Source organism: Tinamus guttatus, unplaced genomic scaffold (assembly GCF_059628265.1).
Source record: "Tinamus guttatus ecotype Peru unplaced genomic scaffold, ASM5962826v1 Tinamus_guttatus_pri_ptg000652l, whole genome shotgun sequence".
In the NCBI taxonomy this organism is placed as follows: domain Eukaryota; kingdom Metazoa; phylum Chordata; class Aves; order Tinamiformes; family Tinamidae; genus Tinamus; species Tinamus guttatus.
The window spans coordinates 2,232,134-2,301,752 of NW_028289186.1; the positions used below are offsets into that span (position 1 = coordinate 2,232,134).

At 50.5% G+C, this 69,619-nt stretch overlaps 2 protein-coding genes across 3 annotated transcripts; both read left to right on the top strand.

Annotated features, from left to right (window-relative positions):
* Positions 1 to 14,995: 14,995 nt before the first annotated feature.
* On the top strand, positions 14,996 to 20,878 carry H6PD (hexose-6-phosphate dehydrogenase/glucose 1-dehydrogenase). Its single transcript, XM_010212490.2, has 4 exons — positions 14,996 to 15,621; positions 17,085 to 17,202; positions 18,619 to 18,888; positions 19,517 to 20,878. Exons 1-4 carry the CDS (start codon positions 15,004 to 15,006, stop codon positions 20,872 to 20,874), a joined length of 2,364 nt encoding a protein of 787 aa, XP_010210792.2. The 5' UTR covers positions 14,996 to 15,003; the 3' UTR covers positions 20,875 to 20,878.
* A 5,446-nt stretch (positions 20,879 to 26,324) lies between these two features.
* Positions 26,325 to 57,303, top strand: SPSB1 (splA/ryanodine receptor domain and SOCS box containing 1). 2 transcript variants are annotated; one of them, XM_088536188.1, is made up of 3 exons: positions 26,325 to 26,374; positions 51,822 to 52,647; positions 56,561 to 57,303. In XM_088536188.1, exons 2-3 carry the CDS (start codon positions 51,954 to 51,956, stop codon positions 56,686 to 56,688), a joined length of 822 nt encoding a protein of 273 aa, XP_088392314.1. In that variant the 5' UTR covers positions 26,325 to 26,374; positions 51,822 to 51,953; the 3' UTR covers positions 56,689 to 57,303. The 2 variants fall into 2 exon arrangements, with proteins under 2 accessions (XP_088392314.1, XP_088392315.1); XM_088536189.1 differs by having other exon boundaries at positions 51,822 to 52,651; positions 56,561 to 56,711.
* The last annotated feature ends 12,316 nt before the right edge of the window (positions 57,304 to 69,619 follow it).

Below are 69,619 nucleotides of genomic sequence, written 5' to 3' on the forward strand. Positions count from 1 at the left end.
ACTTGAATGCAAGAATCACCTGCACTGCATCAGCTGCTATCAGTCCCTTTGGGCTACATCCCCTTTCCATCAGCCCTGCTGCTGCACCGTGTGCCACATCAGTTATTGGAGTCCCCAGAACACAACATCTTGGCTCAGGCCGTCGCAGAGCGGATGCTGCAGTGCTGGTTTGTCACCCAAGTCCAGTTCACCTCCAGGAGCCGCATCCCACCGTGCGCATTCCCCGCAGCGCTCCAAGAAAGCCCCCGGGACGAGCCCGCAGGCTGCACCGGCCCTTGCTGCAGCTGAAGGGCATCCAGGAGAAGGTCACTGCCCTCGTGCAATGCACTTGGCCAACTCCAGCACTAAGTGACTTGTGGAGGGGAGCAGAGGACAGGGCTTGGCTGCCACAGTGCTGGCAGCAGCATCTTTCAGGCCCCCCCTCCCCTGCCCGCAGTGTCCTTATTGGCAGGAGCATTTTCAGAGAGGGCTTTTGCTGCAGTGCATCAAAGAGAGGGTGACTTGCCAGCAAGCCACACGGTATTTCCTCCTCTTCACCTTTCCCCTGTCTGCACAGGGCACACTAGCTGATGCTTAGAAATTGGAGACGGAATGACCTAGCCTGTCTCTGGGACCAATGAGGAGCAGGACTTGTCTGCACCACCACTGCTTTAGTCCCCTCCAGGTGCACACGAGGACGCTGCAGAGTTTGCTGCATGCCATAACCCCGCTTACGCAGCTCCTCTACAGGGCTGCTGTGCTGAGCACGAGCTGATTTCATTAGCTTTGCAGACAAGGTCTCAGAGAGAGGAATATCTCCCCTGCATTCAGCCCAGGTTCTACTTAAGAGCTGCAACCCAGGTCTCTAACTCACATTCCTACTCAAAACCTCAGTTAATTCAGAGATAGGCCTCAGTGGCCACGTTCCTCCCGTCCTTCAGTTTAAAGGCTTTTGCTGCAGGCCACTCTTCACTCAGGGCAGTTTGGATACTCCTGTGGAGCACAGGAGATGCCCTCAAGCACTTCCACAAACTGCACTAGGGAGATGGGCTAACATTGCATGTCCTACCATGGGCACGGCTGCTGCATTAGCACAGCAGCTGTTTAAATTTAAAGCATATTCTTCACTATGCAGGTATCCTTGGGTATCTCCTGGGAAAAGGGAGGTATTGGAGGCACCAGATTCCCTCAGGAGCCAAAGGAACACATTAGGGGTGAACACAACCCACAATTTTCTCCCATCTGACAGTGACCTTCAAGGCTGAGAATGGCTCTCTACTGATTTTTTTTTTTCTAATCAAGTCATTAAATCAACTCTGCTCTTTCAGAGTAAAAAGATTGGCAAAGAATTTATGACTGATGTTAAATTACAATCCACTGATATTTTAAAACTTTTCACCAACAATTCAAGGTCAACACCTGCTCCAAGGCTACTTCTATGGTTCTTTTGAAGATTTACTCAGTGACCTTCCTGCAACAGGGACTTTTAGTTTTCACAGGTTTCAACCCAACTTCATTATTAAATCAAATACAGAATATCTCATGCCACATAAAATTAAGAGGAGATAGTTAGCCAAGAGCAGAGAACCTTCCCCATGGCAAGTAAGTTTTTAAATGAGGTAAGCTTTGCCCTCACTGTACACACATTTATGCAGTTACTTGCTGCAGAACATTGATGCAAATGAGAGGCTCGTTAGGTTTGCCAAATTCCAGTTCTTGCTCACTCAGCAGTGGGGACTCTCCCTTCTCAAGGGCCCATTGTCTGAAAGCAGGGAAAGGCACAAGATGGGAAGTAGAACCCAGCTCTCCCAGCACAATTAGATATTCTGAGGGTTGCATTACAAAAAATATATATATATGCATCTTAAGGACACTTATGTCCAAGCATAGAAGTAGAGAAAAAAATATTAAGATTCTTGGCACATGGGAATTCTGGCATTCACATGTCAGATGGGGATGGACAGAAAGCAATTTACAGCAGCTGGTAAAGATTTAATACATTGGTGCATCACACTGCACAACGGAACACAAGCAAGAGCCAACAATTCCCATCTGCTGCAACCTGCATCACACAGGGATCTACAGTGAAAGAGCCAATTGTAGGAATCCCTCCTTAGAATCATAGAATGCTTAGGGTTGGAAGGGACCTCTAGAGAGTCCTTCCCTCATCCCACCCCAGATATTCCAGGTCTGGTGGGAAACAGGCAGTACTAGATGCTGGACACAACCGCTCAGGAAGGGCAAACAGGACTTCCCAGTTCTTTGCAGGAGATGACAGTACCAATGGCCCAGCAATTTGGGGTCCAGTAGCAATTTTTAAATTCCCCTTGGCACGAGACCCTTCCTCATATTGCCCATTTATTCCTCCACCAAAAAGGCACTTCTCTCTAGGGAAGCAATTCACAGCAGCTGCATTTGGAGCAGGGCAAAGAGGCACCCAGGCATAAGTCATTCCTTAACTGGGGAGGGTGGGAAGCAGCACAACTTGCAAACACATCCCGCAAGCCTAGCATGGAGCCCACTGCTGCACCAGGCTGCTTCTGCAGCAGCAAGGACAAGAGTTAAACAACATAGACACATCCAAATAATTAGGGGAGGTGCCTTTTGCAGTGGGGCACCAGGAACAAAATCCATGACCTTCTCCTCCAAAAATAATACAGGCTGCTGTCATTTGACCCAGTCTTTCTTAACCTTTTCTGTACCAGCCACTGGAGATAGGTAACAGCAAGTCAGTAGCCACCAGCAAATCCCTGTAGCCCCTCCTTACCCATGCAGTGGTGGATCATCTGCCTGAGGATCTGCTGGTAGTGCTGGCTGTAACCAACAGCATTTGGGCTGACATACACCTTTATGCACACTCATGAGCCGCAAGCAGCAGCTCCTACACCCTCCTTATTTCCTAAATTTCCCAAAACTCCTCACTTTCACAGGAAGACTACAGCAGGGCCAGATACCCCAGGCTCAAAGAGCTAAAACTCACGCTGGAATCAGTATGGCAGCCCAAACAAAGCAACACACACTCTTCTCCAGAGGTCAGAAACTGGCATTAAAGGAGGAAATCTGCTAAAATAGCCTGACTGGATACAAAGTCTAGATTTCCAAGCAACACCAGGCTCCCCAGCACCCCAGCCTCCCTTATGCACATGCTGCCTATTGCACCCATCGCAGCAGGCACAGCAGGAGTTGCAGGGGCTGCTGTCAGGATTTAACATGCACTGAAGATGCCTCCCCAGAAGGGCAAAGCAAGAGCTGTCAGGACCCTATAGCATCAAGTTCTCTTTCCCTCCTCAACTCATACACTGGTGGCAGGTTGTCTATAGTGTTTTTCTTCACATTACTCAGCTTTTAGTACTGCCCTTAACTTGCTTACACTGCTATGTAATACAGGATACTTCACCTGAATGAGACACTGTGCAGTGACACTTCAGTCCAGGAATTCTATTTAAGTGCACAGATGTTGGATTTGTCTTCTGTCCCCTATAATCATTCCTATTTTTCTGTGTTAAGGACTGAATTGTCTTGTCCAGGCTGCCAGGGAACCCCTTTAAGGGGCACTATTGTTTATTTCTACAAATGTGAACGGCTGAGAATTTGCTGCTGCTTAGTTGGGCATTCCCTGCAGTTCTCAGGCTTTCACCACTTGCATTGCCTTTGCTGAAGCCTGGTTTTCCTTCCAATTTCAAGGGATTTTAATTTGTTTTTACATGCTCTTATTGCCCTCCATAACACCCATACCTTGAAACACCTTCTGCTACATTCACTATCTTATGGTGATCTGTGACAATCATGTTATTGGTTCAGTTACCTCTATCTTGTTTCCACTCTGTCAATTAGAGGGGCTCCTCATAAATCCCACAAACTTAGTCATTAAAGTACTTTACAAATGGCATTAAGTCTCATTGCTCATTAACGTAGTGATGTAAGGAAAACAAGTAACAACTGGCTGCAAAGAGTCACTGCATCACAACCCTTTGAGGTTTTCAGTTTTGATTTACATGACAGTTTCAGGTTTGGTCCTTATATGTCATCTATGACTTGCCTAAAAGCCACAGTTTTCCCGATAAAAGAAAATTCACTAAAATTTGCAAATAAAGGAGTATTTTTGCATTTGGGTGTGCCAAGGGACTTGCCTGCACCATTGCTTGTGTGGTGTGACCTTGAGCGATCAAGCTTGGGTCCCAGCATCCCTCCTCTGCAAGGAGGATAACACCTTTCCTACAGATCCCATTGACTTATCCTAGTCCTTGGACAAGGATGAGATAAAAAGGCACTGCAATTATTACAGATCCAATCAAGATAAACACGCATAACCACCCTCAAATAAAACTGCAGGCACAAGTAATTGCCCTGGCCTCAGTGGGGACAAGAGCATCCTCACAGCTGTCAAGCAGCATCTCTAAAGAAGGAAAACAAATATTTGGTCATTTCAGACATTGCTAATGTCATCCAGCAACTCTGCAGCAGCAGCGAGGATGTAACTTGGTGTGAGCTCTAACAACTGCCTGCTGAGCAGCTTGCCTCCCCCACACCGGGAATGTGAAATCCGGATCCACAGGGATTTCAGCACCACCGACTCCACTGATATTTCAACAGAACTGGTAATTGCTCAAACTGCATTTTTCCCCTTGCCCCATTCATTCATATAGCTACCGTGTCTGTATTGGAATTGGAAGGAAGCTACACTTGAATTAATGTAGGTATTTTTATACTAGGAAAATGCAAATTGTCAGCAAACATTTGAGTTTTAAAAAGTCACTGAGATATAATTTAGTCCTCATTCCATTAAAAAATTGTGGTCAGATGGTACATCTCCAGCAAACACAAGCTATGCCTCTGCAGAAAAGGCTGCAGTAACATTTGCCCAAGATTAATTCAACTTTTGGAGGCTGTAGAAAGGCACCAGTACTTGGAGGTCATGAGACCACTTCTCTCAGATTTATGAAAAAAAGCTTCTTTCCAGCTCAGTTCAGCAGCTCTGAGCACACAAGGACACTTCCCTTTGGGAAAAGGGTGCTGAAGCTGCAGCACAAGATGCATTCACAATTCACAAGATGCTTGTACATCTGTTTTTCAAGCATTAGGTAAAAAATAGCCAAGAGAGATGGGGCTGCAAAAGCCCCAGAGCTGGGATCAGGGAGCTCAGGAGCAGCGAGGAGAGGGGAATCCCTGGCTACTGCTGCTGCTTTGCAGATCACTTGAAGGAGAAAAGCTCTGGCACTACTGCACTCTTAAAGCTGCAGTGCCCAATTCCTCCTCCATCCCCCTGCATCCCGCTACACCCCCCAATTTCTTCGAGGGGTGACAGCAGGGAGACAGCTCGAGCAGTGTGAACGGGGGGACAGGGGGGACCCGGGAAGTTTCCTTTCCCGGAGCTCCGCAGCAGCGGCAGGTCAGCGCATCCCGATGCGCTCCCGCAAAGGCTCTGCAGCTAGCACAGGGCTCCGACTGCAGCACAACTGCACCAGCCCAGAGGCATTAAACCCCACAGCTGCTTGCAAAAAAATAAAATAAAATCTGTCAGCAGAGAGGATACAAAACAATCTGAAATTGCTTGCCTGGAACTCAGATTTAAAAAAAAAAAAAATAGTTTAAAAAATAAAATCACTCAGGCAGTTCTGACTCAGCCTCCCTCATATTGGTCCCAGGAAGGATGAAAAAGACAGAAAATGAACTGGGGGAAGTTCAATTATGAAGCACCCACCAGAAGACCAGAAGCAGGACTTTTTAATTTCATCGACACCCCTACTCATGCAGGAGGAACGACCACAGCCTCCCTAAAATACCCCCCCTGCAAGCACGCAGAGGCAGGAGAGCCTCCATTAAAGCAGGTTGGGAAACCCTCCCTCCTGCTGAAGTTCCCCCTTACCCCAGCGGGCTCCGCAGAGCTCTGCTTCCGCAGGGATCAAGCGCCATCCCGAGCTGCAAAAGTTGCCGGCTGCTTCTCCTGCGCGGGAGGCAGGACCTGGCATAAGTAGTGTCAGACGGGTCCTCGCACTCCAGCGATGCCGGGGGAGCCCGGAGCTGTTCAGACAAGCAAGAGGAGAAGGGGGGGAGGAGGGAGCTAAAAAGTCTCAAATCCCTGACACTGCAAGAACCCTGATCCTATAGGAGAGCCTGAAATGCAAGAGCTCACTCGGCACAGCCTCACTCCCTGACAAGGTAGGGGCTGAGCCATGCAGTCGCTTGCTGGGCTTTCCTCACCTGCTGGTGCTGCTCTTGCAAAAGGATAAAAAAGAATCAAAGCAAATCAGACATGTGCATCAATCTCTCAAACATATTGGTCTCACCAGAGCTGATCTAGATTTAGGGGGGATGCACAAAGGCTGGAACTTGTAAGTCAGCACTGCTTGCCCAGGCAAGTAAAGGTGGAAAGATGCAGAGAGAAGGAGCTTGCTCTGGTCATGCACAGAAAGAATCTGCATGGTTTAGGTGCCACCAATCTCAACCAAAGGAAGCATTTAGGTACAACTGCAAGTACAAATATAGCACACCCACTCCAAGAAATGCACACGCACACACTGTACAAACATCTAATGGGGCTACTTTTCTCCCCAATACAAACATCTGATCCAAAGACCCAGCACCAACTCCAGTAAAGCTATACCATTCACAAGAGCTCAGGACCAGTAAAGCTATGTCTTATTCCTGCCTTCTACTGCTTTGATAGAGTATTTGAGGGGAAAACTACTCAATTAAGCCATTAGAAGGCTACAGCTAATGAAGCCATGGAGATCTCCAACTTCAGGGTGAATTCAGCCCACTGCTTTCATGGGAGAGATTCACTAGGTCAAAGGCATCATGCACCAGTCTTTTTCCTTCCTCTTCCCCAAGTGAGAATCAGCACTGGGGATCAAAAAAGTGCCCAGGAGGGGCATCCCTTTGCAGCCTGGGGTTACCAGCCCGTAACCATCCGTGCTGCTGCTCTTCCAGTCCCCATGGGAAGCAGGATGGAGGAAGGGGAAAGCATTTAAGCTCAAGGTTACTGTTACTGCAGGATATTGCTGGGGTGAAAGCAAGACCAAATCAGGCAGCTCTCCATATGCAGGCAAGAGCTCCACAGCAAGCCAGCTTGGGAGCCACCAGCTGCAGAGGGAGAGTTTTGAAACAAGTTAATTTTTTATCCACATACTTCAATGCACCATCACCAGATGCCAAGTGCACATCAGGGTCAATCTAAATTTATTATTGCTGTTTGGTACCACCCCTGAAAGCTTTTAGGTTAAGTTTTCAGATATGCTGATTATCCACATGCCCAAAAGAGTCCTGGCACTGCTGGGAAAGCTGATCCTTCCCTTCACATCTTCCCTGCTCTCCCATTTGGAGATTAGCTTTTCTTGGCCACTTACACCTGCACAACCCAAATGCTCAGGACCCGTATTTCTTATTGGGGAGAGAAACTACACACAGACCCAGTGCACAAGGAGATACTGCCACCCACTCAACAGGCATCTGGCCTGGGAGGCAGGGGACAGGCTCCCATCCTGCTCATTTTATCCATTGCAGAAGCCACGTGCTCAAGTTCCCTGGAAGTACAACAGCACCCACCATCCTGTTTTCCTCCCGAATTCCTTGTGCCTTGCTACCTGGCAGCACTGGTATTAGCAGGCAGGACATTCCTGGGGTGAAGCAGCCCCATTTTCTCTGCAGGCTCCAGTCACATCTGAAAGGAAGCAGATGAGCAGCAAGGCAGAGACACCTCATGTGTCAAATACTTTACTGACACTTCACTAATCTTTCCCAAGCCTCTGGAAACACTGAGTTACTTACATATTTCCCAACATTTGAAGGCCACTCACTGTCCAAACCAGAAGCACATGGTTAATCTGCAGTGGAAGAGAAGAGAAAAAGCAGCACTAAGTGAGACAAGCTCCAATGCTCAGCCCCTGTGCAACATGCCAAGGACTGCGCTGAGCAACATGCGTCATCCCAAACTCTGCACCAATTTGCTGCTGCAATAGAGATCATTACTATTTATGTGGCTGTGCATTTTGGCACATCTCACTTTGCTGTAGGAGGAAAAATGCTCCATGATCAAGGAGGACTTTTAAATCTTTATCAATCTTCATTCAATCTTACCATGGCATTAAGTCAAGGGCAGAGGGGTATCTTGCAGACTTTGCTTTCCCATAGAGTTGTCACATGCTCAGAAGGATATTGACTTTCCCCAGCTGTATCCATGCAGCTCAGCTGCATGCAGCAGCCCTGGGCAGAGCGGTGCTGACACACGGCGCAGCTCCCTGCAGCATCCTGCCATCAGACACCACCACCCGCAACACAATTTATATCACACCAGAGTGCTCTGTAGATAGTGCGTTTGCTTGTGACTAAACATTTTCCAAAGCTTCCAACACAGAATAAATAACCCTGCTGCAATGGTTAAACCTGCATCACTCAATGATAAATGAATATTAAAAAACAGACACTGACATTCAATGTCACATCATGCACTCAGGATGATTAAAAACCTGGGACTGAAGATGTGAAACTCCAAGCAAGAGCTAATAAGTCCCTAGGCTAGAAAGGTTTAGGGTGTTCAAAGGTATATTCTTAAACAGCACACTTGCTATATGCGCTTCATTTTACTTTTGCATCTGAAACAATTGTGATGAAGATACCGATTAACTGGGAACCTGATTACCAGCACAGTATTAAGTGTTATTGATCTCAGAAGTTCAGGGTGCCAAACCACACCAATAATCACACTAGGATGTGAAACCATTTTGGATGAAATCCTAGTCGAGTGCATCCAGGGGAGCCCCAGGTACCTGCAATCCCAGTACAGAAGTGCAGTATTCCGCACCTGCCAGCCCAGCTTCACACCACAGGCCAGGAGAAGGCACCGTCACAAACCAGCAGAGCCCTTGAGGGCTCCCGATGCAGGGTGAGCTCCAGAACAGACGAGGAGCAACGCGGAGCAGCCAGCAAGCAGCACAAGTGCCCTCCCTCTGCAGTGCATTAACAGGTTATAGAACAAACTTGTGAGCACCAAGGCTCTGAATCCACCTGGATCCACTTGATACTACAGCAGGTACAAGCAGAGGTGACTAACACAGAGGCAGAACCAAGGAAACTGCTTCATCCCTAAGCTCTTGCCCATTTTGAGCCAAGACATTTTAGTCTATCTTTGCATATGATGGCTACAGTAATAGGAATCAGCAACTGCTTTATGACTTTTTTGCTCACATAGAACAAATACAAGGCACTATTAGTTCAAGTAGAAGCAAGTTCTCCATAGCCACACAGTCTTCTACTGCAAGCACCTAGGGAAGCTGCCCAGCTTTCTTTTCTCCCCTCCTCCTGCACAAAAGGAAGATATTTCCCTCCACTACCATGAAGAAACATTATGCTTAGCCTGTAACTTAAGACTTCCCTTTCTGTCCTCACTTAGCCCAAGACTGAAGTGACCAAACGCAGCTTGTCCCAGTGCAGGAATTTCTGGGGAGGATGCCAGAACTTTATCTTTCATCTGCTGACCAAGCTGATGAGAGCATCACTTTGCTCAAACAAAAGGCAGAAAGGAGGCACGGCTGGTTTGATGGATTACTTCTCTTTTGGTTCAGTTAAGGTACGTGGTGAAGACTCTCCCCACATCACTGCATCCCGGAGCACTCGTGTCCTGGCTGCATCCCACAGACTGCATTGCTACTGCAGCAGTGCTGCACTGGTGCCAAAGGCCTCCAAACGCCTCCCTGGTCTTTGGAGCTGAACTCCACAGCAGGGTACATTATGTTTTATTGCCACTTAGCAATAGCAGTGGAGAGGTAACCTAAATCAGCCAATAATGCCATTTATTTAACCTCACATAGCAAGACAGCTGCCCCACTCAAGGCACATACCTGTAAAGTGCTCTCAGGCCCCAATTTCTACAGCTTAGAAGCTAAAAGGAAATACACAAACACTAATAAGAGGCACTTTTGGAGGCAATACTATCTGAGTACTCGCTCACCTTGGAGGGTCTCAGCTTAACCTGGACAGGAGGCAGCCCCTCAACCCTGCTCTTGTCAGCCCACTAAAAAAGCTGCTCTCACAGCCTTTAACCTGAGCACAGCTCCTTTCCTGGAGCTGCATGGTTAGTTTAGCTTTCTTGTAAGACCCCAGCCCCTCTACAGCTGCTCCTCATCACTTCACAGCAGAAATGAGCAGCTCTGCACCCAGCAACACAAGCTGGGTTGTGAGCTTGTCAGGGAGCTCAGCACCCTGACAAGGTGACACCAGGGCCACCAGGCTCTGCACTGCCAGACAAGACAAGGACCCAGGGCCTGAGGAAGAGGAGAGCATCCACACAAGTCCCTGCTGCCTCACAGCCACCTCTCCACATCCCCTGCAGGAGGGACTTTTGCAGATACTCATGGTGTGGAAGAGCTCCAGCACATGTCTGCTGTGCTGCATCTCCACCAGCTCAGTGGACTGACAGACACTTTACCTATAAGAAGTATATTAAAAACAAACAAACAACCCAGTTCCACCTCTCCACACCACAGGCCCAATCTGCAACACCAGCAAATCCCCAAGCCCCTGCTCCAAGCTCACCTCCTGCATCCCTCTCCTAAGCAAAGGAGCTCTTAGTTCCACACTGCTCCCAGCTGCTGCATCAAGCTACAGGGGCCAAAGCAGCTCTCTTTCCTGCAAGGCTTTTATTTGCTTGCAGCATATCTGCCTTATTAATGACCCTGCCCTCCTAACTACCTTTTATTTCTTTATTGGCATCACATGTCTCACCTGGCACTCTGGAGCTGTTCCCCTTAAAGGAGCAAACCAGAGCAGAATGGGCTGAAAAAGGCAATAAGGGAGTGTGCTTGTCCTGACAGAAGTGTGTTCTGGTCCAAACCACCATCCTGGTAAAATGTTCCTTGCCCCAAATTATGCAGATGTTAGAGTTCCTTAATGAAACAGCTGAGATATTTTTAACATGGTCAAAAAACCTATTTTGTCTTGACCTTCAGCTCAGAAATAGCTGCACCATTTTTTTTTTCCCAAACACTTCCAAAAAATGACTGAATTAAGCAGACGCCCCATGCTCAATTCCAGCCTCAATATTGAAAATTTGGTATCACATAACTCGGTGAAGAAAGGGTCACTCGACTGAAGATGTCACTGTTCCCAACGTCCAGGTCCCTCTGTAGTAATAACATGAGTAGGGCCTCAGCTGTGCAACTCATACAAGGTGCCAGAAACAGTGCAAGGCCAATAAAAGTGTAATATTCCCATTTCCCTCTTCTTGCAGTCTCCTGCACCAGAACGAACACACTCAGATGAACTTCCTAGAGCCGAGCAGACCTCATCATCAGGCACTGATGAGTTAAATGTTACCTATGGGACGCAGCACTGATTCCCCTAAAGCTGCTGGCTAAATGCATGTGGTAAAACACACAGAGTGGTACAGGGGGATCTCTGCAGCTGGGTTATTTTGTCTAGCTGGCTTTTGCAAATGGGTTATTTACCCCCTCACCAAGTTTAATTTGTTAAGTTTCATCACCCAAGTTGTGCTGATGGGATGCATGACTGCTGCCACGTATTGCAGACACATATATAACGTAGTGCAGGATCCGTGCAAGCTTTGAATGCAGGTGAATTTGTGAATACAGGTCACAGTATGCAAAACTGCAGCATTTTTGAAGTCAAGGGTGGTGCCTGTGAACTCCAGCTGTTGATAAGGGGCTGATAAAATATTCCTATTATATTTTCATGCCGCTGGAAGGGGCGCGGATGGGAGCAGGGAGCCGCAGGCCAGGGGACAGGCGCCCGCCCGCCCGCCGATGCACGGCTCTAGTCGACGCTAACCGCAGAGACCTCGGTGGTGGGCGGGGCGCCGCGGCGGGCGGGACGCTGTGCCGTGCCGGGCCCGCCCGCGCCGCCGCCGCCCGCTCGCGGTGCCGGTGGGAGGTGAGTGGGGGCGGCGGGGCGGCCCGGCTCGGCCCGGCCCGGTTCGGTTGGGCCTTGTTTGGACCGGCCCGGGCCTGCTTGGTCTTGGCTCAGTCTCGCTGCACGTCGCAGACCGGAAGAGGGGGCCTGCGCCGGTGCTGCGGCTTGCATGGCCTTGCATTGCTTTACGGCGCTTTGCTTTGCATTGCTTTCCCGTTTTTATTTTATTTATTTTTTGCATTACTCTTGCCAGTGCTGTGCCTCGCTTTCCATTGCTTTCCCAGCCTCGCTTTGCATTGCTTTCCCGTGCCTTGCCCTGCGTGGCCGGGGCTCCTGCGGTGGCCGGGGAAGGGACCGGCTCGTTTCTGTCGAGCCCCGTGTTCGTGCACTGCAAACCAGATCCAGCACCGGCTTCCTCCCGTGTGAAATGTGCCCTCCCGAGACTCCTGCTGCTGTCAAAATGCCTCTGTATTTATAGCCCGGCCTCTTGCTAACTCCTGCACGTTGACACCTGTAGACTCGTCTCGTCCTAGTTCATCTTGTGCTGCTGCCGTTTCCCTCCGTGCACAACCTGGGGCATCCCTCAAATCCCACGCGCCTCTTCCATGCTCTGGGATCTCCAGAGGAGAAGGAGCCTGGGAAGGTGGCGAGGAGCCATTGGGGTCCCTGGTGGCACGGGCTGGCCTTGCAGCAAGGCACAAGCCCCTCAGCGATGCCATTGCCAGCGCGTTGGTGTCTTTGGAGTCTTTTTCCCCAAGCCTGATGGAGTAATTTTGCTCTGTCTGCTTAGAGGATTTTTAAAGATTCTAATTTTTTAACGTGGATACTGCTGATTATCTGATGCGAAAGCAGTAAGCAAACAGCTCTGGGTTCACTGTGCTTATTCCGGGCAGTGTAGCACAGTATTTTGCAATTGGGGGTATTGTGAAACTAGTTTTCAGTTGGCTTGTAAATAAGTATGACTGCGTAGCTGCATCTGACAGGATTTTTTTGTGGCTAATTTGTTCCCTTCCTTGGGCAAATGGAAAAACATTGACCCACCCATCTTCCCATCCCTACCTGAGGTCCCTGCACAACGTGGCAGGAGCTGCAGCCTCTTCCTGGATGAAGGTTGCTTATACAAATGTCAATATTGTTTTGTCACACTGTGTAACTTTGTCATCTGCATTAAATATAATGCAAATATATAAATCCCATAGTGGGGGAAGGAGAACCAAACCATGATCTCCCTTGCAGACCTTCAGCATGGGCTTGAGGAAAGCAGTGGAGTTTGGCAGGAAGGTGCTTTGGGAGAGGGGTTTGCTGCAGGTGTTTCACATTTCCTGGAAGCTAAGATTTTAATGCTGCTCTCCTTCCTTTCATGAGTAAAAAGCAACTGCTCTTCCCTGCCTGCAGTAAAAGGCTTTTCCCAGGATGCATGAGTGGGCTGGGAGCTGGGACCTGCTGGCTGTGGCTGGCATGGGAATGCTCAGTTTTCCTCTGCTGGGAATGGGAGGTTCAGCTCTGGTGTTTCCTCCCATTTGCCAGACAGGGGATGAGCTGCCTTATCTCATTTGCAGCCACTTGTTTGCCTGACTGTTGACTGGAGAGTTTGCTGGATAGTCAGTTGGTTGCAGGTGAAGAGAGGGCTGTGGAGAAGACACATCTCGAGGTGCTTTTGCCACTGCTGTGTCTGCAGAGCTGCTGCATTGCCCAGGTGAGTCTGCTGGGGAGAAACATGGGATTTTGTTAGACCATGTGCAGTAATAGCTGTGGAGCAAGGGAACTAGGGGGGCATTTTGTACCCAAAGGTGAATGAATGAGCCCAAGGAGACACCTTTTTGTCTTCTGTCTGCCCACTGAAGGGCGCTTGGGTGCTCACCAGGATCCATTTCTCAATCAAACTCTGGTGAAACTTCCTTCCTACCATGGTATAATCAAACCAGTGCAAAATCTACCGAGGCTAGAGTTGCCCCTCCATGAAGAAGCAATATACTGACATAGCCTTTTCCTACGCAAAAATGATTGATAAAACATCTTTACTCCCTGCATCCATGTCTATAGGAATATTCCCCCACACAGGTAAAGTTAAAGGTTTAAATCCATCACAGCACCAAGTGTTTTTAATGTTAATTATCTCAAATATACTGAGATGCTCTAGCTGAATGCAACTCCAGAAAACAAAATGAAGAGAGGGTGCTATGTGATCTGTGAGCTTCTGAAGCAATACTTGTTGTATTGAGGGCAGTAAAAAATCGTTTATTACCTTCTTGTTCTGTATTCTGTCTCTTGGGGTCTAAAGTTATTACTGTGTTTCTGGGTAGTAAGAACTAAGTATTTTTCTTAAAAGCAGCTTCCTTTTAGATTAGAGAAACAAGAATATAAAAGAGGAAATAGAGGGGGTTTTGGTTGGGGACACCAGCTGTCACTGGCTGCAGCGATCTGAGCAGATGCTGGATGGTGAAGGCCAGAACCAGTGCTGACACCTGCACTTTAGTGATGGAAAGTTGCAGCAGATAGAGCCCAAACTCAGCACTGTCTCCTAACCACATAGACTCGATTTTGAGGACTAAAAGTCCTCTTCCATGTTGTTTTTTCAGACCATTTGGCTCCTAGTAGCTTGTCAGAGCCTGATTCTGCTGTGTTTCTGGGAATGGAGGTGCTCAGGAATCATTAATGTGTGGCGTAATAAAGAAGGGCCTGCAAACTGGCGCTACCAGTGCTTGCCTTTGAGCTGTTGTGACAATATTGACATGAAAGATAGCACAGAGCAAAGTCCCAAACAGGAGGTTATTGAAAGCTGCAGCCTGAAGTTGGCGGCACGCGTGTTCGTTTGTAGCCAGCTCTGAAACTCACATTAAAACAGATTTCAGTTTCCCAGTCTAAGGACACTGATGCCCCCTTTTCAACCTGTCCGCAGGGTAGTGCTTGTGGAGACACGTGTTGTCCTTTGCTCCTCGGTTTGCAAGAGGAGGCTGCAGTCTTTTCAAGAGCCCCAGTTACTACTGCTGTTCAAATCCTAGCAGGGAGGAGAGACTTGGGAAAAGCATCCAAGTAGGAAATCCTGGCTCTGCTGCCGTAGGAGAGCAGGTAGCTTGGTTGGTGGTGTTATAACATGCATTGGTAGCTTTTCCTCCTTAATTCTCTCCATTAGTGTTCCTGGGGCCGCCTCCTGTGTCCGAGATGCTGAGGACAGTCGTGTGCACGGTGCTGTTCCTGGGAGCCCTGGCTGAGGAGCCCCAAGGCCACATCTCCGTGGTCCTGCTGGGGGCCACGGGGGACTTGGCCAAGAAGTACTTGTGGCAGGGCCTGTTCCAGCTCTACCGGGACCATGTGAGCAGCGGCCACAGCTTCACTTTCCACGGGGCTGCCCTGACGGCTCTGGAGCCGGGGCAGCGGCTGATGTTCGACGTGCTCAAGAAGCTGTCGTGCCCCCAGGACGAGTCTCCCGACCGCTGTGCTGTGCTCAAGGACCAGTTCCTGAAGCTGAGCCAATACCACCAGCTGAAGACTGCTGAAAACTACACCGCGCTCAACAGAGACATTGAGATGCTGCTCCGCCAGGAGGGACTGAAGGAGGCTGGAAGAATTTTCTACTTCTCGGTGCCCCCTTTTGCTTACACGGATATTGCCCGCCACATTAACAGCAGCTGCCGGCCGCCTCCGGGAGCCTGGCTGCGGGTCGTGCTGGAGAAACCCTTTGGCCATGACCTGGAGTCAGCCCGGCAGCTGGCCATGGAGCTCACCAGCTTCTTCAGGGAGGAGGAGATGTACCGGGTGGACCACTACCTGGGCAAGCAGGTGAGCACCTTAGAGCACGTAGCTGTGGGGCTGGAGGAGTGTTGGACATCAGGTCTGGATCCAAGGAGAGAGCTGGAGCCCCAGGGATGTTACCTGCAGCTGCTTGGTTGGCTCTTCTCCTATCTGAAAGTGCTGGCAGTCAGGAGAGAGTTTTCTTATAAGCCTGGCCCAGAGATGGGCATGAGGTTTTGGGGACGGAGGTGCTCCCTGCTGCTTCCCAGCCTGCACACAAACGTGGTTCCTGCCTGGCTGCAGGATCTGCAGGTTGAGTGAATTCCTCTTGAAGCAGCACTCTGTACCCACTGTTGTTTGCTCAGGCTGTTTGTAGCCTTCAGCCTCTGGTCCCTGAGGGTGTCCATATCCCATCCTGAATCCATGCAGGTGATCTCCCAAAGCTCCTTTTGCTATAGACATAACCAGACCCTTAGTCCCAGCTGAGGCTGCACGACCTTGCGGTGACGGGCTCTGTTCTTCCCTGCGGTGCTGCCCTCTGTCCCCTTGCAGAGGGGAGGAAATACGTGGACCAAGGCAGGACCTTCTCCCTTTAGCGTGGCAAAGGTCCCCTCTCCGGAGGGAAGACCAGGTGTAGGGGTGTGTGCGTGAGGGAGAGATGCAGAATTCGTCTGATCTTTGCACCAAGGTCAGGGCTTTGATTTCCCTGAATAAGCAACCCTTTTCCCTATTACAGTCCTCCCCTCTCATTCCATCTCTACTTGCACTGTCTTTTAGAAGCAACTTTTAATTTTGGTATGATATGGAGCTGACGGGATTTTAGTTTTCCAGGATGCTTAGGAGGTTTCCTCCTGCCATGTGCTCTGCTCAGGGCATGGAGGACTGGCTGCTGCAGGGACAGCTTAGGACGTGCATCTGCAGTGTCCCAGAGGGAACGTGCTCAAGGACGTGCAACCCTTGTTTCGGACGAATGCGACATCACATTTTGAAAGTGGCCCCTTCCAGCCGTGGCACCATGGCCAGGTTTTGCTCAGAAAGGTGCATGTCCAGCTACAATGACAACATCTCTGCTAAAAAGGGGGATTTTTTTCTTTTTCACAGCAAGAGCAGGGGTCTTTCGTGATATACACGAAATCAGATGTTTCTCTTGGTGCTTTGGAGCTATACATTCGTCCCAGCACAGTCTGACTTGGCCCTTTGTTCACTGATGAATATAAACTGAGTGCCTTGTGCTTTGCATTTCAGTCTCTTGCACATGAGACCTCAAAATGCTTCAGCGGGACCTTTAATGTCTGTTCTGCATGAGCATTGGGGACCCTCCTGTGCTGTCTTGCTGGTTTTCTCCCCTCTCACCCGCTCTCCTCTCCCCTGAGCAGCACGTCTGTTAGCACCTCAGAGCTGGACACATCCCAGTGTTGGAGGGAGCGATGAGGCAGAGACACTGTAGAAATTCTGTGACTTTCTGTGGAAACTTTGGTTTATTTATTTATTTTTTTTCCCCCCCTTTGCAGGCTGTGGCCCATATCCTGCCCTTTCGAGACCAGAACCAACAGTTTCTGGATCCAATTTGGAACCGGCATCACGTGGAAAGAGTGGAGATTGTTCTGAAAGAGACTGTGGATGCTAAAGGTTAGTGAGGCAGCAGCAGGCTGAGCGGCTGAGGAGAGCTGGCTGGTGCATTGACTACCTGAAAATGGTTCTTGAAGAGCTGCTGGTGCAGAAACAAAAAGGGGCAGCTGAATGAGGAGAGGGAGCTCTTTGGCACTCGATGCCATCTAAGCCCACCTGAGTTCAGTGGTGCAGTAGTCTGGCAGTTGTTAGTGCTGTTGCTTTTGTATTCCTGTCCTGTTAGCTACGCAGCTTGCACTGAGCATTCACTTGTGCTGTTCTTGGGAAGATGCTCTTTCACCTTTTGCTTGAATGCTGCTTATGTTGGCTGGTTAGAGCGTCAGTCGCGGTGCCCAGGTCAACCTGAGCGTCCGTCCCCGTGTTCCGCTCGTCCCCCTTCCCCTGTCTCTGTAGCAAGAGCCTTGCAGAGGGAGCAAGGCGAGCGCAGCGCTGCTTGCACGGGTCTCCTGCTCAAGGGCACGGCTGCAATCCTCCCTGCAATGCTGCAGCAGCTGCTCTGCAGTGCTCAGCATAACGCAGGACTGCCGCCCGCAGCAGTTCTTGTTGTCGGGCACCCTCGGTTCTGCAACATCAGGATTGCCTCTCTGTTCCTTTTACCTCCTCTTGTGCCTTCCTCCCCCCAAAAATAATATATATGTATTAATTAATGCAACTTGACTAAGCTCTGAGTGATCCTTCGCTTGGCAGCCCGGACCTCAGCCAGGCCCATTCCTGGGGGAAGAAAGCCCTGCAAGGAGGTTTAGGGAGAATGTGCAGGCTCTGTGTAGCCCCTGCTGCACCCCTTCCCTCTGCAAACTTGGTAATTTTTCATTTGATGCTTTTTTTTTTTTTTTTTTTTTTTTTTTTTTTTTTTTGTCCCCTCCTATATGGCTTAAGCTGGCAGCTTGGCTCCCAGCGAGTCTGCAGCATTGATTACATTAATGAATGTGCCTTTGGATTAGAGCAAGAGAGATAAATGTATCAATCAATAGGGGAAGCCTTTGGTCACGATGTGGTCTGCAGTGTGCAGCCTGCTGCTGGTGGACTAAGGAAAGGTATCTGAGTCATTTTCTTTATAAGGACACTGTCCTTCTCCCCTTCCTCCCATGCCAGGGAGAAGTCAGGCAGGGAGAGAGAAACAGGATTTTTTTTTTTTTTTGCAAGCAATTTTAACACCCAGGAGGAGGAATATATTCTGCTCTGTGAAGGACAGGTAGTTCCTTGGGAAACTTTTACCTTATTTTAGTAGTAGAGACATTTGGGAACCCCCTGTGCAAGGAGCTGAAAGGTTTGTTAGACTCATTCTGAGCCAGGAGAGGAGGAGGGGTGAACTGCTTTGGTCCTGTGTTTGCTCTGCTTGGCACAAACATTATATGTGCAGAGGAAAGGGCTGCAGGAAAAGGGCTCCCCGTTACCAGCATCTCACCTCCTCCTCAGGCCGCACCAGCTTCTACGAGGAGTACGGAGTGATCCGGGACGTGCTGCAGAACCACCTCACCGAGGCGCTCCTGTTCCTCGCCATGGAGCTCCCCAGCAACGTGAGCAGCGCCGGGGAGGTTCTGCAGCGCAAGCTGGAGGCCTTCCAGGCCCTGCGCGGCCTGGACAAGAGCAGCGCCGTGCTGGGGCAGTACGAGGGCTACGCCGGCCAAGTGCGCGAGGAACTGCAGCAGGACCAGGGCTACGTGAGCACGACACCAACCTTTGCAGGTGGGAGTTTGGAGTTCGCTCCAGCGGTGCCCTCTGGAGCCAGGAGTGCAGGAGATGGGAGTCCCAGTTCTGATTGCAGCTCCGTGACTCTGAACCTCGCTGCTGACGGGGATGTCTCCAGGCATCCAGCAGCCTCGTAACGGGGAGCTGTAGCAGCATAATAATGTGTTCGTTAGCTAATGATCACACCAAATGGGAGCACTGCAAAAGGGCCAGGTTGCATTATCCTTGCTAAGATCTGTGCGTTATTTTTAGGATTGGCCTGCAAACTCCCTTGCCTTTTCATAAAGGCTGGTTGCCCTCTGCACCTGAAGGGTCAAGTGTTGGGAGTTCTCTGTGGGTCACCCCTGGCCACGCTGTGTTTTCTGAACCTCAGAGGGTTTGGCTGAATGATATTCATGCTCAGAAGTTGGTTTCGTGCAAGAGGAAAGGAGGTCCATTGAGAAGGGTGCCTGAGGGGAAGCAGAGCAGTTAGTCTAGAGAGGTCACAAAAGGGCTCCATGTGGAGCAAGAGACCCTGTGGATGCCCAGATTTCCGCAGGAAGCAGCCAGTTTAGATTCCCTCATTTTTGCAGGTTGCTGAGGCTCCAGGTTATATTCTGTAGCTGAGGTCACTGTGTCGTTCCAGGTGTGCTGATTCACAGCGACAGCCTGCGCTGGGAAGGCGTCCCCTTCCTGCTCGCTTCTGGGAAGGCTCTGGACGAGCGGGTAGGTTACGTCCGGGTCCTCTTCAAGAACCGGGCCTACTGCCCTCAGAGCGGGACCCTGAGGGATGCAGGCTCCAGCCAGTGTAAAGCCAAGCAGATCATCTTCTACATTGGGCACGGCGCGCTCAACACTCCCGCCGTGCTGGTGAGCAGGAACCTCTTCAAGCCCATCATGCCAGAAGGCAGCTGGAAAGAAGCAGCAGTTCAGCCAGAGCTGCACGTTTTTGGCCAACCGCTGTCTGATTACTATGTGTACAAGCCCGTGAAGGAGAGGGATGCGTATTCTGTCCTCATCTCCAGCATCTACCATGGCAGAAAGGACTCCTTCATCACCATCGAGAACCTGCTGGCGTCCTGGGAGTTCTGGACGCCGCTGCTGGACAGCATATCCCACCAGTCACCACGTCTCTACCCTGGGGGTGTGGAGAACCAGCACCTCTTAGACTTTGAAATGGTCGGTGGGGACTTGGCATTTGCACTGGCGGAGCCTGTAGAGCTTCTGCATCCTGAAGGGCCAACGCCAAGCGACTACAAAACGATCCAGGCCAAGTATCGGCAGAGCCCACTGGTGTCGGCGTGGGCCGAGGAGCTGGTTTCCCAGCTGGCTTCCGACATGGAGAGGGCGGCCAGCAGCGCTGTGGCCCGCACCGGCCGCTTCCACCTGGCTCTCTCGGGCGGCTCGAGCCCCGTGGTCCTGTTCCAGCGGCTGGCGAGGCACCATTACGCCTTCCCGTGGAGAAACACTCACATCTGGCTGGTGGACGAGCGCTGCGTCCCCCTCTCCGACCCCGAGTCCAACTTCTTCAGCTTGCACAACCACCTCCTGCAGAGCGTCCGGGTGCCCTACTTCAACGTCCACCCCATGCCCGTGCACCTGAACCAGCGGCTCTGCGTGGAAGAGGACAGGGGCGCAGAGCTCTATGCCAAGGAGATCACTGCCCTGGTGGCCAACGCCAGCTTTGACCTGGTGCTGCTGGGCATGGGCACCGACGGGCACACGGCCTCGCTCTTCCCGCACTCCGAAAACGGCCTGGAAGGGGCCCAGAGCGTGGTGCTGACGGAAAGCCCTGTCAAACCTCACCAGAGAATGAGCCTCAGCCTGCCCCTCATCAACAGGGCCGGCAAGGTCTTCGTGCTGGTTCTGGGGAAGGGCAAGCATAACATCACCAGCCTCATCAGCAGAGTGGGCCACGAGCCAAGGAAATGGCCCATCTCGGGCGTCAGCCCCGGCTCTGGCCGCCTCGTGTGGTACGTGGATTACGAAGCTCTGCTCGGGTGAAGGCTCCCTGGTGTCTCCTCCCTTGGATTTTCCAGCCCAGCATCCCTGTGTCCAGCACCAGCTCTGTTCCAGACGGACTCTCCTAACCCAGGAGCTCCGGGCCCAGCGGTGCTGCGGACATTTGAGCCCAGACAGGAGCTCGGCTCAGCGTTCAGAGCCACGTAGGAGCCAAGGGCTCAGTGTGGCATTGCTGGCTCTGTTGTTGACTCTGGACAAAATTACCTCACCTGGAAATGCCTCAGTTTCCCCATCAGGGCTTTGTGGTTCTAACACTGAACTACCTCTCAGGCACCATGGCAGAGCTGCTAAATTCAGCACCTGCCAATTCCTTTTTTCCTCTCCCCTCAGATTCTCAGGTTAGAAAACAGTAATATCACTGTCCATCCTCTGCCCGGGGCCAAGCTGTTCCCGCAGTAAAACCCGAGCTCTGCACCCCGGGCTCTGCAGTCTCCTCTGTGCAACCCACCGTGTGCCGGCTTTCCCTGGGCTGGTGCATGGGGGATGCAGGAAAAACTGCTTTGCTTTCTAGGCCTTTAGAGCAACAGCCCCAGGGTGAGCAGTGTGGCAGCTCCCAGATCTGCCGTGTGCCTCGGCACGATAATTTTTGAGGAAAAAGCTTGGTGTTCAGAGGAGCTGTTGGGTTTAGCTAATGGGAATGGTGTTTTCTTTAGCTGTCGTCCTGTTGCCTTCTCTGAAACACTCTTTCTCCGTCCTCAAAGCTGAATCTTGCAGTGTCATTTACTGGGTTATAAAATTGCTGCAGGAGGCAGCTTTACAAATCCACGTGTCCCTCGCTGGAGCACACACTAAGGCAGTGACAGTGTTTGGGGGTGCTGGTGATATGTTTTGAGCTCAAGAACCCACTTGTAAGGGGCAGGAGTCTTCCCTACATGTCCCCAGGGCACCCAGACCCAGTGTGTTGCTCTTGGCTTAGGCCAACACAAGAGGTTTGAAACGTGCAGGGCCGCGATAAGGAGAGTGGAGACACCCAGACCCTGCTCTCCCCCTGCAAAGTTTTGTTTCCCAGGATGGTGTCTCTGCTCTGGTGACATCCCCAGATGCCCTGGGACCTTCTCCAGGGGGTAGTTCGTGCAGGGTGCTGCATTTAGTAAGGAAATGGAGTCAGTGTGGAAGAGGAGCATGGACTCCTGGCAAAGAGGATCCCGCCTGGGAGTGGGACCCCTTTCACAGCAATTTCTGCCTTTTTTTTCTGTGCTCCCATGTCACATTGCAGCGGCCAGGGGCATGTGGGGGCTTGGGGTGACATGGGATGGATGGCCACACGCAGCAGCGAGCGGCCCCGCAGCTCCAAGGGAATCCTGCCCCGCATTCCCATGCGGCCGCAGGGAATGGCAGGAGCCTCCGAACTCACCTTGGGGGTCTGGGGTCTGTCCTGCTCCGAATGGTCTCACCTCCAAAGGGGAGCACTGCAGGGGCTGTCTTGCCTGTCAGGTGAATATCATGGAATACCACGTTGGGAATAGCGGCATCTGCCTGAGGAGTTGCTTGGAAGCAGCCCTTTGGAATAGCTCTCCTGTTCATAGACGTGTGCTAGTGAACACCAGTCCCAAAATACACCACAGTGCCTGAAACAGCTGTGCAGGAAAAGATTTTTTTAGGTCTGATATGTCCCTGAATTCAAACATTATTTTTCTTCTTTAAACAAAAATAACCATTTTGATATCCCAGTTCTGCTGTATTTGGTGCAAGGGAACAAATTTTAATGAAAAAGGGACTTGCATGGGAATAAACATACTGTAATGATTGACAAAATTCATTTCCACTTTACAAATGACTGCAGCAGTGGCATTTTCTTGGGCTTTGTACATTGACTTTTTAACGTTTGACTGGCATCTTTTGAAATAACCAGTGATTGTAGAGAGGATCGGTTATACTTTTAAATGCACGTGGTGGTTTTCTTCTTCCAGCTGCTGTTTTTCAGCTGCAAATGGGTTCATTTGGGAGATCTCCAGTAGGTCACCCCCAGATTTGCCCTACATTTTATAAAAATCCGGCAAGAACTTTTACACGTGTTTCCTTTAGTGAACATATCTGTCTGGAGTGGGGTTTTTTTTAGAACTGTGTGTTTTTTTTTTTTTTTTTTTCCACAGACATTCCTTTTAAGCTCTTTAATACTTAAAATATTTTTCATTTGGCAAATGCTGAAACATATAAAATCTGTGACTTAGAAAAGATAGATTGCGGATGGGGAGAAGGGTGAAACTACAACAAATCGGATGAAGAAGGATGGTAGAAATCCACTGGGCTGTGGGCCAGGGAAACAGGGTTATTTTTATTTTGTTGAAGCTATTAATAGAAGGTGAAAGCACCTTGCTGAGAGCTTGTGTATTAACCTTTCTTTGCAAAAGCGAGTCCATGGAATAACGTCATACACTTGGTTTCTCTCAAGTAATTACTAATATCAACTCTAATACTTTTAAGGGGCAGATTTATTCTTTATTGCGTTCCTATAAATCAGCAGTATGATTATTTATATGTTTTACAGAGATCAAACACTGGAAGTCATTTTTTTTCTCACTAACTTTTATAAATCAAGCTGTAAGACATTGTTTTCCCCTAACTAAACTTGTGTGATTCCTCTCATGTTTTGTGATGAATTTGGAAGTGTATTTATAAAAAATAAATATTTTTCTAACAGTCTCCTATTTTTTTTCCAAAGATTGTTGGTCATGCTGTTTTTTTCAATGTGAGACTTGTTGGTGTCTTAATTTTTGAAGTTGTGGTTGTTCTAGGAGCCCCGGGCAAGGCCCTGCTCTCTCAGCTGGGCAAGGGGAGCAGCGTGGGATTTGAAGCAGATGTTTCTTTGCTGCAGGGTTGTTGGTCCCTCCGAATGCAGCAGGGTTGGAGAGCAGCCCCCTTGCAGAGCGTCTTGCTGCTGCCTGCAACAAATATCGTGTTGTTGGGCTGCTCCTTGGCCAAGCGCAGCGCTCCGCAGGGTTGTTGCCGCTGCACGCAAAATAAGGGATTGGAAAAGGCGGCTAAAACGGAGCAAGGAAGGAGGAGGGGAAGATCGCGGCTGCCTTGTGCGGCGGCTGCCCCTGCATTGCGCCGGGCCCTGCAGCACCGCAACCGCTGCGGCGGCGGCGCGGGCTGCGCCGGGCCCTCGCGCCTCCCCTTGGCCACGCGGCTCCGCGGAGAGGCATTTCCCGCAGCTGCCGTGTCCCGGAGCAGACGTGCCCTCATTTTTTCCTTAAACAGGGCGCTCTTTCTGTAGGCATCTCCTTATCCGCGGAACAATCTGCACCTGTGTGAGTGATGTTTGGCACGGAGCAGCGCGGCTGCTGCCCGGGGGCGACCTGTGTGCGGAGAGCAGCTGCCTGCAGGTCCCGTCGGGCACATCCCAGCCTGTTTTTAACAGGGTGCCGGCGCTTCCATGCTCTGCTTTTCCTTCCTACCCGTGGGTGCAGCAGCTCCATGGGTGCCCTGCAGGGCTCTGGCTCCCAGGGAGCCATTTCTGGGGATGCTTTTCCCGAGTTTCCCTCTGGAGCAGCGAGGATGCCCTGGAAGTGAGTGTGTCGGCAGCAGAGGGTGCTGCCTCCTCGCGCTGCCGGAGCCGTCGGGAGCCACTTCCAGAGGCACGGAGAGCACAGCCCGGCCTCCAGCACCGCCTCCGCCTTGGCATCACAGAGAAGTGAGAACTGATGTGCACGGACACATCCCGCTCCCGAGCAGGCTGCTCTGCACTAGTCTCTTCTCCGGAGCATGGGAATTTGCGGGTTTGCTGCCCCATCTTCATACTGACCCGCAGAATGCAGAGCAATTCCTCCTTTTCCAGTAAGGTCTGCCAGGCTGCTGCTAACAGGGTGACAATGCCAGCAGAAAGCACATGGACAAACCTGTTCCTTCTGCAGAGTCTGTGCTTTTAAGAATAATTTATATGTTTAACCTCAGGCCTTCAAAAAGGCCCCATTTTCCAGGAGGAAGGTGCTCAACCCCCAAGGAAGCCAGAATACCGAGTGTTGAGCATGGCAAAGGAGGCCTCCCCCGTCCCCCTCTCCCCTTTTGATATTCGTACTTTGTGCTTCTTAAGGAAGCAGGGGAGCCAAATACAAAGGAAATGCAAGAAGTGCAAGAAGATTCTATGGGAGCTGGGACCTCCTCTGGCAAGAAGCCACCGCAGAGCTGAGCAGTTCAGCTGCAGAATTTGTCATGTCTGGTTTCCTCCCACCTCCCCAGGGCCATCACCACCCAGCCCTGCCGTTTCACCCTTCTCCCTGTAAAAAAAAAAAACGGGATTTCAACAAGAGCAGGAACCAGCCGATAACACCGATAATAAGGGCTGTCACATCCAACTCTGTGGGAGGAGATGGGTTTCCAACAAAGGGTTCTCAGTGAGCCCTCTCCTCCCTCGTGTCCTGCAGGATTTGCAGGACATTAGCGCTATGGGGCTGTTCCTCGCACCAACTCTGTGTATAGGATGTGGGTGACAAAGCTTCTCGCTTCCATTTACAGGGGATCAAAAAGGGATCAACCACAGGGTACTTGTCAAGCTGTTGTAGTCTTGAAATGTAACGTGGGAGCCTCAGTGTGAGCAAGAGATGGATCCAGGGCGTGTGAACCATGGAAGTTGCTATTCCGCTGCCCTTGTGTCCATCACGCGCTCAGACTGTCCCAGGGCCAGCCGCAGCCCCAGGAAACCCATTTCCCATCCCTAGGCTGGCAGAGATCCCTCCGCGTGACCTTGGACAAGTCATTTAATCTCTCAGTTTGCAAACAATGCTGCTGCTTTACCGAGGAGGGATGTGATGTGCTCTTGGCAAGATAAGCGAGCGCGCAGTGTGCCACGTTTTGTTTTTGAAGGCACTAAAAGGAGCCCCACAGGGAGCACAGAGTAACGCTGTGATCTCGCAGCTGCCAGGGGTCCCTCGAAGCGGGTGGGCAGAGCAAACAGCTCCTGCCATTCCTGCAGGAGACCGGCCTGCGTGTTAATAAGCAGTTTTATTAGGCTTAGCCCTAGACATCTTAGAAGACGGAGCTCAGATGCTTCTCAGCGCTCAGCCCCATCTTTCCTGGCCCCAGAGCTGACGTGCCCCATGCAGGAGCTGTGGTGGGACTGGCCGTGGGGACCCTGCTCTCCACAAGGGCCTGGCGTTCCCGAGGGATCCTCTGCATCGCCTGGGGCACAGGAGAAGGTCGCCAAGGAGGAAACGTCCCCATCTGCCCCTCCGGGCACCAAGAGCCGCTGCCGGGCCCTCGTTAGCAGCTGCCTCCCTCCTCCTTGCTGAGGACAGAGCCGGGCCGGCACCGGGGGCAACCGGAGCAGGCGGCGGCCGCGCGGGGCGGAGCGGGGCGGCCCCGGGGCGGAGCGGGGCGGGCGGCGGAGCGGCCCCCGGGGCGGTTCCGAGGCGGTTCCGGGGCCGGGCCGGGCGCTACTTGGGCCATGTGATGGGCCGGGCCGCGCCTGGTGCCGGGCGGAGTCGTCCTCCCCTCCCGGGAGCCGCGTCCGCCGCGGCCATGGAGCGGCCGCAGCCCGCGAGCGGTAAGAGCGACGGGCCGGCACCGGAACCGGTACCGGGGCTGGCGCGAGGAAATGGCTCGTTCGCCCGGGGCGGCGGTGGCCGCTGCTGCCGCCCCGTGTCCGTGGGCAGCGGGGTGGCGGTGCGGGGTCCCCGTGGCCGGACCGGGACCGGGACCAGGGCCGTGCCCGGTTCTGCGCTGGCCGAGCCCGCGCTCGGGGCGGCCGGGAAGTTTGCAGGAGGCTTGGGGAGATGGAAGCTGCTCCCTGGGGCACAGGAGCCCGGTTTTCTCCAGGCGCGGGGTGCGCGCCCGCTGCTCCTGGCCTTTCCCCGTCCCTGCTGATGCCCGGCTCCGCATCCCAGCCCGGGGCACGGCTGCTCTGAAGGCCCTGCCGTGCATGCGGCTTTTCGCAGGGAGGGAGGTCGAACGCGAGTTTTGCAGGAGCAAACGGAGGCCTTGGCAATGCGGGCAGCGTGTGAGCTCTGCTTGCAGCGTGGGGCCCGAGCGCGGGGCGTGGAGAGCGGCCGAGAGCAGCGCGATGGAGCCCGCGGCTGCTCCCGGTCCCCTGGCCGCGCCGGGAGGCCCCCGCTGCCCCCGGAGCAGAGCCCCCTCGTCCAGCCCGGGGCCTGTCGGGGCTCTCAAGGCTCCCCGTGATGGATGCGCGAGGCTGTAGCTCATTCTCTTCCTGTGACCCGTTCTCCGCTGTCTCGGTTTTGCTGAGGCCAAGGGATGAAGTTCAGCAGCGTCTTCCTCTGGGGGGCATCGTGCTGTTGCAGAAAGGCTTCGGCAACCTCCCTGTGCTGCTTGTGAGGGTGCTTAGTGGGGCTGGGGGCTGTTTCTAAACTCATGTTAGGCTCTTGGAGATGTGGTTTGGGCTCCAGGGCCTGGCTAAGAACCCCAGGCTGTGCCTGCAGTGGGGCTGTAGTATGTGTGCACTGACTCAATCTGGAGTCACCGTGGATCTGTCAGCACCGGGATGGTGGTGACTTAGCTGGAGTGTCAACAGGAGGACCTGGGTGTGCAGCAATATCGTGTTAGTGCAGCTCCTTGTGCCCCACAGAAGGAAGCTCATACTTGCATGAACCTGTGGAGTGATGCTCTTGGTGGAGCTGCATGGGTTGCATTAAGAAGCTTGGGATGGGTAGGAGTTTCCCTAACCTTGCTGCTTGGAAGGGGTGACTGATGGTGAAACTGGCAGCCCTGCTCCTTTTCTGTGGTGTGTGCTGTGACTTAGCAAGTGAAGCTGCTGGGATAAGGCAAGACAGATACCGGCTGCTTTCAGGCAAAACTGTGGAATGTCCCCAGAAAAGTGAGTAAGTGTCTGAGAACCAGGGTTAGCAAACTGTGGTTGCTGGAGTCCTTTGCAAGTGGTCACTGTAGAAGGGGCTCATGTCAAGGTGTTGACTCACTTCCAGTTACTACATTACCCTGAGCAACAAAAATCTTCACTTGAATTACTCTTCCATGTGAGTAACTGCTACATCTGCCACTGGTTCACTAAAAAACTGCTGGGGAAGCAGGGATGCGGTTCTCCTTGGTGGAGATGAGAAGTGTGCCACAGGAGATAGCTGGAATAAGCAAATTGCAGGTGGAGGAAATTACCTTTCAAGTACTAGTTCCCAAGTTCCCAGAAACAAAAGACATTTTTAATTAAAAAGGGAAAACGCTCACCCTCAGTTTTACAACACTCTAGGCAATGGTTTGGGAGCTACTGGGCTAAAACAATTGGGCCTATTGGATTGATGATTGTGAAATTCTGTTTTAGCAGATCCCACCCTTGGGTGAGGCAGTGTCAAGCCCGAAGAGGGTATCTAGCAGGTCTGGCCTGGAAAGACCCAGCAATCTTGTTGGGCAACTGCGTATGGCAGGAGACGGAAGAAAATCCGTCTTGTGCACAGAGGGAGGCCTGCAAGGGGAGTTACAGGTGGCTGTCAAAATTCAGTGTAATGCAGGAGTGCTGAAAACAGAGCAGCAAGTCCTGAGGCTTGCTTGGAGAGGAGCAAAAACAGCTACTCCAGAGCAAGCCTCTGCCAAGCCGAGATGGAACCTGCAGTGTTGAGATATCAACCTGTCTGCTTGCAGGGAGTGACCTGGAATCACTGGGGAGAAGGGATTTGGATCCAGCGGCTGGTAGAGATAAGGTGGGGTTGAATGGCAGTGCTGATTTCCAGGTGGAAATAAGTAGCCTAATAGCCTTCTGGAAAAGGGAATAATTGGGGAGATGTAATCACTGCATATGAAGGAAAGTAGAAGTACTGGGCTCCTGTTCTGTTGCTTCTGGGTTGCTGTTACAAATGCTTAATTTAGCTTTCAGGTTGCTAAATTAAAGTTTCCTGTCAGTAATAACATCTTGGGGCTCGTTAGGGCACTGGTGGGCTTCAAATTATTGGTGATGGATAATTTGTACCACCTTGGTTGTTGGGGGGCTTCAAATTATTGGTGATGGATAATTTGCACCACCTTGAGGATTTTGTTAATGTTAATATAATACCAATGTTGTTTATGTTCTGTCTGACCATTCTCACTGTGAACTCCCAGCATGACAGAAAGGTGGAAACCAGGGACAGGAGGAGGTGGCAGCTCCTGGTGCTGTGAGGTGTGAGCGACTTCAGTCGCAGTTTGCAATATAGACTTTGTACTGCCCAGGTCCTGCTTACTTCCATGAGCAGTGTAGGGTTCCCATTTCTCAGCAATTGGGGATTCTCAGCCATCCTTTGGCTGTCTTTAAAGTATTCCTGCCTAGTTTTGCAAGTACAGCAATTGTGGAGAAATAAAAAATTGGTGATAAAGCTGTTGAGCTAGTTCAGTGTTAATCTAACACTTCTCATGAAAGTCTGAGTAATGTTTCCTTTCTGCAGATGTCTGTTACTGCCTAGGAAAAATCCACATGGGTGTCTGGAATCCGCACTTGCTTGCAGGTCTCTGCATGCACTGAGCAAGGCTTCTGGAAACCGTGAAAATGCTTCTCCTGAGCCCAGCTATAGAGGAAGGCAAATAGGTGCTTGTAGTGACGAGTGTGCCCGGGCCAGCCGTGTCCTGCGTGTGGTTTTGCAGCAGGGCAGGGAAGCTGAGGAACGTGAGTGCAGCAGGATGCCTGGCTTGCTGCCTGCTGCTGGGCCGAGTCGGGTGATGTCCTTGTCCATTTGCTTCTGCTTTTGCGTGCCGCGTGGCCGAGGGGTCAAGAACAACTTCTCTGTCCTCGTCCTTGCACCGCAGAAGAGGTTGTAGCCCTTAGGTGCTGCTTACGTATCCCTGAAACAGTTTCCCGTGAATTTGGGAATGCTGGCTAGCAGGATGGGGGCTTAGGCTGTCTTGGGACAGCTCTGTCCCATGCTGGGACGGGGCTTTTGGTCCAGAGCTTTCTCTGGCAGCTCTGTAGCAATCCTGTGTGCCCAGGGAGCGTGGTTTAGAGGGATGAGCACAGGGACAGCTGTAGGCTAATCCCTGCTATACATCTGACTTGATGTGTGGCCTTGCTTCAAACACTTAACATCATCTTTTTTTCTCTCTTAAGGCAGGAAAGTAAAGCTAATATTTCTCTTATCTGATCACCTTTGGCAGGGGCAGATGCTAGTGCAGGGTTGTATTTAATGGACTGTGTGCTGTGATTGATGCAAACAGGATCGCTGTTTGGATTGGAGTAGGGAAGCCTTGCACGGATCTCTGCCGGCTGGGGGGAAGGGGGTGTTTTTCCTGTCTGCGCTGTGGAAGTGCCGCAGCTGGGAGCGGAGGCGCAGCGGGCTGCAGGATTCCTGGAGTTCAACCCATGTATGACAGAGGCTTTGCTGTCCTCGTTTCTGGCTCGCTGCAAATTGAGAACAGATATTTTCTGAGATGTGCTGGAGCGAGGTTTAACTTCAGCTGCAAAGATGCCTGGATGTGAATACCTCTTTGAGCTTAATGCAGGAGCAGTCACCTGCCTCTGCCTTATCTTTCCCCCTTAACCCTCGGGCCTTGTTCACCAACACTTTTTTATCTTGTATCATTATGGCTCAACTAGTTTTTTGCTGTGCTAGAAAATGTGAAGACAAACTGCAACAGCCCTGCTACCGTGTAAAGGTCTTAACCTGCAAAACTTCCCTGAGAGGAGAAATGTTTTTTGTTTTTCCTTCCTTTTTAAGGAAAACCTACAAGCATCTACCTGATCTCAAAGTGAGAGCAGCAGCTTCTGCCTAAGAGCTTTGGGGCAGAAGATGGTACTGTCTGAATGTGGAGTTACCAAACATGGGCTTTTTCTTCTTGCCTGGGAGGGGAATTTGATGAAGCTTGTAAGCTGGAGCAGCTGTGTAGATGTTAGTCTCAAACTGCTTACTTTGGATAGCTGGTATGTTATCGCATCAGGAATCTGTCCTGAGGAGATCCCGGATGGGGCTTTGACACCATAAATGTACAAAGGCGCTCGGTTGCACAAAAACTGCAGAAACAACTTAGTTCTAAAGAACATGAGCCACAGATGGTAAACGGCCAAGAAAAGCAAGCAAGGGCTAAGGCCAAACCATTCCCTACATGAGAAGGCTGTGTTGGTCTCAGATGTTTAGAAAGTCTTAGCTTAAACTTTTAGGAACTTCACTGTGGATAAATTCTTGTTTGAATTGTCTTTTGGAAATTGAGTTCCGTAGCGATGTGAAAAACGCCTAGGCACCAACGGCAGTGTCAAGGGCTCTGAAAGAGGTCCTAGTGTTTGCACAAGTGCAAACTAGTTACCTAGATGCCTTAATTCAGTGCCCTGTGGTCCTCCAGGATCCCCTGGTTGTGTGGTGGCACAACCTAGTGAGCAGTGCTGTAAGAGGAATTTCCTTTTTTGAGTGGTTAAAGCTGCAGGTGTGTAGAGTGTGGGGGTCAGACAGGAATCAGATGTCCTTAATTTAAAGGGGAGAAGGTCAGAGGCAGTTAAACTAAAGCTGCAGAAGTTAGGATTTATGTGCTTACTCTGTCCCTGTAACTTAGTCATAGAAAGATCAAAATGCCCACGTACTTAGACCTGAGTAGAGCCAAATAGGTGATGTACAGAGGAAACCACTGCTGCTTTTCTGCTCCTGTCATACTTGGAATCTATTTTTGATCATATGTGCCAAATGTTTCTGAATACTGAAGGGCTGTGGTTTGCTCTAATGCAGAACAGGTGAGCTTTAGGAATGACTTGTCATGACCTGTGAAGTCAAACAAGACACCACCCCTTGTAGAGCAGCCAAGGGGTGCCTGAACTGGGAGAATTAGCACCGACATGCTGGTTCCTAGGAGCACCTGAGCAGCTGCAGGAGGAACCTCTTGACACCACTTTGGGTGAGAAGAGGCTTGGGGTATGTGTGGATGCAGAGGGCACCTGGCTTGTCAAGGCAGGGCTCGCTTGTGTGGCAGGGGATGGAGCTGCCTGAGCTTTCTGTTCTGGGATTACATGACAGGCATGAGCTGTGGCAGGTTTTACAGGTGGTGCCATTACCTGTTACTGCTCTTTGCTGAAGGCTTGAGCTCCTGCCTGCCTTACCTGATGTCCCATGCAGTTTCACTGGGGTTTTCCATATGATGTGCTCTGTACTTCCAGCTGGGACAAAAGGGAGCTGGGGAAGGGGGCTAATCAACCTAATGAGTTTCCCGTTTTGTGAGGCAGGACACTGCTCTCTGTCGTCTGGCAGCTTTTCAGACTGCTGCTCTCCTGCAACAAGGAGCAGACAGGCTGCTAAGTGGTTTCAGCCTTTAGCCCTGGCTCCGGTACCGATGCACATGCATCTCCCACAGCTTAGTTGCAGCCTGAGAGGATGAGGGCAGGAGGGCTGCACACATGGGACTGATTTGGGCAGGATATTGCTGCAGGGCTCGGTATGTGGCGCACTCCTGCTGGTGTTTGGTTGCTGTTTGGATTTAGAGAAGCTAAGGAAGGGCAGCTGCGCTGCAGGGAAGTGGCCGTGAGCTTAAGCTTGTGGTAATAGTGAACGTGCAGGGAGTGGAGGCAAACCAGCTTGGTGACATGCTACTGGTTCTCCAAACTGTGGATTTGACTTGTTGTCAATGGGCATGGGGAAGAAAAGGGTTAAATCAGTATCTTTTTATTACTAGGGGCCCACCTATTAAGTGGGAGGGGACAGCTGACCTGTGCTGGCCTGCAATGAGCCCAGACCCACATGTGTGGGCAGGCTGGGGTTGTGCAACCACCTCCTCCTTGCTCCAGAGCCTGGGCAGCAGTGCCCTGCTCGGGTAGGATGGCACACGTGTCAATGTTTACTTATAGGGGATCCTGGTGAACGTGCCTCTTTGCTGATTTAATCCCTTCAGAAGAATTTTTGCTGCTAGATGTACTTGCATACCTACATGGTGTGGGATTTTCATAAGGTCTTTCTAAAGAACATGTGAACAGTGCAAAGGATTTGGCCTCTGACTCGTGAAGTATCTTCAGCTTTTGTCCTTACATATAGGAATGCCAGTGTCCTGGCATTCCCTTCCCAACCAGCTTGCTCTGAGTGCAACTGCTCAGTTTTCTGCTGGGAATGTGACTTTTTGCACAGTGCAGGTAAATGGGGTTTCTATTGATTGCACATTGCTGATGGAACACGTGCAGCCTCCCTTGGCTAAACTCAGGAGGCAGAAACAGGTTTTGGCTCTGTGCCTGAAGGATGCTGTGGCTGCTGGTATGCATCAAGGAGCATTCAAGAGCAGGATATAGACTTATCTTCAGCAGGGCTGTGTTTTACAGCAATATTTTCTTCCTAGAAAATGGAGAAGATGAATCAATGAAGCCATTAAGTCTAGGAAGAAATGAAAACTAAAGGGCTCTTGAAGTCTTGGGTGGGAAGAGGCTTTTTAATGCAGTGTATGCAGTGGAGCAGGTACTGAGGCTGATGACCTCTCTCCTGTGTCTGAGATAGGACAGTTGCTTTCAAGTTTAGGGCCCTTAAGGTGAACAGGAAGGAAGGAGCAGTGTTCAGAGCCCTGCACTTTTATATTATTGGGATGAGGCTCCCCTTAAACCTGAAAATATCCCAGCCAATCCATAAGACTGTCTTTGAGGATACTTGGCTTCCTGTGTTATCTATTTCAAAATGCAAAACAGTTACAGCAAAGCACTACTTGGTGATTTTTATTATTATTATTATTATTATTTCCCTGCTGGGATAAGCTTTGAGCTACTGCAGCATTCTGTGTTGTGAAGTCTTGTAGCTAAGCCACACACAGCACAAGCAGTGCCTGAAATCCTGCTGAAATCCAGGGCTCTGGTGCTGAGCGGGCATCAAACCAAGTGTCCTCCTGGGCCACGAGGAGCCCAAGAGAAGGGCCCAGCAGGTGGCAGGGCCACCGCGGCCACGGCGGTGCTTGCCAGGCTCAACGTAACCCTCCTTTTGCCCACAAAGCATAAACATGGGGTAATTGGAGCCTGCTGCCCAAATTAAAACCCTGTGTTAGCAGGGGAACTAGATCTGACCGCCTCTTTACTGGTGGTGGTCACCACTCAAGTGTCTTGAGTGACCCAAGTTTTTCAAATCCGTCACTTGCCCGTTAGTTTCTTTGTCCTGATGATGCCCGGCTCATTCTTGCCTTTTCTTAAGTGTCCTTAAATGCCTGAATTACGTAGTGCTGGGTTTCTGTAGTGGCAGGTTATTCTAATGTTATTTTTGATTCTGAAGAGCAGAGTTCTAGGTGTAGTCTTAGCTTTTGGCTTGTAGAGCCTAAAGCCTTGAAGAAATGAAGAATTGGTTTAGGCCAACTTAGGTCCTGAACACCAGCTGTGGCTGTTCTAGAAAAGTCTTTACCAAAATGTTATGGTTTAGTAGTGGAATTCACCAAACCTCACTAATCTGGGGGTTAGTTAGCAAATCTGCCCATTTGCAGAAGTCCATATCAGTATTCCCACTGAAAGCCAAGCTGCTGTTCCCGGTGCCCAGGCTTCTGCCTGAAATCCTGATACTGGGTACTGGCTTATGGTTAATCTAGAACTGGTTCTGCTGGCAACATGTAGTTACTTCTATAGTCAATTCATCACACTGCGTGTTGTAGTATCCCATTGAGTACAAGAAACAAGTTTTTAGGCAAGTTTTTTGGGTAAATTTTGTCTGCTGTAGGGTTTTTAAAGGAAGAAGCTCCTGATGGATGGGATCGTTCTTCATTTTTTTGTAGGCATAAGATATCCTAGACCATGTAAGTCCCAACCACGCTGGCACATGGATGCACTGCAGGTGGGTTCCAATGAAGTTCTCCCTCTTTGTGGATTGATGCTCATGTGTAACAGGACTCAAAGCTCTGTGAGCTCTCCAGCCTCTTGGGAAGGAGAAGGAAGACTTGGATGGTTACTACAAAAAATAAAGCTCACAGGTGAATGCTTTTGAGTGGCTGGGGCTGGCCAGCATTCGAGAAGACAGAACGTTACATCTTGAAAGGGTTTAGCAGCCAGCATAACTGTGGTTATGACCCTGGAATTCCTGCTCACTAAATTCTGAAATGCGAGGCAGCCTGTGTCTTCTGCTTGTTCTGAAATGTATTAGGGAGTGTATCTTAGCAGATTGTTTGATTGCTCCCATAAGTTTTCTTTCTTTCTCTATTTTAAGTTTTCTTTTTAACGTGCTTCAAACTTGGTTTCCTAATTGGAAACTTTCCACTGATGTCATGGGAGCTCTCTGTGGCCCACATCAAATAGCCTGGATCACCAGGAATTAAGTGACTGTACAAATGTTTATATTAAACACTTATTTAGAAGGCATGTTGATTTATGAGGACCCAGGATGACTATGGTATGTTGGGAGGATAGGTTGACTGTACAGGCTTTTGTCTTGCCTTTGAACTGTGAAAGTCCTGCAGCTGCTTAATGCCCCGATAAGACAACTCAGCCTTGCTTATATCTAATGAACTTGCCCTATCACTGACTCTTGCTCTGTTTCTTATCTCTCACTTTGGAGACATTTTTCGAATGGGTAACCTTAATGGAAAGGACTCAGACAGTCATGTCTGGAACAGTCAAAGCAGAAAGCAGCCAGCTTAATTACAGGTACTGGAATTCCTCTCTTTTGGAGAGGAAACCCACAGTTTAGTCTGCTGAGAAGCCCAAGGGAAGGGAGGGGGAAGGAAGAGATGGTGAACATGTGTTCCTCAAACTCTGCTTACTCAGACCTCTGGAGTGGTCAGGAAGGGAATGACTTGAAAGGTGGAAGCAGAAGGAATAAATACCTTAGCATTCACCCAAAACAGTGTGGAAAGCTTTCAGATGCTGAGGAGTGGCTGTACCTTTCCTTGCCTGGGAGAGACTTCTGTTGTTGCTCTATTTAAAGGACAAGCCACTTGGGAGGCTTCACTTATGAACATCATGTGCTAGGAGCAACCTCAATTGCAGGAGGCTCTTGGCAGAGCAGTCGGTTTTGGATGACTTGCTGGTCTTCTGCACTGGTTTTCATTGCAGCCCCCCTGTAACCAAGTCCAGCTGCACCTCAGTAAAGCCCCAGATTATGTTCAGTTACTTCACCTTGGAGAGGGCAAAATAGCTAAATTGCAGGAAAAGTGGATATCTATGTGTAGCTTTAATGGCTGATCCATGTGGAAGTGGATGTCTTGAGAGGAAGCCTATTGCATGTTCCCCCGCAAAGAGGGACCACTTAATACAAGAATAAATCTAGTGAATCTGGAGGTTTACACTGTCTGGAATGGCTCGAAGTGAAAATTTCTGTATTCAGATGCTGTCTGAAAGCGACACTGAAAGATGTTTATTGTCAAAATAGACTGCACAAATATTGTCTCTCTGCATTATATGTTTTCTCGGAGCATGACTGTCCCAGTCGCGTGTGGGAAGGCAGCTGATGTGAACTGCATTGCCTCATGCTCCCTTTTTTGCTGTGCAGTGGTACTACCATTATGTAAACTAGAAATGTTGGAACAAGACACTCAAGTTTGCTTCATGATGCTAAATGATCTAGGTGCAGCTTAATGTTGGCATGCGGGAGGTGATGAGGAAATCGCTTGAAATATTGCTTGGTGCACAAAGCTTGATGTAGTGAGGCTGTTGCACAGGAATGCACTTCGGAGAAGTCACTGAAATTAAGGGACAAACTCCACTCCCAGACTCCTAAACCAGCCACTCTGGACATTTTTGTAGGTGCACATCTTGGTTGTGGTTTTATATGAAAACTATTAGTTTTGTATTACCGCAACTCTGTTATTTTCAGTCAAATTATCCTTGAGTATCTGGCCACCCTGGAGTACAGATGTGCTCCGAAGGCAGTGCATGTATTTGGGCAGCTGTAATGTGCTTTAGTTCATTCTGGCTCTGCTCTCCACTCTCAAATCTGATTTGTCTTGTTGCATTTGTACAAGCATAAAACTCCAGGCAGCCAGACTGCAGGGGCTTTCTAGAGTTCTTCTGTTTCCTTAAATACCTTTTGAACACCTGATTTACATGGGACTCTGTTGTGGCAAGCTATTTTTATCTGCTCTTGTCTGAGTTGAGCCTTTTGCGGTATGGGCTGATGCGAGAGACTCTAAAATGGTCACAGCAATTTCCTAGGAGCCTTTCAGGTAGTGGTGAAAGCAAAATACTGTAATGCTGAGACCATGTGCCCAGCTGTAGCCTTCCTTGAGTGGTATACTGTCTCTAGTCCTAATTATGGTATGTCCCAGGTCAATTATATTTAAATATAGAGTCCAGCCATGTCATTAAACTCTTCTTGGCTAATGAAAAGGCAGGAATCTAGTGAGGCATCATCCCAGAGTGCCCAATGTTGGGGAGTTGCTGTGTGTGTTCCAGCAATCTGCCTGCCAGGAGTATCCTCCTAGTCCAGCACTTTGCTGCGAGCTGCCGTGGGACGGCTCGTTCTTGTGGGTATTCCCGGATGGAGAGGGGATACCTTGCTGAGCGTGCCCATGGAGTTGACAAATGGCTCAGTTTGTTGCATTTCCGACTTTCTGGAGGTTTTGCTCATGTAACCAATGCTGAAGAGTTGCAGTTTTTTGGCAGCTCTGCCTTAGACACCTTCACCTCTTATTTCTAGAGAATGGCAATGCCGCTGGGTCAGGCCGAGTGCACGATGTTGGCTTCTCTTTGCTTGATGGCTTCAAAAAGCTTAAAGGTTAGGGATAGAGTAGAAGGTGAATCCATTCTTCCATTACAGGAATCCTGATTGGAAACCAAGATGCAGCAATACAACGTGTGTGCGTGGCGAGTCAACCCACTCGGTTTGCACACACCGTGCTGCATTCTGCAGGTCCCACGCTGCGTGCGTGTGTCGTAGCAGCGTTCAGTGAGCTGTTCTGCGTGTTTGTCCTGGCTCTGTGGGCTCTTCTAGCCCCCTCAAGCTTCCTCAATGAACCTTCTTGCTGCTAAAAAGGGGTGGGTGAAGGGGCAGGAAACAGACTTGCTCCTCCACCCAAGATCTCCCATGGCTGGTGAAGGTGGCCCAGGCTGAAGCTTATGCAGCTGAGTATGTGATGGAGACACCCAGAGGGACTTATCTCAGAGATAAGGAGACAAGAGCATGATATTTATATACCCCTCTCCCCTATTTATATACCCTTGGATCATGAGGGGCACTGCAGAGCACACTTGCTTGGTTCATTTTCAGTGGAAGGTTGCTGCACACCACAGCACGGCTGCTCAGTCATGTTTTGCTTCCTCTAAAGCAGCTGCTGTTCCTTGGCCTCCGGTGGGAAGTGCTGGTAAAACCAGTTAAAGCTCATGAAGATGCAGAGGAGGGTTGACCTACCCTGGATGCACAAACTCAAGTGCCTCTGTGTTGCTGTTACCCAACTGGGCTTGAGCACAGTGTCTAAGTCTGTATTATATAACAAATGCATGATGAGCCTGACCTGACTCTCTGCAAAGAACAGACCGTTCTAGGCACACAAGAAATGCCAAGGCTTTTTTTCCCCTCTGGCTGGGTTGCAGCCCATCCATGCCAAAACATTCGGGAGGCATTTTGCCACGGAGTGACTCCGCTTCCTCTTTACCGAGGGAGATTCCTAGGAAACTGCTTTTCCTCTGGAGGCTTGGAAGGGAAGAGGGGACCAAGAGCTGCAAGGGGGATATCTGAACTTGAGCAAGCTGAGGAGCTTGGTTACAGTGACATAGCAAGTTTGGATCTGTCTGGACTCTTCACCTTGACTCGCTGTTGCAGCAGTTGGAAAAGAATAATTGCATCTTCCGGCTATGTTGCTGGATTTGGGAAGGGTTTTTCCACAGCTTTTATTATGTTTTAAGAGTTGTTGTTGTTCCCAGATCAAACTTGAATAGAAAACATAAGGCTTCTGCCAGCTTTCTGTCACAGGCACCTTTTATCTTGTGTTCATCTCTTCTAAGCAGATGCTGCTTTCATTTCTTCTGCCTTTTTTTCCCTGTTACAAGGGTAAAATTAACAGCCCTTTGATGCAAGGGGAGAACTTGTATTTCAAAGTGAAGTACCTAGCTAACTTCAGTAATAAAAACTGCCTTTTTTATCTTGAAGGGATTTCTGCATTCCTTCTTCCAGCCCTCTGATTTATTTCAAGGCTCTTGAACCCCCTTTGCTCCGAGTGAATGTGCAGCACCTCCTCCCTTGGGAACGTGGTAGCTGCTGTCTGGGTGACAGGAGGGGATGGATTTGGGCTCTAAGAGATGAGCTCTGGGCTTGGGGCAGGAGGCAGAGGTTGACGTGGTCTCCCGGCTGATGCCATCACAGGTGTCTTCCATGGATCTCATGGCAAGAGGAAGGAGCCAAGGGCAACACGAGGCCTCGGACGCTTCATCGCGGCGCTGAAGCAATCTGTGGGCTGCAGCCCGCATGCTCCAGCCCCGGCCACCCTTCCCTTCCTGCCTTCAAAGCCCTGCGTGGAGCGTGAGGTCTGCACGAACGCCCAGCTCCTGCCTTTCATCTGCTCCACTTGAAAAGGACGAATTCTGTTCCTGTGAGGTGGAGCCCTTCCTACAGGGTGCTGTGGCCAAGCTGCAGGCCTGGGAGGGTTGTGGTGCCCGTGTCCTCATGGGCAGGGCTGCTGGTGGCCGGGCTGCTCCTGCAGTGTTGCTGCCATCCTTATTTCTACAGGAACACACGGATGTGCTGGTGAACACGGTGTGGGCAGGTCTGTAGCAGAGGTTATAGGTTCCCCTGGAGAGAAGGGGCTGGGGGAAATCTTCCCAGAGAAGGAAAAGGGAGATGCATTTGGAGGCAAATTGCAAAGAGCTTATTTGAAAATCAAAATGTTCAACTTTACCTGCTCCTACTGAAACTGCAAGTGATTGAGGGAGTCCTGGAAGCCTTTTTGCGTATAGGCTGGTGCAGGAGGATCTGAAGAGTGATTTCAAGTTAAGAATTCTAAACTTGATTTAAAGACCCTGTGGTAATTGTGTGGACACTTGCTGTGGTTGCATGTGCAGGGGTATCAGCTTCTGAAAAATGCTCTTTGCCAAGTGAACAGAGCAGTTTTCTAAACAGTCTAGGGGAAAAAAATCACTTCCTCTGACTCAGCTGCCTCCTTGTGAGGGTTTTGTCTTCAGCAGTGACACCCTCTGCCTCCGCAGACCTTGGGACAGGAAAGACTTGAATCTATAGCTGAGCAAGCTGCAGGAGCGCTGCCGGGGCTTTGTGCATCAGGAGAAAACTGCCTTCTTGTTTGTCAACACTTAAGGTCAGGAGGAAAAGGTCTGGGCAAACATTCTAGGAGAGCATTGGGCTTTTCCATGTGGCAAGGTAAGGCAGAGACCTGTGCTTTTGCTTAATTTCTGCTTCAGTTGGTTCAAGTGATTTATTTAACTTTCAGTAAAAAGGTACTAACAACAACTACAAGAGATGGAACTGTGCTCGCTTTATGTGATCTGAGGAATAGCACTAAATTCAACCTGATACTAGCTGATAGGGAAGGATTTAATCGGGGAGCAGTTCCTCCTGCCCGCATGGGAGGCTGGTAGTGTTTTCACAGCCCTTTCAAGTGGAGGAAGCTCTAATCTGAAAGTTGCAGACTCAATCTTCCCGGGCTGAGAGGCAAAAATGATGTGGGAATTGAGCAAATTTGAGTTCCCTCCTTGAAAGGCTCTGAACTTGCTGTAACTGCACGTGCTGCTTTCTTTGCAGAAGCTGCTTTTCCACGTAAGGGGTGAGCAGGAATCCAACACCCTCCTTGGAGGGAGACACTGTTGCAGTGAGCTGAGCTCTGTCTTTAGAGCATGGCCCGTGTTTCAGTTGTGCTGTTCCCGTAGTCCTGATAAGCAGTACCAGACACTTGCACAACTTCCCCTCTGGCAGGGACATATTTGATGTAGATGCATGTACTGAAGCTTCAGACACAATAAACCTATTCGAGGGCAACAGGCTGAGTAATCTAGTGCTTGGCAGCTGCTCTGCTGTGGGGATTTTTGCTTTTCTGCTAGCGGTGCTTGTGACATCTTGAAACGAAAAGAGGAAGGAGGGGGCTGTAGCTGGGCAACAATAATAAAATAGCTCCAACTGCAAATGGTTTTCCCAAAGGAAAGGAATCCTGCTGGACTGTGTGGCTGCTGATGGAGCAGGGATTGGAGTTCTGACAACCTACTGTGTATCTCAGTTCTGTCTCCCTGAGAAAATGCTGCTTTTCAGGACTGGAACCCCCAAGTCCCTGTGCCTTGCTCTGCAGCAAGGGCTCGGTTCCTGTTCTCCTGCAGGTATTAAGGGCTTGTGCAACCCCGTTCAGCTCTTGACTGGCTCTTTGTTTATGGAGTTGTGCAATGCTGTTCTGCCTGCTCAAAGCAGCAGGGCAGCTATCCTGGAAAAACACGGCTTCCAGACCAGCACTTCCAGCAGCTGGGAGAGACTATGGCTTTCTCCTAAGCTTCGGACTGACAAGCCAGAGCAGTCGAGGAACCCTGTTGCTTCCCTTGTTCCTTCCTACACTTGCAGCAGGTGAGATTGCCTAGAAGCAGATTTCTGGAAAGACTCAATGGGAGACTGAGCTGCGAGATGATATAGGTGCAGCTGAGGACAGCAGTGCTAGCTTAGGTATTGGTGAGGGGCTTTGCTTTCCCACTCCTTTACCTGGAGAAGGGGCAGAGGGAAGTAAGGTGCCCCCTGCTCTCCCCTCTCCCTCTCGTGGTTATCAGGCCAAGCTAATAAGTGGGGATTCTTGGACAGAAGGACATGAGGGCAGGGCAGAAGGATGTGTAGACTGTAAATTAATAAATGGGGAATTACAAAAAGCAAGGAGCATATTTGCAGGGTGGCTCACTAGGGTTTATGTGGATATCTTTAATGCAAGTAGCTCTAAACATAAACATCTGCTATTTAAAATGTATGGTTGCTTGAAAGTGGAGGAAATGCCTTTCTAAATGCAGCCTGTCTTGAGCTGTTACAGCTCCAGCGCTTGAGGGAAGAAGGGTAAAAACATGAGGCAAGCAGAGCAAATTGGCCAGGCACTGCCTTGATGGAGCATTCCCGAGCACCGGTGCTGCTCCGCCTCTGCTCTATTTTAAATGCTTTTGGATGTAATGCTAAATCAGAACAATGTTTTGGCTTAATCCTGGCCCAGCAGGTACCTTTTCAGTCTCACTCCTGTTTAACTTTCTCAACACTGCTCAGGCCACTCTATCCTCTGTACAAGCACTTGCTATTAACTTCTAAGGCATGGTTCACAGATGGGCTGTCTAAATAACTGTCTTGTATTCAGTGCATCCTCGTAGAAAGTTATATAGAGTCTAGAAGGAGCCCAAGGCCTGGAACTTCTCCTTGAGTTGCAATCTAACCTGCAGAGGAAGTCCTGTGGAAAAGCTAATCCGAGAGGCTTCCCTGCTGGCTGCATTAGCCCTTGTCAGGATGTCTTGGAGCTGCCAGGTTCCTCGTACAGCCAAAATGCCAACCTTTGGCCCTGAAAGAGCATTTATCTGAGGGCAGTGCTTTATGACACCTGTGAACACAAACTTGGCTAATCTGTAGATACAGAGGAATTCAGCTGGGCTGCTCTCCAATTTGAGGAACATGTGGCAGGAGAGGGACACAGAGCAGCTGCTAAAGAACAGGCAAGCTGGAAGGAAGGCACTGCTAAGCCCAATATGCCTGGTAGTTCAGTCCCCCAAACTAGTCTTTCAAGTGCAGCTTGTTTATAGAGCTGGGGACTTTTTGCAACGTGCCAAGCTCCCCTGTCCTGGGACATGAGGCTGCTTCTGGGAGCAGTGCTTGTTTACATGCAAAGTCTCAGTAATGTAGGGGAAAAGACACCTGAAACCATGCAGGCAAGTACAGAGGTAGAAGAAAGGTGATTCTTGGGACAGGGTTTAAAAAGGGGTCATATGTAACCTTTCTTCCTGCTGCCTGTGATTTATTTCCTGTAGCTCTTAACCTGCAAGCAGATCTTGGAGCCATCTCCTAAGAGCATGCAAAGAAACTGGAGCTGTAGAAGCCTGGGCTGCCTGCAGGTGACTGCTGCTGTTCGTTCCTCTTAGCCTTGTTTTTCGCCTTGGAATAAATGCTCCTAAGACTGGCACTAGTGGTTTCTTAGTGCTAAGATAGTGCTGAAGCAAACTGGGAAAATCTTTCCATGTAGTTCTGGAGAACTATTTTACTACAAGCAAATCCCATCTGCAACCCAGAAAAAAATGGGTTCTTGACAAGATTCTGAGAATACTGGCTTGTCTGGGCCGCCAGAAAGTGGTGCTGTGAGCCAAGAAAGAGCTTTGCCAATGTGACTAGTGACCCAAGACCCTGGTGTGCAGGACACCTTCCTTCTCTGACCTGCAAGGCGTTTGATCTAGTGCTGCTGTGCTCCCTAAATAGGTGCCTGCTTGCTGAAGCATGCAGAGAACCTGCTATGCCAGTGGAGCATGTTGTGGATGGAGACCTACAACCTCAAACTAGCTGCTCAGCCCAGTGAATCGGCTGTAAACAGCTTGCACTGCAGAATGCCTGTGCTGCTAACTGTGTGCAGAGCACTTGGAGCAGAAATGGGCTCTACAGAAGAGTTTAATTATTGTACTAACCTATTTTTCCTCCAGGCTCTCCCTCTGCAGCGGCTGCATTGCTTCATGCCATTGCTGCTCGTCTCCCCATGCTTTCCTCAGGAAAGGGGGGAGCCTTGAGGATCTTCCTGCTCATATAACACTAAGGACAGGTGCTGTCTCAGCTCAGACACCGCTGCCAAACCACAGCTTTTTGCTATTTCCTCCAAAAGAATCTATGTGGAGCACAGAGCTGTGGCTCAGCTAGCCACATCTGAACATCATCAGCATGTCCCCCACGACAGCCTGTCCGTGACCTCTGCCTTCAAAACAAGGGATGTCTGCAGCCTGTCTGTACGTGTTCCCGCTCCAGAGCGGCCTCCGGGCGCGTGGCGGGCTGGCCTGTGGCTCCGAGCATGATTCAGATGCTGAGTTACACCTCCAACCTGAGCTGTCCAAACCAGCTAGCTGGGTTTGTACGTGTTGCCTGCAAAGAGTTGCTGGAAACCGTAGTTTGAAGCTGTTTTGGGAAAGCAGCACTTCACCAGCTGGCTAAAACAAGTATTGTGGACCAGCAGGATGTTGGAGAAGAGCAAAGGGGAGAGGTGTAAGGAAGGTCACGGCTGCAGCTGCGGATGGGGGACATGGGAAGGGACTCTGGTTAAATTTCTCAGCACTTGGCTAAGATACGGAGCTGTCGGTTCAGTGTGGGCTGGTTGAGTTCTCAGGGCTCCATCCTGCCATGTGCAGGAAGCGCCGGTGTCGCCGCTTTCTGGCACCTTCGCTCTGCTGTTTGCTGCGTGTGCTCAGCCAGGAGGGCTGCAAGAGGCCACAGTGAACTTGGTTGTGCTTCTTGTGCCTTGTGATGTGGTTACTCTGCAGCACAGGCACTTACCTGTGTGCGTGGTTGTGTCCCAATCTTAGGGAAGGAGGTTGGGAGTTAATTTCTGCTCTGTTGTACACCTACTATGCTGGGAGATCAGAACAAATTGACTCCCTTCACCATCTGTATGTTACACTACTGATAAATGAGCTACTCTAGGCAGAGTCTCCTTTTCCTGATGTACATTTTTCCTGTAAAGAGGATATTCCATGTGCAAGAGTGGAAATGAACACAACGAGGTGGCAGGAGAAAAGGAGAGACCCAAAGCCAGGAGTAGAGCTTAAATTTACTGTTTAACCTCTGTTGCTTCTTACTGAGCACAGCAACCATCGAGTAACTCCTGGAAAGGTACAAGGCTCCAGAGTGCTGCTCACAGTAGATGGACCAGAAGATGCTCCAGCAGCTTCTCAAGAACATCGTGGCTTGCAGTGATGGGATGAGCCTCGGAGCTGATCCCAGCCTCTCTGCACATGCCGAGGAGCAGCTCCCAGGCTGACCTGTCCCCTCCTGCAAGGTGCTTCCCTGCCGTTTATCCTTTCCATAGGAAGGCCGAGCAGTGTCTTGGCTCTGAAGCAAGGCTGGCAGTGAAAGGAGCCCTGCAGAGCGTGCTCAGGCGCGTGGGACGCAGCAGGTCACGGGTTGCGCTGGTGGCAGCGCCGTGATGTCAGGGCTGCGTGTTGTGCTGTACCTGCAAGTGTTAGTCACACGTGGGAGAGGCTGCGTGTTCTGTTGCGCTTCTGCAGGCGCGTTGGGCAAGAGCCTGTAGCCCTAAGTACAGGGTTTGAGTAGAAAGGAGAATGAAAACGGGCAAGACTTGGAGTTGTTGAGGCTTGATGCCTGCAAAGGTGGCATTGCCAGAGCAGGCACAGGGCTGGGATGTGCCCTGAGAAGCTCTTGAGAGCCCTGATGAAGTGCTGGGCCTGTGTGTGGTCCTGAATCCCCAGCTGGCGTTTGTGGTGTGGGAGCTGCCTTAAACAGAGCCACAGAGCGTCTAATGACCTTTCTGAAACATTCACTGAACTTCCCCTTTAGGCCGAAAGAAACGTTCTAAGCTTTTCCATGACCCCAGTTGCCATCTCAGCCCTTTGCAGCAGAGAACAGATCTGGCAGGAACTGGGGAACTCGGACTTCCTCCCCTTGGTACGAGTGCTTTGCAGCCGTCGCTCCGTGCCCTTCTCCGCTGGGTTATCCATGCTCTCCGTGGGCATGGAAACGTGCTGAACTGGCAGCTTGTGCGTGCTGGTTGGTGCAGTTCCCCTCGCTGTGCGTGCTGGACCAGGTGCCACCCCTCAGTTCTTGCCTTGTGGCTCATGATCTCAGCGCCTGCAGGGCACCGAGCCCCACGTTGGGTTAGGGAGCTCCCCCTTTGCCAACCTCCTCCCGATGTCCAGAGCGAGACGAAGGGCAGCCCGGCGCTGTGCAATGAGGTTTGCCTGCCCAGCCCTCATCTAAGCAACGTTGCAACACTCCGAAACTCCCTCTAACCATGTTGTCAGTGCAGTTGTTCCTGTCATCTGGTTTGTAGCCGCTCGGTAGTCCCTGCGCACGCAGCCCTGGAGGAGTTCTGCTGCTGCATGGGTGAGCTCTGCTTTTTCCCTCCCGAGGTTTTGCTGAATCTTTAGTTGTGGAGGAGAAGGGTCTTGGAGCCTGGATGCCAGTGGAGGGGTTGCTTCAGGAGCTGTCTGAGGTCTCCTGTGATGAGTTTGTGCAGCAGGCACCGGCACACAGCACAAAGGAGGAGATGCATTTTTGGTATTAAAAACCAATGCTGAGGAAAGCGGGTGGTGCTGCTTGCTTGGGGCATTTGATCAGGGATCTGGTTGTATCAACAATGCCAAGGAAAGCTTTGATTTTTCAGTAGCTTCTAGTCGTCAGTTGGAAAAGGGGGGTGGTTCTGTGTGGGGGTCTTTGTGGGGGGCTTGTGCACAACCAGGGGGTAAAATCTTGTGCGGGCTTGGAAAGGAGGCCCGGGTTAATCTGCAAACTAGCAATAATGCAGCTTCTATCCATCGAGTTTCTGTGTGTACTGGCAATGTGATCAACGTGCACTCCAAGAAAATAGGCCAAGTTTATATAATGTTTTTTATAAAATAATGCTGGGTGGAAACCTGGGCAGATCTGCAGAGTTTCTCAGCCTCTTCTACGGGAGCTGTTTGCTATCCTGTAGCTTAGCTTTCCAAAGCTGGAAGCAACTAGAAGACTATGTGCACTCTTTCTTTTCCTTCTCACGAGGTATTTTCTAAGCTGGAAAACTTCAGGGTAGGGATCTGAGTCACTGTCCCTAGAGCACATGGAGCTTGGTAGGTGCTCTGAAGGTCTAGCTGCTTCCATCTGGAAATATCCTGTACCAATATTATGGGCAGAAAAGGAGCCAGGGTAAACTTACTAGAACAAACAAACCTAAATTCCTTGAATCAGTTCTACTTTAGGACCTTTATGGATTGATGCTTAGGGCCATCGTGTATTGGTGTTCCCCCAAGGTGTCCTACAGGCATTGGGCTGCAGTGCAAGGTGAGAAGATGTGGGGTTTCTCAAACTGCAGCGTGGATTTTTTGTACCATCCAGAAGTGCTTCTGCTCTCTGCTTCTGGCAAAGCTTGCAACTGAAGAAGGATTTGCCATTCCTCGCCTCTTGAAAGCAGATGTTTTCAGTGGCTGAGCGAGCGCCTTGCAGGTGCTTGAACAACTGCAGGCGTTTTCCTGTGAAACCTTTTTGCTGCCCCTTGCTTCAGGGAGGCTCTTCCTAGGACTTGATGCTGCAGGTGGGTGGTTGCTCTGTGGGTTTTGAGGTTTTGCACCATCCAGTCCAAGTGGAACCTTCAACAGCTCAAGATTTAGTTTGGGGGAGTTAGGGTTAATAGAACCAGCAGAGATACTGAGGCCCTAGTGCCAAGACTTTGTCCTGTGGGGAGATGCTGGACTGGGATTTAAGGACTGTTTCTATGGAAGTAGCTCCTCAATAGAGCTGAAGATCTGCATAGCGGCCTTTTAAAATCCCTGTGTCACTTTGAGATGTAGCCACCTGAAATAACCTCCCTCAATGTGATAAGGCTGACACGGGAACAGCCTTTTGGCCTTAGACGGCACGAGGAGGGCACCTCGGGTGAGAATTTGTTGGCCCAAGTCCACTGCACTGATAGCTGGGCTTGCATTTCCAGTGTGTGTTCAGGTGAGCTGAATGGGTCAGGGCTGTGTAGCAATGAGGTGACCAGGCTTACAGCAAGGAGCAGCCTTGTTCTGGATGGGGATGACTTTTCTTGAATCTAGCCATGAGGATTCTCACAGGTGAAACTTTAGACTAACCTTAAGCTTTGCACAAGGCTTTGGAGGCCTCAGGGAAATAACTGCAGTCAAGTTTTAGCTTTTTTGATTCATACACCATGTACTGCTATGGGTAGTCCATTCTGCCACCCGTGCGGCAGGAACCTGGCTGGGTTCTAGCCAAGGGGGTGCAGGTGGCCCTGAACACTGAGGGTGGCTCTGCTCTTGCATCCAGGCAAAACTGCTTTAACTCTTGGCAGAGGACTGTGGTCTGCAGTGGAATGAGGGGAGGAATCGTGGACTGGAGAGGGGGAAAAGCAACCAGCCTTTGGAAGGTGTGGGACAAGAGCCAGAGGAACTAAATGAGGATGACCAGCTCAGCTTCAGGTTGTGGTGGGCACTCAGCTCGCCTGCTTCGCATGCAAGCCTCAATAGAAGAAGGGTTGGACACGTCTCTGGCTCTGACCTCCCTCTCCATTTCCATGTTGGTAAAAGCTGCTCTCTCCCCTTCAGCAGCAGGGACTTTGACACCTTCCACTGAGGTGTCAGTTGTCTCCTGCCTCCATCTCTTTCCAGCAAGCAGTTGTGCTGAGACCCGGCCTGTCTGCCTAGCATGGCAGGCTGCCTGCTCGCTCCCAACAGCCCAACCGGAGCGGGGAATCCAATTCTCCCAGAAAAAGCAGTGAGCGCTTTGAGACAGACTATCCTAGTTTTGTTCCAAAGCTTTTATGGCTGGAAGGTTAACAGTAAAACTGCAAATAGCCTGGGAACAAAATGGTGCGGAATGGAGATGGAGTTATGTTTATGAAGCGGAGCAGAAGTCCAGCAAACCTGAACTGTTGATGTGATTAAAAAGCTCTTTCAGTGCTTGCATATGTACCTAAGCCTCTGACCATTCAAAGGCTTCGAGTAGCTGATTCCCCAGTGGGTGTCTCTTTCTGGCTGCCTGCATCTCGAATCAAGCTGCCCCAACATTAATCCATTAACTTTGGAGCTGCGTCTCCATCCTGCTGTTATCTTGCGCATGAAGAAGCTTTTCCTTGCAAGGAGAGGGCAAGGAGCAGGAGCCCTGGAGCTGGCCCCGAGCGGGAATTGCTGCCTTGCCCTGGTAAGGAGCCAGGCTGCACCTCAGTGGTGCATAGAGCTCAGTACCGGCCCTGTTCTCCCTCTGATCAACCCTTTTGTTCTGCTCTTCTTGCCTTCCACCTCTCTCCATCTTTATTCTGACTCTAACACTTCATTTAGAGTTAATAGCCTGCCTGGGGAAAGAGTCGTAATTGAGGCATGTGATGAATAATCCTTGTCTTCGGGAAAGGTTGCTTCCTTTTCGGAGGAGGCAGAGGCAGCACCTTGCCAAACGCGCTTTGGAAGCGCCTCTGCTCTTCTGCTGTGTTGATTCTTCGGTGCAGCAGCCTCCAAATACGCCGAAGCTTGTGCCGATGAGGGCAGAAAGTCATAATGAACAGGGCATGTAACTTGAATTGGAGGACAGACCCGCACACGCTTCTCGAGCCATCTGCACCAATCCTGCCGCCTGGCAGCCTGCTCTGTTTTGGTTATTGCTTCCTCCGCAGTGTTCTCACATGTACTGTGCTGCTCTCAGGAAATCTCTGCCTCTCCTCTTTCTGCCAATGTTTTGTTCCTTCATCCTAATGGATGTTCCAACAGCTGAACTTGCCTGTAGGCTTCCAAGCGCTGTAGCCAGCGCCTGTTGACAGCCCCTGTCCGAGCCCTGCAGAACCAGGGATGAATCAGACCTTCCCCTCTCGGTAGCCCGATGGGCTCTCTCCCAGCCGGAGCAGATGACTGGAACGGAGGAGGTGTCCAAACGGAGCCCTTGAGTTCACACAAGCACCGAGGCTCCGAGATGAGGCGCTGGGGAGGGTGCAGGGCTGCTGTGGAACCCTGGGGCTGCTGCATGCGGTGGACGGGCCGAGCTGGAAGGGGTTATCCAGCAACTGCAATGATGAGTTTGTAGCTGCTGTTGTGATAACATCTGTAGGAGGCAACTGCAATGGTTTGTGTGGACCTGCACCACAGCAGCTGGATCTGTGTCAATGTCTGCTTGCTTTTTTTTTTTTTTTTTTTTCCCCTCTGGTCCCTTTGGTTTGAACTGCTGCTGTTCCTTAGGCCCCCAGAGAGCAAGGGGGACTGTGTCCTTCGAGTGGCCGGGAGTATCAAAGTGTCCTGGAAATGCTCGGGCCCAGGCACTGGTGCTAGATGCTCTCTGAGCGGTGGGACAGAACCACTCAGTGCCCCCCATCTGTGTCTGGGGTGATGTTCTCCCGTAGTGCCCAGTTCTGGCAGTGGAAAGCAAAGCACACTTATGAAGTTTTCATGCTTAGAAGCTAAAAGCAGCTTTAGTATCATCTTTGCAGCAAACTGGAAAGAAGAAGCTAGGAAATTAATAAGGACGTCTAAGTGCTGCTCGGATCTGGTGTCTGTGCCACCGCTCAACTTGTTTTGCAGTTGCTTGTTCTCAGCTGTCCCTGGCTTGGATTACTGGGGACTTGTTTGGATGTGGTGGCCTTTACTGGAGGGTCCCACAGGGTTTCTCCTTCCTCCTTATCAGCTGCTAACATGGTTGGATCTGAGTGGGAGCTGCTGAATGAACTGCTTTCTGCTGCTCCGTGCCATGTGCTTGAGGTCACGGAATAGCTGCACTGCTGCTCTTTGCAGTGCCTATATTGCTGCCCAGTAGTGTGTCCTTTACAGCACCTCAAGGATTTTCCTCCCCACACTTGACAAAAAAAGGCAGGGAAGGAAAGGAAGAAAGTAGTTTTGTGGTTCTTGAACAAGCTTGTTTAAGCACAAATCGATTCTGATTTGGAAATGCTTGGGTTCTGATTAGAGCTCCCTGTTTCAGGGTGTTCCCCAGACTACTAGCAAAAGCTGCAGGGAAGCTGGTGATATAATCCTGAACACAGAACATACACAATCTTTCCCTGTCACCTTCTAGCTGAGGCTTTGCTGCCTGTGTCCGGTAACCTTATTTTTAAACCAGATCTGATTCATGCTCTGTTTTCCATGCCAGATGAGGTCCTGCTTGTGAGTAAGTGTTGTGACTGTAGCTGGCAGGAGCCCTGAGTGATTGCCTCACTCCAGGAAATGTTAAAATAACACTTTTTTTCTTAGAAAGCTAGTTCCCTCCCCTCCCACTTTTAATTCTCCTAATAGCTGCCCCCAGTTTGGCGCGGTCGGACAGAGGGTTGTTTGTGTTGCTGAGCGAGAGCAGAGCTGTTTGGGTGGATGCTGTCCTGGGGGGAAAGGTATGCAAAGGGAGCCAGCCTCTCCAGGCAAACTGGCTGCAGTTTTCTTTGAGATTTCTGAGATTTGGAAGGAAAACTGCTTAAAATGTGAGGAGAATCTTGCTCCTCCCCCTCAGCTCTGCATCTTAAGCTGGGATATTTTTTTCCCCCTCTCTTGGAGAAGAGGAGCTGCCCCAACTGATGCTGCTCATTGAGACGAGCTGTACGGAGGCTTCTTAGCTGTTCTCCAAAGGGGTGAAGTGGGAGCAGCGCTGCCCAGGGCTGCTGCCATGAGGGTCTCTTAGCACTGGGCACAGTGGATTTTGTTTGCTGCTTTGGACTTGCACAACCAGGGCTCCGAGGCACTTTGCAAAGCTGGAATGGGGTTGAAGGGAGTTATTTCCTCAGACCTGTGCTAGTGACTGCCAGCAGCTTTGCTGCCTGATCCATGCAAGGTTTGTAACTCTCCAGGTGGAGAAATGTTTCTCTTGTTTCCTGACTCCCACTTTGCTTGATCGCTGCTGCTGGGTGATGGTTTTGAATGCTCTGTATTTTCCTGAGCTGCTTAAGTGTCGAGGGAAAAATATTTATGGATGACAGCAGCAGGCAAGCCCTCTGCGTGACTGCAATGTGCAATGCTTGCTGTGGGGGAACAGTGCACACGGGGACGCCTGCTCAGCCTGGCCTGTGCTGCGAGCTAGAGCTGCAACCAGGCAAAGCTATATCAGAAAAAAGAAATTGTTTGCAGTTTTCATGCCTATCAAGGCCATCAGGAGGAATGCAAATCTCTAACATTACTGTGTATCAGTCTTCAAGTCTTCTGCGTGGAAAACTTAAGGGGAAGGTTTCTTCCAGCCTGGACAGCATGTGGGTGATGTGCAACCAGGTGTAGCTGGAGGCAGCCTCATGAAAGCTGTACTTAATGGTGCAGCAATAAGCAGCAGTGCATTTGCTGCATGGGGAAGACGAGCCCTGGTGGCTCTGAGCCCACACCCGCCTGAAGCAGCAGAGCAGAAATTCAAGGTGTCTTCTGAAGGGGGCATCAGAGATGCAGCACGTGCATCAAAAAGCACTAGATTATCTGAATCTCTATGTGCAGGGTGTGCTGCATAGGTGCTGTGTTGTCCTCCTCCCTGCACGGACAGGAGCTGGCGGGTGAAACGGCGCATGTTGTGTAAATGCTGCTCGCAGGGCTGTACGTGCTAATGTTTAACTCTGTTTCTCTTTCTGTCCCTCAGGCAGTCCCGACCAGTGCACATCTTGACAAGGTCTCCCAGCAGCTTCCGCGGGGCCGAATGACAGCAGGAGCAGCAGGGCAGATTGATGAGCTTGCCTGGGGAGCCTAGGGATAGGCCAGAGCGGAGCACGCCATGGGGCAGAAGGTCACCGGTGGGATCAAGACTGTGGACATGAGGGACCCTGTGTACAGGCCGCTGAAACAGGAGCTGCAGGGACTCGACTACAGCAAACCCACGCGCCTGGACTTGCTCCTGGACATGCCCCCGGTGTCCTATGACGTCCAGCTATTGCATTCGTGGAACAACGACGACCGCTCGCTGAATGTCTTTGTGAAGGAGGATGACAAGCTCATATTTCACCGGCATCCGGTGGCCCAGAGCACAGACGCCATCCGAGGCAAAGTGGGGTACACGCGAGGACTGCACGTGTGGCAGATCACGTGGGCCATGAGGCAGCGGGGCACCCACGCCGTGGTCGGGGTGGCCACCGCAGACGCCCCTCTGCATTCCGTAGGTTACACCACGCTGGTGGGAAACAACCACGAGTCCTGGGGGTGGGACCTAGGGCGCAACCGGCTGTACCACGACGGGAAGAACCAGCCGAGTAAAACGTACCCTGCCTTCCTGGAGCCGGATGAGACCTTCATCGTGCCGGACTCCTTCCTGGTCGTCTTGGATATGGACGACGGGACGCTGAGCTTCATTGTGGATGGGCAATACATGGGCGTCGCATTTCGGGGACTCAAGGGGAAAAAGCTGTATCCAGTGGTGAGCGCGGTGTGGGGACACTGCGAAATCCGGATGCGCTACTTGAACGGGCTCGACCGTGAGTACAACCCCCCGCGCAGGGCTGGTGGAGGGGGAGGTTTCACGTTAGCCAAGCGGCATCTCCGCATCCCTAGTGGCCCCTTGGAAAGGAGCCGTGCCGGCCAGGACCACGTGTGCTGTTACCATGGCACTGCAGGGAGCAAGCAGGGCATGGGAAGGCGGCGTGCGGGAAGCCGGGCTGCCGCCTCGGCGATCCGTCCGGATTGCTGACAAGCTCCTGTGTCCGTAGTGCTCGAGGTATCCTCTGACGGGCGCAATTCGAGTGCCTCTGCAGGGAGCACAGCCGCCTGCCTTGGATGGAGGAGCCTCCACGATCCCCTGCAGGCAGCAATGGGCAGATCTGTCCCTGTCCTATCCAGTGGGAATGTCCCATCCTTGAGGGAGGAGGCTCTGAGGGCAGGAAGAGCTGATTTCTAGCGTGGAGCTGAGTGTTGCAGCCAGCACAGCTTGTGCCAGCCCTTCCAAGAGGGATGTCGATTCATAGCTAAGCTTAGCAATAGGCCTGGCCGCCCAAACGCGCGGACGAGTCCGTTATCTCCCAAACGCAGAGGTTCCCGCTGGGCCCCACTGACTCAGGCGTGTGGGTGGGGTGGAGGAAGAGCACAAGGAAGTGGATTAAAATCTGGATTTATGTCTGGCACAGATAGATCTGGCAAGGCTGCTATGAAAAGGGTAGTGTGTTTTCCCCTGCATTCCAGCACTGTGTCAGCCCACAGGCTGCAACACGCCGGACTCCTTTAGTTGGGAGCAGAATGTGTCTGTCCGGGCCAGCAACGGCAAACTCGTGGCACTGGTGACGTGAGGTACAAACAAGCTGGCACTAAGCACCGAAACTCACCTGTGACGAACCTTAATAAATCCCCTAAAATAACCCCAAAGCCTTGCTAAAGGGTAAAGAGCTAAATCCACAGGCCAAAGGAATCAGATAGCACCTCGTGCTGCTTAAACGCCCTTGTTAACCCAGAATTAAGGGCAACTAGGAGTTTATGGACCTTGTCTTGTGATGATACTTGAGGAGGAAGTTGCTTTAAGTTAGATAAGTCTTGTTTGGTTTTCTTGAAGTCAAAGTAAACATCTCCACGCAACAGGGTATTTCCAGGGCACTGGTAAAGTTTGGACCAAGCTGGATCCGAGTGGAAGTCTACACAGTTTAGTCTCTTGTGGTTTGGCTTGTCAGATATGAGGAATAAGATATGAACTATTTTGCTGTTTTTGTTTGAAAATACTGAATTTCTTGTCTCTTCAGCTTTTGAGTCTTGAAGCTGGTTAAAAAGCGGGGTGATGGGATGCAAGTCTTGGATATTCAGCTTATTCGGACATGGAGCATCAAATGGCTGTAAATTCTGTATGAAGCAGCAGATCTGAGTCCATACATTTATCTACTGAGATGCTGTCATGACTGCTGTTTCCATCATGAGCCTTAACATAACTGATTGAGTCTGGTCCTGTCCCTCAAGTAGGTGACTCTTCAGCTGATTTTTGCTACTCTTTCTGTTTGCAGGATGGCGTGATTAGGTGACAGGGACTTCCCAGTGTCTACGGTGGATGTTTAGCACTTAAGTGATGATCAAGTTGAGACACATTTTTGGTGCTCAGTATAGGTGTCTGCCTCCCACATACTATTATTTTTTTTTCCTGTAGTCAGGGCTGTTCTGATCAGCTTTGAGTGGATGTGCTCAGAGCAGGAGTAGCAGAACAACCCTAGAGAATGAGGATCTCGAATTGAGAGCCCTTGGCAAAACCCCTTCTCCCAGCAGCCGGAGGGAGCCCACACGATGGCTGGGGAATGGCAGGAGCTGAGGAACGAGGCTCCGAGCGGCAAAGCCAAGATCTGCAGCTCCCCTCGGAGCCAGCACGTCCGCGGAGCTGGCGGCACAGAACTGCGCTTAGCAAGGAAACAGCCACCTCCTGTATTGGACCGGGTTGTAACGCGCGCTCCGCGTCGGAGCGGATCACGGGCACGAGGCCAGGAATGACAGGATGCTATTTTGGCACAGATAGAAAGAAGGTGTCTGGCTCCAGGCTCTTCGGAGTGCTCAATAGCAGCGCTGTGTCCAGCGATTGTGGTGCTGGGGAAGGAGAGGGGGTCACACAGGCGCTTGCTCGCTGGATCTCTTGTCAGACTGCAACTAAGTCTGCAAACTAAGGAGGATAAAAGTCCTTGTTCCCAGTCTCTTTGGGAAGAAGATCCTTTCTATGCAAGGCCATCACGCTGGGATGTGTCATGCTAATGCCTATAGGTCTGGAAGGTCGGGGCCCTGTCCTGGGTGTTGGCCAGGGAGGGCTGATGGCTTCAGGACGGTGTCTATGTCCCAGCCATGCCCAGGTGGAGGAGCTGGGACGGACCTGGAGCCCAGTGTGTGCCCCAGCAGCTTGAGCAGAAGCCGTGTTGGCGAGTCCCCAAGGAGAGCTGGCAAGTCCCCAGGGAGGGACGTGCAGGGACATGCGGTGCTGGGAGAGCCCCAACCCGCCGAGGCGGCCGTGCATGAAGGGGTGCAACACCTTGAATGGTTGTCACTGAGGGCTGCTGGTCCGCCTGTACTTGCTGTTCTGCCTGTACTTGCTGTTCTGCAAGCTCCCTGCAGCCGCGGATGGTTGTGATCCGTAAGGAGAGCGGGAAGCAGGGCCTTGCTTCAGCCCACGTGAGGGGCAGACAGAGCAATTCCAGAGTGCGATTCCTCCCTTCGCTACCAAATCCCTCCAGAGCCAGCAGACCCTCCGTCTCACAAACTTTTCTTTCTGCCAAAAGAATAAAAAATAGCTCTTTGATTTCCCCTGGAAATCTTCTCTACATTGAACACTCTGAATATTTTTATTTTCCAAAGTGGAATTTGAATGTGGCCTGATCAGAAGCTGCATCTGTCTGAGCTTTTCAGTTCTGACACTAGTATATGAACTCAAAAGGAAGGGATTTTTATCTATCTTGCTGATGGAATGAATAGTGGTAAGAAATGCAGTAACATGATCTTGTTCAGGAGAATTAAGCTTTCACTGTCTCAGCTGTTTAAAACAGCTGTGTGAAGTAAATTAATTTGGCTTGGAGCAGTGGAAGTTGGAGCAATTGGCATCTATTAAAGTTCCTGAAAACTGCAGCTTCCCAGCCAAGCTCTTCCACTCCTGTGGATGTTTTTTAGGTGTCTCTGGCCTGAGATGTCTCTTAAGGAAACTCTTTAACACTGAGTGCTCAGGCTATTAGAAGACTGTCCTGTGATGTCCTTAATTTGGGGTGCCTCTGTTTTAGCTGTGTCTTGGGGAGCAGGACCCTTCAGCCTTCCTTGCTGGAAAACTTTGCACCTTCCTGTTGAGGGTTTAAAATGCAGGACATGGTAGCCCAAAGCTTGTGTTTTTCCTAGGCATGGGGGTGATGCAGAGGGGAATCTTTGAGGGAAGCTGTCACAGCATATTCAAGTGCAGTGTCATGGAGTTTAACAGATGGCTTTACTGATCACAGGGGGATCATGCAGTAGGATGAAGGGGCTGGCAGCTGTTACACTACTAGAGAATAAACACAAATTATGGTCCTTTTTGGGTGCTTAGAGCACATGGTGCTATCAAACTGTGCTGCAGTCTTTTATTTTTGGTGACCCCCTTACAAAGATGTCTGGGTACTGCAAGGAGAGGCACAAGCTCTGATCTCAGCCTCGAATGGTATTGATTAGAGGTAACTTCCTTAAAGGATCCTAATACCTTTTCCTTTGCAGCGTTTGGCTCTAAATACCTTCTACAGAAAGTCACTTTCGGCTGTGGTTTTGACATGTTCGTGTTGCTGATTGAGTGCTGAAGGGCCTTGTGAACAGGCCCGGCATTCACATCTCACTGATTTCTCTGGGGATTTTTAAAGCTAGGAAAGTGAATGTGCAGCTCATGGGCTGAGATGCTCATCATATATATATATATATATTTTCTTCCAGCTGAACCACTGCCTCTGATGGACTTGTGCCGGCGAGCGGTGAGGCTTGCTCTGGGCAAGGAAAGACTGAATGAGATCCCTGCGTTGCCACTGCCAGCGTCCCTCAAGAGTTACCTGCTCTACCAATGACCTTGGTGTTCAAGGACGGAGCTGGAACCCAGACGAGCAACCTGGAGCTGACCCACTGGGCAACGGGTTTGCCACCCTCGTGTCATCGCTGCTGTTGGAACTCCTTGGCCAAAGCACCCCCATCAGGGCTAAAGCAAATTCTCAAATGATACTTGTTTCACCCCTAAAATGAGCATTTTGCTCTTTGGAAGGTGCTTTTCCTGCACCCTTGCAAAAGGAACCTTTATGGAAGCTCTGTGCTTCCCTGCTTTCCAAATAGGCTGTGCTGGATGCTTGGGATTGTAGAGCCTAGGAGTGAAACATTCCTCTGTGTCAGCCAAAGGGGAGAAGGCAGCTTAGGGGAAGGGAAGGTGGTAGGATGGAGGTTTAAGACCGGGTGCTAAGAATGGGAAGGCACAGGGTGGCCGGTAGAGTTGGGGAGAGTCTGGAATACCGAGAGGAATTCAGTGGGATGTTAAAACCAAAAATAAAGCCAACAAAATCCTGAAACACCAAAACCAAAAACCTTTCCACCAGGTCACTTAACCTGGCGAAGGTGACTATGTAGCTGATGTCTGTCTGTGCTAGGGCTTCTCGCCATGTTCTGAGGTTATTTAATAGCCAGTGAATCTTGCTTTCTTGTTTCTGCCACCGTCACTTTCCCAGGTATCCTGCTGTTTGTCCTGCCTTGCCTTGGTGTGACTGAGCGGGCGCCTCATGTCTTCACCTGCCCTCTTATAGACCTAAAACTGCAGGTTTTAGTCTGGAGTTGGGGGCTTCTCCCCATTGTGTGGACAGGGAGAGGACAAACGTGTCCTGTAATAGAAGCCACGGTGGTTGAGCTGTTGCACAGCTATAGGTCCTGCCTTCTGATGTCTGCTTTCTGCATAGCCTGTTCTTGCCAGGCCTTTGGAAACACATACTGAAGTGTTACTCTAATGTCTCTGCCAGGGTATTCTCTTCAATAAGCTGCTTAAGGTCCTCCAACCAGGCTCTGTCCTGTCACGGCAGCCTCCTCTCCTCTTAGCTACGCAGCGGGAATAGTTCTCCCTGTTCCTTGCTCGGGGATGGGAAGAAGCCTCGGAGGGAGGTAGCAGAATTGCCACCAGCAGCCTGGAAATCCAGGAGCTGGTGCTTGCTGCAGAGTGATGGAACTCGTGAGGCTTTACCAGACCCCGGGGGGACCTTTGGGCCCAGGAAAAAGAAAGGGACAAGGGAGCAGGGTGGGGAGAACTGCAATGAACAGGACAAGCGATTCTGGCAAAATCGGCACATCCCAAATAAAGATTCTTGCCTCAGTAGCCAAGTAAAGAGAGGGATCAGAGCTCTTTCTTGGTGTCTCCACAGGCTACTATGCTGCCTTTCTTGGGGTTATTTTGCACATTTCTTTGTCTTGAAAAAAAAATGTTTGTGTGGTTGGTTTTTTGCTCTTGAGTTATTCCTTCGGTTCTGTGTAGGTACAAATGAGTTTAGTTGTTGAAAATGTTAATATATATTTGTGGTGTATGTATAAGTACCATGTTTTAAACAGCTGCTGTAGGGTACCTTTTTTAAAAATAAACTACTTGCATAGTATATTTTTTAAAGCACAGAATTGGTGCCAAGACTGGGTGGGGTGCAATGTGCCCCCTTTTTTTTTTAAAAAAAAAAAAAAAAAAAAACTTGTATAATTTTTTTTAACATAGGGGTTTGTACTAGGTTCTGTTACAGGGTGGGACACAAGTTGCACAAGAAAACTCAGTGTTTATGGAGCCCTGCTTGGTTGCCTTCAACTTGAACCAGTGTCTTCCGTTAGCTCCAGGGAAGCAGCTGTGTTCTTCCCACCTCGTGTTCTCTGCGCTCTCGTCTCCGTCTCCTCTCACTTTTCCCTAGTACGTCGCTTTGTACAGTTTTAAATTCTCACTTTCTATTTTATGGCTGTAGATAACATTCAGTAACCTAATAAAATTTATTAAATATTACTTGGTGCTGGTTTTTATATGCATGATGTAATCCTTGCTCCCTGGATGGATGCTTGGCTTGCTCAGAGGGCCCATCGCAGGCAGCTGGAGCAAAGGGTGGCAGCCTTGTCACCATTAAAAGGCCACCTTGAGTTGCTGTTGCCTTGGGGGCTGTGTATGGGGCACTGTGCACTGCAGGTGGGGTGGTGTGAGAAGCTGAGCTCTTGCACATCTGCCACTGGTGGCTGGAAATGGCTGTTCTGGGTTGGCTAAGACACTTTCAGGCTGTGCTCAGGGCCCTGCTTATGGAGCTGAACTTGCTGCAATGCACAGGTCAGTAAATGTTCAGTTTGCAACCTGTTTGGCACAGGAGGATTCATCCCTGCGCTGTCAGGAGCTGTGGGTGATATTGGTTGTAGAGTGCCAATTCCTCCTGCTTCCTCACGGTGCCTTTTGCAGGGCAGGACACAGACGCTGTCATGCAGTAGAGCAGGTAGGTTACGTCTCCAAATGACTCGAGGCCAGATGGGTTTGTGCTCTCCAGTGGTGGCAAAGGCTCCTATTCCTCCTCCTTCCCATGCTCACATTTTCTGCCTTCCTGCAGCTCCCAGCTTGGGTGTGAAAAGCAAGTGATTTCATCAGCTCAACTACTACAAACTGAAGCTCAGCGCCAGCTCAGCCCTCTGCGGCTGAGCTGCCCATCTGCTGGGGAACGAGAGCACTGGGGCAGGGGGGTGATTGTGTTTTTAAGTGGTTTCTTGCCTTTTTCTCCCACTGGGGCAAGGATTTTCAGATTTGAGAGAGGCTTCACCTCCTTTGAGAACAATTTGTGAATGCGAAGTTCAACAGCCAGCATATTTAAGTCAGCAGTGGTTTGTTTTGCTGCAGGTGGGATAACGCTTATTTTTCTACCCATTTGTGCACAAATCCAGCTTTGCTTTACCTTGCAGGGAAGGCTGCTCCGGAGCTGGGAGCGTAGCTGGAGGGGAGGGCCCACGAGGTGGGGCGAGTGCAGAAGACTGAGAAATTAGTTCATGCTCCGCTCCAGACACCCAAACAGGCTCGTGTTCCAGCTGCATGGAATATTTGAAATAAATGACCTGCTCGGGGCCGGGCGCTCGCAGTGTTTATGTACGGTGCCATGGTGACGACGCAGGAAGTCATGAGATGAGGACTGGACCTGCTGGAGTCAACAAATGATATCACAGATTAGCGAGTCCTAATGAATCTCCGCGGGTGCCTGCGCTGGTGCGGGGCTGCCAGGGCTACTCCCTGCTCCGAGCAGCAATAAAATTCCCAGGTCCTGCTTGTATCAGGGTCTCCTTGAAACCCAGCCCTGTCCTGCTGGCCGGTGTCTCATCTCCCTGCTCTCGCTGACTAATGTTAGCGCGTGTGGAGCTGCTCTGTGGCTTATAGGAGGCTTCTGGCCTTGGTAGCTGGATTGCAAGGGGGAAGTTTTCACTGAAGGCCTTTGGTAGGTGATGAGAAAGGAAGTCACGGTCCTTTAGCAGGCTCTGGTTGGAGAGGAAAGGCCGGTCCGTGAGTTGGGCCTTGGTGCATGCCCTGGGCTGGCGAGTGCCCCTGCTGTGGTTTTGGCCATGTCAATAATGCAGAAAATCTCAGGGACCTCTCCTTTGCCTGCACAACTGAGGCGAAGTGCCAGTAAAATGATGGGCCTGAGTGTGAGTAACTTTCTGAACAGAAAGACCTGGGCTGCTTCCTTAAGGCAATTGCAGTCTCCTGTCCTATGCCTTCTCTCCCATGTGGAGCTAATGTTGATCTTATGCCAAAGACGAGGTTGTGTTTGACTGGAAAGGGAAATACTTAGGGTTTTATTTAGTTAAGTTTATTAAAATTAAAAACCTAACCCAGAACACAACTTTTTTTTTTTTTGGCACAGAAACAATATTGAAGGCCGCAAAATTCAATCTGTGCTTACGCGCTGAAGCATTGATCCTGTCCTTGCACGTGTTTTGCTTTGAGACCATTGCGGGCTCATCTGCCCTTCAGACAGAAAACTATTCGAAGCAGCTGCCAGATGTTTTGTCTGACTTGTGTTTTACAACTTGCTCACGGCCTCGTAACGCTCTCCCCGCACACGCTCCACTCCGGCGGCATCTCCACGGTCCCACTCATGTGTAGCAGGGGGGACACAAGTCCTGGTGCTCCGTGTGGTGGCTCCGTGTCTGCTGCACGAGCTGCCCTTCTCCGGGAGCTGCTCCCGTGTCCCCGCAGTGCCCGTGGGCTGGGGTGGTTTCGGGTCTCATGGGCTCGTGTGGGCAGCGCTGTGTTTTTTGCTGTGCTCAAACTTGCCTTTTTTTGCTGCTTGGGGCCTGTGTCTGCACTCATCCTTGGCCCCTAGCTCTGCGTTTTCCTCTGATCTCCTGTATGAAGGGGTGAGGGTGCTCTGAAGCCGGCAGCTCGCACCCTGCCTGTGCACCCTGGGGACACACACGCTGCTTCTGCATAGCCTTCCAGAGGGCACCTTGTTGGAAGGGATTCCGAAACACCCACGGGAACCCGTCCATGTTCCCTCTTGGATCCTTCTAAGCCATTAACTCTTATCGAGCAGGACCTAAACATTTCCCTGTGTGAAACCTGCTCTCCCATTTATTCTTGCACAGGGCACGTGGGCAGGCGAGGAGCAGCTGCCTGTGCTGGCACCAGGCTAGGACACAGGTGCTGCTGCTCCTCGTTTTCCTTTACACCCAACTGCTGAGGGCTTCCCCCAGCCAAGCTCCTTGTTCCCAGCTCCTCCTGGATCAAGTGCCTTGGAGCGCATGATCCGCTCCAGCTCCACGTGAGAACGGCTGATCTAGCAGGTAAAGTGCCACCTCCTGAAGCAGGATCTTCATCTGGTGGCTGTTTCCTTCGGAAGGGCATCACCTAATGCTGGTACAGTCTATCCCTGTGTAATCTGAGGTCCAAAGCAGGAGGGCTGAGGAGGAACAGCTGCTGCTCCTGCACACAAGCTGTATTTTTCAAGCTGTCTAGACACCTGGGTGGGTTGCACACACTACCAGCAGAGCTAGTTAATCATGTCAGGCTTTTCCTTTGTGCTGAGGCCCCTTTCTGTTTTGTTTTGCTCAATGAGCTGTGTGGAAACCCAAGGGAAGACGTAGCCTCGAGCAGACGAGGGGGAAATTTGATCACTAAAGTTGAGATTTGACATTACTCGTTTTCAGCTGATCTAGGCAGTGCACAGATTGCAGGATTGCAGAAGTTATTGGCTCTGCTGCTTGATAACAACGCTCTGACAGAGTAACACCTTAAAACTGCAGGACTTGGTGGGAAATGCTAGTTCATGACAAGACTATTAGAACAGCAACCGCGCAATAGATTACAGTGAAAATGAGGTTTGTAGAATGCTAGAAATCAAGTTTTTAATTGATTTGGTAATTTAAAAAGTAGCAGAAGGAGTACCAAGTCCTTCCTGGATAAATCCAGCAGCTGTTAATTGATGTTCTCACAGATGCCAAGTGTCTGTGCCCAAGTGCAGGGCTGTGCAATGAAATCCTCCCTCTTAGAAGGGAGGAAGGTGGATTTTTGATGCGTGATTTGCCATATGCTTCTTGAGCAACAGCAATGCAAAGCAGATAACGTTGTCACACACGTAAGGTGCCTGCAAACTAAACGAGCCCCCTTTCTTGATGAAGGTTGGAGGGCACAAGCTGGTGACTCAAGATGAACCTCCAACCTGTCGCCTGCAGCCTCGAGAGCTTCTCACGCATCTTTTTTGCCAAGTCCTCATGGAGGGAGGTTGTGTAATCCAGCGGGGTTGCATGTAAAAACACGCTGTGGACGTCCAGGCCTGCGGGGTGTTGCCAAAGTGGACAGACTGTCCTGCTTGCGCCTGCCAGAAAAGTTGTGTTTTGTCCAGCGGAAAAGAAAACATCCTTTTCTCTTTGTGCTTTGGAATTTATCTCTTCAGACTCTGATCTCATTAGCCGGGTTTCCATATTCTGACAGCTTTGGCCATCTTGGGTCAGGAGCAGAGCCCAGCAAAGTGAGTTTTGCAGCGGTAGCCAATGCTCAACAGGTCTCCACAGAAAGTAGCTGTCAAGGATCTGGGTCTTGGCTCCTGGTAAAATGTGGCAAATTTTCCAAGGGTTGCAGGGAGCTTGCAAAGTGAAAAGATGCAGATTGCTGTGTGATATCTAATCTTTCATGCTAGATCTTTCCACCACAAAAGTCAAGTAGTCTCTGCCTCTAAACAAAGTCGGACAAAGAGGGGATAGTCTAATTTTATACCTGAGGTGTTTAATAGCTTGATTTTGTAGCTCAGGGAGCTGGGATGACTTGCACAAGCTACATGAGCTCTGTACCAAAGCTGGAAATCAAGCACAGTTTGCTCCAGATGCACTCCCTAAACCCAGCTTTCCTCCCAGGTTGTCAAATATATTTGGAAAGGTTGGCGTTTCCAGAACCCGGCAGCTGAAGGGAGTGACATTTTTCTTGTGCTTTGATTTATGCCCCAGTCCTATTCCACGCTGACCTTTTGTTTCCTTCTGTAGTGCCTGTGTTGAATTAAAACGGCAGATTTCCTTGGACTGCGTCTTAAAACAAGGCTGCGCTTGGTAACTGGTGGTTTATTAAAACTCCTATTCGTGTTTGGGGGCTGTGAGATGGCTCCTTCTGATGGGGGCAGGTCTTGTTCCTTAATTAATGTAGCTCTTTCCAATCCAGCAGCTGCCCTGTAACATCCCAGGGTGCCTCCATCAGGCTCCCTATGAGCTGCTCCAAGGGCAGGGAGCACACGGAGCCCTGCACATTTTGCTCTTTCCCAGCCCAGCTCCGTGGCTGGAAACCTAAATTCTGGGACTGGGCAGTGCCAAACGAACATGGTGGGAAGGCCAGAGGGACAAGGTGGTCCTGCAACGGGGCCGTTCCACTGCCTGGCACGGCCTTGATGGCACCGAAAGGACACGTCGGGGCTCCTGCTCTGCATTTCCCCTGCTCTTCTGCTTCAAGCAGAAGCCAAAGGATTGCGAGCGAAAACAACATGACGTTTTGCTGCAGGTGAGGTATCCCGAGTGTCTCTGCATGAAAACAGAGCGGCTCCCAGTTCCCGGGCTTTTCCTGGAAGGGGAAACGCTGTTCCTGTCCAGTTGGGTGACTCGTTTGCTCGGCAGCTACCTTGTGGGGGCAAGTCTAGGCAGCCAAGTAACAGTGGGGAGGAGAAGCAGCAAAAGGAGACGCTTTCCTGAAGCCAAACTGTTTTCAGAGGAGGCTGGGAGAGGTTCCTGGAGATGGAAGTTGTTTTGTTTTGTTTTCTGAGAAAACATCTCCATAGCCAAGACAAATGAAGATGCCTGCTCAAGACCTTGTTACCTTTGGTCTCCTTGGGCCCTGTGTCAGTTCCCAAATTATTTTTATGAACTGTTTAATCTCGGGGCTTTTATTTCTCCTGTAAATAAATGGTACTGCAAATTCCCGGACAGCTTCAGATACTAATACCAGCTGTCTAGACAAAGAGCGGCCCACGGACATGGCCATAAATAAAAATAGTCTTGAGGCTTTGGGTTTTCTTTCTTCCTTCCCTTGTCAAGTGGCAGGAGAGGCTGCCGGTGTGAAGGCAGAGGCAGCAGCATTCCCACTCGGTGGGAATCGGAGAAGTCTGGGCCATACCAGGGATTGCCTCGTGTCTTAAATGTGTCTTTTTATCTCTTCATAGTTTCCAGGTTTCTCTGTGACGGAGAGAGGAAAAGGACCAAGGAGTCCTGGACTGTAGAGAGGGTCTCTTTCATATCCAGGCTTGTATTGTTAAATTTGCTTTATTTATTATTTGCTTTTCCTAATGGCTGAGCTGATACCAAGGTGCATCACCTTTTCCTACATTGCCGCTGTACCTGGTAATAACATCCCTGGTAATAACATGCAGGGCTTTTCTGCAGGCCACGTAGAGCCTGTCACAGAGGGATGGGGACATGTACATTCCCAGCTGGTTTTTAGGTGCTCAACCTACTTTTTGAGCACTGACATGCACACGCAAGGAAGGCAGAAACCAAAGGAGGAGGCTGTAAAGGGTTGGGAAACACTTGCAGAGCTCTGGCCTATACTGCACATGCTGCCACATGCCACTGTTGTCAGTGTCTTGTTGCAAAGTAAATCTCTCTTTTTTTTTTTTAACCTCTTAATTGTATGTTTTCTCCTTTTAGGAAAAGACAGACGTTTGAAGCTGTCCCCATGTGTCACCCTTCTTGCTAAGTGTCTCCCCGGGATCAGGCAGGGCTTTGCCACAGCCCTGGTTCTTGTGCTGCTAGGGAGGGATCGCAGCCAACTTCCTGAAAACCCAACGGGAGGCTGCCTGGAACAGAGATACGGAGCTGGCAAGAGCCGAGCCCCGAGAAGAACATGTTACATAAATATTATCACAGAGCAGTCATCTACAGTAACAGCTCCCACTCAAGTGCTGCCTGCGCATTAAAGAACCACAACACTTGCAAAGAAAAAGGAAAAAGAAGCTAGGAGTATGCAGGTTCTGATATCAGATGGTCAAGGTGCAATTCTTCAAGTTTCATAGAGCAAACACAGATTTCTGGCATTGAAACCTGTGACTTAAATTGTTTACAAACACATGTACATGTACTCTCAGCTGCTCACTGTTAAAAATTATATCCTCTAGCTGTTTGGCAGCAGACTTATGTTCTTCATTTTGGCTTGGGGAGATATGTAGGAGCCCAGGAGTGAGAAATGATGCCTGTGCCAGTTGATTCAGGTCCCTGTCTTCTCTTCATTTGGCTCTGCTTTCTAGAGCTTACATATCTGCCTCCATAGAGGCCACCCAAGGTACCTCACAGAAGACCTCAGCTCGAATGCCACCCAGGACCCTCTCTTCTAGCTGCCCACCTGATTCTACTCCCTGTTTTTCATCAACGATCTTGGTCATTGTGCATGCTCTGGAGAGGTCTCCTTGCAGATACACACGTACCAGCCCAGCTGCAGATGCATCCAACACCCACCAAGGTCCTGAAGATGCAGTAAGGAAGTGCACACTGTGGATTCCCTTTCCATTTGCCCAAACTGAAAAGCTTTGCTTCTATTTGCATGACTAAGGCAATGAAAACCACAGCTGAAGTTGCATTTTGCTTTTATGCTTCAGTACCATCTGTGGTACTTCTTTGTGCTAGACTCTACACCAAGAAATCACCTTTATTGCATATGAAAGGGATAGAGTTGGAAGGGAAGAAAAATGAAATTACCATTAAAAGTGCAATTAGTTGTGAATTCTACATATTTCTATACCTTTCTTATCTTGTGGGAACTGCTGCTTTTCTTTCCGGGGACATGCCTAAATATCAGGGAGATGAGGACTTGCCGTACAATTTTAAGGACAACTGTAAGTGGGAAGGGGCTTATGCTAAATAAATCCCCATTCGTGTGCACCCATTTAGCTTGGCTAAAGGCAGAAGAAAAGAAGGAAAATTGCAGAGGTCACAAAACTTTCAGTGGGCTGCTTTTCTTCTGAAAAATAGAGAGGCAGTTATGTACTAGAGAGGAAGAAAGATTAAAAATGTCATGCTCTCTTTTGTTTATATTTGGACTGCTGTGCTTGTATAATTGTGTTGCACATGGCTACCTTTTCAAAAGAAGCAAAATGATGCAGCTTGATGGTTCCCGACCAAAAAGAAATCCAGAACTCATTTTGTGGGAAATGTTCAACGTTTCAACATTCTTTTCCAATACTGTCATTTTTAAGAAATCCCCAAATTCCTGCTCCCCACCAGCCTTCCTGGCCAACAGTAGCAGACCCAATGCCAAAACTCAGCAGAGACGGTGTCTCCTCAAGCCATGCGCACACCGTGTGCTCAACGCCTGTGCTCTGGTTGTAGTTGTCTCTTCAGGAGGACCTTCAACTTCCCCAGCATTTCATTTCCACAGCTTCTCCAAAGGCCTGGAGTATTCCAGGCTGGCTGTGAGCCAAAGCAACCATAAATCAACAAAATCCAGGACTAGAGCTCTCTACTCAATGGGAATGCCCTATGGATAAGCCCTGGAAGTTGTGTGAGAAGGCCTGGAAGGCACTTTTGGACCAATATGGTGTGTCGTGGAAGGAAATTGTCTGCCCCTCTAACCTTTGCAGAAGGTCCTAGCAGAGAGTAGAAGGGATGAGGAAGGGGCTGGTCTGTTCTGTATGGTAGTAGCTGTCTGGTGACCCCAAAAAGCAAATTTCTGCAGGTGTGGGAGTGATGACGTGCAAGTGTCCTGCCATGGGACATGGGGCTTTGGCCAAAGAGAGCATCTCAGGGCTGCCTGGGGCACCCTTCCCTGCTGAGCTCTCCCGCCGTCTCCATGTGGGCTTCCTCCTCTGGCCCTCGGGTTTTCCTCTAGGAAGGTGAGGGGAGACTGGCCAGGAAGCCGGTGCCATTAGAGCTGTCTCCGGAATTTCCCCATTCCCAGGCAGAGGAGGGGAAAGGCCGATGGGTTTTCCAGGTAACAGCTGGGGAACGGGGGACGGCGACGTCCCGCTCCGAACAATGCGCTTGTTTGGAGCCGCTGGCCAGGAACTGACCCGTTCCCCTCTCATCCTCTGGGCCAGCCATCCTCGAGGACGTGTTTTCTGCCTGCCCTCAAGTCTTTCCTCTCGCAGTGACGCACTTGGTGTCCATGGGGCGCCCCTGACACCAACACCCCTCGGTGTTGGCCCTTGCCAACGTCTCGCAGGGTGTTGAAAGCCCCGGTTACATTCAAATCACTCTTACAACCAGCGCTGCAGCTGCCTCCCCTTGCAGGCAACCCAAGGCTTTGGCAGCCAGCGGCCGTGCGAGGCGAGGGGCGTTTAGCTCCCTTTCCCAGCGGAATTTCCTGCCGGGCAGACGTGCTCAGGAGGTCCTGAGCGCCCCTTAGGAGGGGCTGCGCTTGCTGACGGCTCCATGGAGGAACACGCGAGCGCGAGGCCGCTCGGGAGGATACAGCTGCATCCTCCTGAGTGTGGCGGATACGGCCCGGCCTGCCAGGGACCTGTTGCTGTTCCACTGGCTGCTCGCTCCGGAAGCTCCAGCCGTGATACACCCGCCAGGAATGAGCATTGCTCACAGCATCCGCGAGCCGCGTGTAGCTGCGACAGCCGCCGCGCGTCCCTCCCCGGGCTCCTTGTGCAGAACGTGGTGGCGTCGGCTGGGCAGGACCTGGGCAGGCTCCAGGGCTGCCCTCACCATCACGGTGTCCACCAGGAGGGGACAGCGAGGCTGGAGGCCAGGTCACACCGTGGAGGCCAGCGGCTGCAGCCCCTCACGCAGGGCGCACAACACGGGCAAATTTTATTTTATTTTATTTTATTTTATTTTATTTTATTTTATTTTATTTTATTTTATTTTATTTTATTTTATTTTATTTTATTTTATTTTATTTTATTTTTCCTTTCCTTTTTTTTTTTTTGCAAAACCCAGTTTGGTTCTAATTAGGTGATGCAAATTCTTCAGATGAACTCGGGGTCTGAGGGGGATATAGGGTTTTACAGAGCCCGGCGTGAAGCTGTGTGTTTTGCAGCTCGTCTCCTAGCAGCAGAAACCACATGGATGTGAGAGGTTGTTTTATGATCCGCCAGGGCTGCTGCTGGACGGGCTGCAGCGAGCAGCGGTCCCAGCCGCGCCGGATCGCTTCTCCCTCCCTCTTCTTTTCCCATTCTTTTTCTCTCTCTCTTTCCCCCCATCCTTTTTTCTTCTTCTTCTTTTCTTTTTTCTTCTTTTTTATTTCCTTTCCTCTGCCACCAGGCAAGCGTGTGGCAGGACAGACCCTTTGGTCCCGCTCCTGCCAGAACTCACGCACTGCTCTTGGCATCTGCCTGCTTCTCACCTCCCTCGCAAGCCCTTTTCCCTTCCTGGCGAGGGTTTCACCAGGCATTTCGAAAGAGGCAGTGAGTTATGTTGCTTACTCATTTGCTCATCTCTTCAGCGTTTCAAAAAAATAAAAAGAAAGAAACAAACTTTGTGCTCCTGCTGTGCAGCAGCTTCCGTACGAGGTTTTCTGCAGAGCTTGGCGAGCGCCGAGGAGCTCGGGCTCGCGGTGCCGCGGTGGGAGGGAGCCGCTGTCATCTCCACGTCACAGCGGGGAAACCGAGGCAGGGAGAAGCTACGAGGTTTGCAAGGGCACGCACAGGGTCTCAGGTGCACCCAGCATGGGTTTAACTCCCTGCCTGGTGCTTCCACATGCTCATTTCAAGCTGCTCCTGCCCCCCTGCCCTGCATTTTAGTCCCTAATTTTCATTCTTCCCATCACACAACTAAACACTGACAGTGGATCGTGCATTGAGCATGAGGACGCTCAGTGCAAGGGCAGTTCTGAATTCTTCCCCCCCACTGTAGAAATATTCCCTGCTCAGCCTTGTCAGGTTTATTTCAGCCCCCCTAAAGTTCAATCCTAGGATGTAGGAATAAGGACTAGGAAGAAAGGTTGGCCAGGGATGAAAATAATAATGCTGATTGCTTGATGGATAAAAGGATTTTCTGAGGCCAACCACTAGAGGTTAACAAGGAACACTTGGTGAGATATAAGCAGTACCCAGGAAGGTTGTGGTAAAGGTAGAGAGGTGAGGATATAAGGATCACCTGGGAAGACTGCTGGAGAAGACAGAGAGAAGATGCCCTGGATGGAGAAGAAGTGGAGGGGCCTTGAGGTGATTGCCTGCTCCTCTCTCTGTTTTCCCACACTAGGACTGATGGAAGAACTGTGAGTCTCCCACCCTAAAATCTCTTATGCATAATGAGAGACAGAAAAAAAATATAACTAGTTCCATTTTACAGCTGGGGACACAGAGGCACAAAAGATCCATAGGTGAGCCAGGGATAAACTGGAAAGCAATCCCATGGGAACCTGGCTCCCTGTCTTCCCTGGGGCCCTCTGGGCCTCACAGGAGTGGAGAATCAGAGCAGTGCAAAGGGGGTAGGTGCTTTATCACAAGCCTGAAATCTGTCGGGCTCCAGCCTGCCTGTTGATGGGAAGAGAGAGGGTAAACTGGGAATAGGACCATGGTGGGCTTTTCTTAAACATCTGTTACTGGCCCCTGTCAAGGA

Coding starts and splice junctions, on each gene's coding strand:
- H6PD (XM_010212490.2), top strand. CDS start 15,004: ATGCTGAGGACAGTCGTGTGCACGGTGCTGTTCCTGGGAGCCCTGGCT. Junction 15,622..17,084: donor ACCACTACCTGGGCAAGCAG/GTGAGCACCTTA, acceptor CCCCCTTTGCAG/GCTGTGGCCCATATCCTGCC. Junction 17,203..18,618: donor AGAGACTGTGGATGCTAAAG/GTTAGTGAGGCA, acceptor CCTCCTCCTCAG/GCCGCACCAGCTTCTACGAG.
- SPSB1 (XM_088536188.1), top strand. CDS start 51,954: ATGGGGCAGAAGGTCACCGGTGGGATCAAGACTGTGGACATGAGGGAC. Junction 52,648..56,560: donor CTACTTGAACGGGCTCGACC/GTGAGTACAACC, acceptor ATTTTCTTCCAG/CTGAACCACTGCCTCTGATG.